The sequence below is a fragment of the Watersipora subatra genome, chromosome 2 (assembly GCF_963576615.1).
Source record: "Watersipora subatra chromosome 2, tzWatSuba1.1, whole genome shotgun sequence".
NCBI lineage: Eukaryota > Metazoa > Bryozoa > Gymnolaemata > Cheilostomatida > Watersiporidae > Watersipora > Watersipora subatra.
This window is the reverse complement of record NC_088709.1, coordinates 55,938,511-56,010,599: the sequence shown is the minus strand read 5'-3', so window position 1 is coordinate 56,010,599 and position 72,089 is coordinate 55,938,511. Positions and strand designations below refer to the sequence as shown.

The 72,089-nt window shown below is 35.1% G+C and overlaps 1 protein-coding gene and 1 long non-coding RNA gene across 2 annotated transcripts in view; one reads left to right on the top strand and one right to left on the bottom strand.

The window, feature by feature from the left end:
• The first annotated feature begins 19,348 nt into the window (after nt 1–19,348).
• On the top strand, nt 19,349–64,399 carry LOC137387763 (seizure protein 6 homolog). The gene is made up of 7 exons (XM_068074273.1): nt 19,349–19,418; nt 33,931–34,121; nt 34,763–34,898; nt 46,413–46,604; nt 53,245–53,439; nt 63,478–63,619; nt 64,046–64,399. Exons 1-7 carry the CDS (start codon nt 19,367–19,369, stop codon nt 64,158–64,160), a joined length of 1,023 nt encoding a protein of 340 aa, XP_067930374.1. The 5' UTR covers nt 19,349–19,366; the 3' UTR covers nt 64,161–64,399.
• Nucleotides 64,400–71,284: 6,885 nt separating this feature from the next.
• Nucleotides 71,285–72,089, bottom strand: part of LOC137387231 (uncharacterized) — a 255,279-nt gene continuing 254,474 nt past the window's right edge. Inside the window, exons 4-5 of the long non-coding RNA XR_010977885.1 lie at nt 72,042–72,089; nt 71,285–71,527 (exon numbers count right to left, since the gene is read on the bottom strand). The exon at nt 72,042–72,089 is cut by the window's right edge and continues 104 nt beyond it. This is a non-coding gene — a long non-coding RNA (uncharacterized lncRNA). The remainder of the gene's footprint in view (nt 71,528–72,041) is intronic.

Below are 72,089 nucleotides of genomic sequence, written 5' to 3'. Positions count from 1 at the left end.
GATAATAGATCAATAGAAAAATCAAAGCAAAAGTTATCGTTTTCTTTTCTTATAGCAAGAGCAGCACGGTCAAGTTAGTCTTTTTAAGATTATGGCTGTAGTGAACTTCCAGTCTGTTAATAGTGACGATAATCATGAAAATCAACTGAATGCTGCAGTAGATACACAGTAGAAAAATGATGAAGGAACAAAAAGTCCCATTCCTATTTCGTATTCTAAAAAAACTGCAATCGCGGATATCGCATATAGACTATACACGCGCCGTTCGTTGAACAGATGATCTTCGGAGCATATCCGTGGAGATCGAGTTAAAATTTGAAGCACAATAGTCAAAATCTGCTCTTCTGCTTTAAAAAATCATGACGAGGGGTTGTGGGCAAATGCCTTTACCACACAATGTTTGGATGATTTTCCTGAGAAACCAGCGCTAGTATGTAAATTATTTACTATCGCGAGAAGCGTTTCACATCTCGTAGCCAAAACAATCATTATAAGTAACGGCGGTAAGGGTGCGCAACTCCGGCACATGACCATTAAGTCGATTTTATACGTCATAGTTTTCGGGATTTTCGAAGGGTTTTCCTCTGATTCTTTATTAGGTAGACCTGTGTTTGGCTGTCTATATCTCAGCTTCTAGGGGGTCAATCTCCTTGATTCTTTTTTCAGAACATCAGTCAACACCTCAAGATAACTAATAAATCATAATAATATTATGCTTTCTCTATTCTTTAAATATTTTTTCAGTGTAGTATGTTATGGAGAGCATATCTTAAGAGAAGAAATTTCTTCTCTGGATGAGAGACTGTGTAAAAGTCGCAAACCATATAATCTTATTATTGCCTGCGAGTAACCGTATTGCATAATTCGCTTTGTTCTATTAACAGATCTTGTGGCTGTTTGATGTTGCATCATGATTACCTGGACCCTTGCTGCCTAATGTTTAACAGAAAATAAGTGGAAAGTAATAATATTTACTTGGTTTAGGAGATTCTCTAACAACACTGAAAGTATACCAAAACGAAGGATATTAAACAAAAATTATTAGAAAAACAACGGCACTAGAAAACAACTTTGCAATAATCACTCAATATTAGATTTTTTGCTGTGCAAGCCGGTACATCAACCGAACTATGTAATGTGATGCAAAAGAAAAAATCTTTGTGAGTGTGATATTTCAACAATCAACTTTGAGAATCGTGCATTTTGGGTTTAAAAGATTTTTCCAATTGCAATTTAAATGAAAAACTAAAGCAAATCAGTAAATACATGACTTCCAACCTTCCATAGTTGGAGGTGGTATAATTCTATTGTCTATCATAATTTTCTTCCGGTATAAGTTGCTCATGGTTAAATTGCATTAAAATTGTCAAAATACTAAATTTCTCTTGAGAAATTGAAAAAGGTTTTATAAGAAATACCCTTAATATTTGTTGTATTATATAACTGTTCAACTCTTTGTAAATTCGATAGTCCAATTAAAGAATTAATTTGTGTTCCATATTACGTGTTGTTTTTCATAATGTTATCAAATAAATTATTTGACAATATTGCCCTATGTCGGTATAGCGTATGATAATAGTAGTCTATGGGAACAACATCAATTTAGATGAAATATTTTAAAAATATGATTTGTCTTGATCGTTAGCTTTTGTTCATTTTATTTTTTTTATTTAAGATGCATGTGATAACTCTTTGGAAACTGTGCAGTGATTTGATGCACTGCGAAAGCTGTTTAGATAGGCAAATATGTACGCATTTCGTTAAAAAAATGGGTTTAGTGAAAATCATGTGATCTGAAATGAACGTGAGCATGACTATCATCAATCCAAAACAAATGTAATATTTCCTGTTTGAGGCTAGCTACATGTAGGTGATGTTGCAAATAAAGTTTAAAACTTGCTGAGTCAGCTTGCAATTTAGCTAACCGTAAAACTTTGCGCAGAATAGAATACTGTAGAGCAAAGTAGACAGAAAATACTAAATTCATCGAATATTTGTAAATTGTATATGCTACCAAGGGCAAACTTTATGGGAGTAAACATTTGATTTGTCTTTGATTTGGTGTATAAAGCATCAAATGTTATAATCTTGTTATTGTATATGACCAGCAGTACTGAATAAGTTTCTTTGTTCTCCATATTTAACTCCTGCTTCTTCGATATTACATAATCATGAGCAAGACACTACAGGCTCAAGGTATGACAGGCAAAGATTGAGAAGCGATAACATGTTGGCTCAGACAAATCGCAAACAGCATCAAAATTTCACCAATGCCGTGAGACTTTTTCAAAGTAATTATTGAAAAAAAGAGCAACTATCAGTAGCACAAAGTATAATTAGATGGGTTTTCCAAACATTGAAACTGTAGATACAATTTACAACAGAAGTTGTCAATGGCCAGTTATAAAATAATTCTCATGAAACCGATCTGTTCAAATTAGCAATCACAATAACAATAGAACAATAAGTAAATTTTTGTACTATAGCTATTGATATCTAAAATTAGTTTGCTACAATGCAATCTATAAAAAATACTTGCGAATGTCAAATAGGATGTTTCCATGTGAAATATTTGACAACATTGATCTATGTCTGTATAGTTTATGATAACAGTGATCTTTGTGTGCAACGTCAATTCAGATGTCATATTTTGAAAATATGATCCGGCTTGATTATTACAGGTGATTCACTTTATTTTCTCTATTTAAAACAGATGACATTACTCTTTGGCGCCTGAGCAGTAATTTGATGCATTTTGAAAGCTATTTAGATTGGAAAATAGGTACGCACTTTCTTAAAAAGATTGGCATAGTAAAAGCAATGTGATTTAAAATGAACGTGAGCATGAGTATCATTAATAAAAAACAAATACAATATTTTCTGTTTGAGGCTAACTGGGTGATATTGCAAATGAAGTTCAAAATCTCATGCCTAGGTAAATTATTGACAAATTATTTGCAGTGTCTGTGAAATTTACAAGCTACTATTTTATTAAAAACATGTCTCACTCACTGCACCTGCTTGGTTTTTAGTTAACAATAAAGCCTTGTGCCAATAGAATATTATAGAATGGAGTGAATGGAAAATAATAAACTCATTGAATATTTGTAAATTTTATATGCTATTGAGCACAAATTTTATGGAAGTAAAAATCTTATTTGTCTTTGATTTGGTGTATAAAGCATCCGATGTTATAATCTTGTTATTGCAGATGAACAGCAGTACTGAATAAGTTTCTTTGTTCTCTATATTTAACTTGTGGTTCTGCGATGTTACATAATCATAAGCAAGACACTACAGGCTAAATGTATGACAGGCAAAGGTTGAGAAGCGATAACACGTTGGCTCAAACAAATCTCAAATAGCACGAAAATTTTACCAATGCTGTGAGAGTTTTTTAAAGTAACTATTGAAAAAAAACAAGCAACTATAAGCAACAAAAAGTAAAATAAGTCGGTTTTCCAAACATTAAAACTGTAGGTAAGCTTTCCAACAGAAGTAGTCAATGGCCAGCTATAGAATAATTCTCATAAAACTGTTTACTTCAAATTAGGAATCACAAGAACAATAGCACCATAATTAAATTATTGCACTATTGCTATTGATATCTAAAATTTGTTTGTTACAATGCAATCTATAAAAATAATTGCAAAGTTTTTTGAAAAAAATTAAAAATAGCAAAAAAACAAACGTTTACCTGTGAACTTTTTTAATTAAAACAGTGCAAGTAATAACTTTGTCAAGAATAATTAAAAAAACAGTCAGCAAAAAATTGCTAGCAGTTTTGCCAGTGTGATTTTGAAAATCTCTGACCAGGGATCTACTATTTGGTATTTTTTGGTGATCAACAGAAGTTTTGGTTTCATTTTGTGTTTTAATTATAAAATTTTTTTTTTATATTGGTCTAACTTCTTTAGAATTTTTATTGTTGTGAATTTTTACAAATAGGTAGCAGCCTCTCTTGCTTTATATAAAACAAGCAGATTGCCTGATTTTGCACGGGTAATAAAAATGACGGTTTTAAATGAAGGTGTTTTTATATTTCTGCGTACTGCATTTATTTCTGTGTACTGTTTATATATTTGTGTAATTCATACTGCGCCTGTTTCAGTCCTACTACAGCTCTCTACTGATTGCAATATTCTTGCTTAGCATGTCAATCAAGCTTATGCGAGAGTCATGTAAGTTATGCATTGTTATGTTAAAACAATGCATACTTGTTATAAATGAACATACAATAAAAAACAAAAAGACACTGATATTTATATATAGATTTTCAGTATGCATTGCTTTTTTGCTGAAACTTTAGCTAAGCGTATTTGGCTTTGTATTGTATAACAAACAAAGTTTCATGCATTCATTGAACCGTATTAGGCTCTTACCTATATACACTACTGAAATCCAGCTAAAATTATATATGATGAATACTAAAATAAAATTAAAAACTTTAATCTATTGCATTCCTATGAACCAAGTAGTAATGAACATTAAAAAAAATCATTCATGTTGACGATTATTTACGTTCAGTTTTTCACACCCATTTTACACATCAAAAAATCGTTTTATTGTTTGCGAGTATGCAAAAACACTTTGCTTTTTTGTATACATAATTTTTTGCCAATTTCATGTGCTTGGTGGAAAATTTCATGTGCAATCTCATGTGCACACTTTCATAATTATGCTAGTAAAAGTTATGCATGACTTCATTTCTACTTCAAACTCAATTCAAAAGTTCCATAGTTGTCTATGAAATCTTTGTTGAGTAATAAATATACATATTATGACACTTTTTTAATTTACTTATAGGAACTATTAATTCTAAACATGTATGATGTACAAAGGATAACTCAGCGTTAGGCCATTATATTTGGATATAAATTCAATTGAACCAATTGCTTCTCAGGATCAATGCTGATCTTTGCAAGTTTAGTTTGTAAGTAGTAAACAACAGGAGTAGCAAACTGATGTCTTATCTAGTTTTTGATTTTACAATTATTAATGCTTTTATCAAGGCAAAAATTTCAACAGAGTTTTCTATTAACTCTCAAGTTCTTCTACTTTGCAGAACCGAGAAGACAGCTGAATGCAAGAATGTTTTACACTCATGCCAAGCGATTGGCATAAACAGACAACAAATTTAATTACGTTACTGGATTAATTTTGTTGCCTTATCTCGTTTTATACTGCTAGCAATGCCAGTCATCAACATATTTACATTGCGTCAGCATGAGTTGACTATTATAAACAAAACTAAAAAAAACCAGTGAGGTGATGACAAGCACTTTTTCAAAAATCCAAAAGCCAAAAAGAATTAAATATATTCATTAAATGTTGACAATGCTGCTTAGTTTTACACATTGATAACCGCAATTGATTAAACTTGAAACTTGTATAATTCCATTGTTTTCAAGCCATACATGAAAAGCAAGCATAGGGACATAGGAGTTAAATTACAATAAAGCTTTAGATAAAAAGATGGGTATTGTCAATATACTCAATATAAACTTGATGAAATATATATATTTTCTAAAACAACTATAAGTATTTTCAATGAGGAGCGATAAATGTATGGCAGAATTTTCCATCTAGCTATTTCATTCTCTAAAGATATACTACCTTGCCAATCTTTGTCATTGACTTTGATCTTTTAGTAGTAACGAAAGTTTTTTTAGTGGAGCTTATGAAAGAATACTACATAGTAAAAAATTTCAATGATGGACAATTGGTCTGAGAAAGAAAAAACAGAAGATTTGATTGAATTCTAACAATATACAGATCTCAGATTAGAAATATGCAGAGAAACTTGAAATTGGTTTAATAATGTTTGTTTTAAATGTTTTGAACCAAAATTATCAGACATTCAAGTTAACTTTTAAAATATATTTTAAATCAGAATTTTGACCATTATTATTCATAGATATAGGAAAAATGTAAACGAGTTAGAGAAAGCATTGGAGGCTACATGTTTTATTTTAATATTTTATTCGGTCCAAACATATCAAGGAAGGATGATGTAGTAAAGTTCTTGCAAAGACATCCAATGGATCAAGATTGGAAGTCAATAAAGTACATGTACAGAGATCTTATGCTTAAGACTATGTGAAATTAACCTGAAATTTTATGCAGCTATAACTTATGTAAGAAATGTACATAATGAATTTAAACAAATCTTTTGAATAATAAAGCGCAAATTTTTTTAATTGTGCACAAACTACAACCATACTAAAAATAAAAGCTAGTAAGTAAAAAAGGATGCATATGTGAGAATATTTGAAAAAGTACAAGAGCTCTCAAGGATTATTAAAGGCCTGAACTATTGAAGGAAGCAAACGAGACACACTTTCAAATGTCTGCTGAGCTTGTATAACTGCTGACCAAATACATTATATTGTAAAAAAAACTTTGCAAATGCTAAACTACAAAATACATTTGTAATGCACAAGAGCAAATATAGCCTTTAGCTAAACATAAGTTCAAAAATAGTGTAAACTCTCAATTTGCTTCCGGAGCTACATTTTAGATAAAAACTCACAAATATTGTGACTTTTCACTCACAAATATTGTGAGTTTTCATCTCTTGTAATTTCATTCTTGTAGAAACTCGCAAATATTGTGAGTTTTTACAAGATAGAAATTAGCTCCCCAATAAAATATATGTCCCCAATTGTTAGGTAAAAGGTTTCTATGAGAAGAAAACTCCGCAAATATTTGCCTACTAACAAATGGAAACAGGTCAAATGTGTGTGAGAATTTAACAAACTTTATGGGGACTTACAAATTTTTTCACACACTCACAGATGTTCTCGTCCAAATGCAGGCAATTGGGGACAGTGCTCAGATCTTGTCGGGATTTGGATTAAACTATATATTTTTTAGTTTTTTATAAGAAAAAAGGGTTTAAAAGATTGGGGACGTCCCCAATTTCCGAACGTCCCCAATTTGTCTGTTAAATTCTGGTGTGAGTCCCCAATTGCATGCATTTACAGTTACGCACACACACCCACACACGCGCAGACACTCACACACTGGCACATATGCAAAGATATGTGCACATACACACACAATTGCGCAATTTTGCACACATGAACATGTGTACACACGCAAACGCGCACACACGCAAACGCGCACACACACACACACGCTCACACACATGTGCGCATGCATGCACATACATGCGTACATACATGCCCACATGTACACACACACGCATGCAAACAGGCGCATACACATGCGCACACATGGGCACATCATACACATGCGCACACATGGGCACATACATACACACGCACTCACATACATATTAACATTCATGCACACAAACACATACACACATACACACATTCCCATATACACACATAAAATGTACACACACACACGCACACACGCACGCAAACAATATTTTTTTATGAATGTTTGAGATGTATAGAGAAGAGAACATGACAAACCACATGAAATAGTTCCCGTTGGTGTCACATAATCTTGAATACATAAAACAGTGAGGTCAAGGTCACATGTTGTACCATTGAAAAATACACATTAGTACACAGAATAGGGGCTACAACCAAAAATTTGTTGGAAATTGAACTGATTATTTTTAACGTGAACACACTTACACCATTTATGCCATGTTGATTTTTTGGCAGAGCCAACTAAGGTCTATACTCGGTTTTGTGATGATACAGTATGGCGGAAGCTCCCTCTAGTTTGCTTAGAACGCCGACTTACACTTGATGTTAAGCATAGGCTCTTTGCACTTTGGCTTATAGAGCTCAACGATATACTTAACTGTCAAGCTACTAGGAAGAATATTTAGTTCCTCATGTCGAAGCTTATTAAAATATTTTGGATGAATGATGTCCAACATACTCTGACACTGTAAAAAACTTAGCTTACCTAAAAGCAGAAAAAGAATAAAGTAACCATAATAAAGCTTTAAATGCAGTTGGTTTCTAAATTACCATTTCAGTTGACACTAATCCTGGAAGGTAAAGAGAATTAACGGAGGTGATGTGGCCTAAGAATTCTGCAATGCTCTTACTATGATCTAATGTGATGTCTCTCTTACTTCTACTTCGGTAGTTGAAGCTCCTTGGCACAGCTTATTTTGTTCTATAGTGCTGTTTCAGTGTTTAAAAAGTTTTTTTCCCAATTCTGTTGAGAAAAGTAAATGTTTCACAAAATATTTCTGACCTACATACCAGAAAACATTACATAGCAGTGTCTAGTCACAATAACAGCTTTTGATCACGGATTTTCTACAGTAGCACATCCAAACAACTTACTTTTGCCAAAAAAATTGGAGCGGTCCTGCTTTCACTGCATCTTGTTGTTTTTGTAGTTTTTTGCCAATTGTCTTTGGCATATCTATTCTAACCGAACTCTTTCCAAAATATGATAAGATCTTTGCTTTCTTTGGCAAAAGCTTGATCTATTGTCAAATCAGGCATATCTTGCATGCTTCAAATTGCGCAATGCAGTCACGTGTCGATTTACCTTATTAAAAACCTAATAAGCTTAACACCTATTCGTCACGTCATTGATGGTGCTACCCGCTTTGAGATAATTATGAATTTATGACACTAAATACATGTATGACACTTAAAGTTAGATTAGTAAGGTAAAGAGATATTTGCTCATTTCAACCAAATTGTGGAAGAAGATAATAACATTTAATAATACTAATAAAATAAGATATAATAAAATAAGAATTACAATAATACATGTGATACTTTTCTTAGACTACAGTTACCCGCTTGCAGTACATAATCATCATCACGATGATGAAACTGTAAACCTGTTGGCAGAGCTGTACCTGTATCATCTGAGCACGGCTGAGCAGCAGCCTTTTTTAGAAGATGTCTCTAAACTACTACAATTATCAGTAAAAATTTGCTGAAAGTTTAAATCTAAACCATCATTATCTAAATTTGAACCGGAGTCACTTTTTTCAGGATTACTATCACTCTCTTCTTTACTGTTTAAATCTAAATAATCAACATCTACCTCTTCAAACTCTTTTCAAAAATCACCACTATCGACATGGCGGTGAGCTATTTTAAACTACTGTCAAACACTGATAACTTGCCCATGGATAGCCCGAGCACATTGTTAACTTGAATAAAAATTTTGGCTCATTCCCATGCAATAATAATTTGCTTTAGACACCTTGAAATTAACATCATTAGATTGAACATTTTTTTGTCGATTGAAAAACCTTCCCATTTTATTCAAAAGAAGTTCAATTAGTCTCTGCGCTGCTAATACTCTGCTCTCTTAGCGAGAGCATTCCCTGTACATATTGAGGAACAATATATTTTTCCCGTAACGTATAATGGAATCAGTTAGGAAACCGTCTTTAAAAAAGAGCATTCAGGTCGCTAACACGTTTGCTTAGTTACGGCCAGACTATGAGTGTAAAAAAATATTAGTGATACAAATATAATTGAGATAGACCCAACATGCAAAATTCATATTATAAAAGTAATGACATGCAGATATATACATGAATAACGATAAATCGTAAGAAATAGATTTGCGCTCCGGCATCCGGTAGTTCAATCTGAAAATGTCCTAGCAGTCCCATAAACTAAAACAACAAACAAATTTCAAGTGATAAAAAAAGCATCTGTACTTTGTGATAAAACTTCTAAAACTTTGCAAGAAAGGCCCTTTAACTTGCAGCAAGCAATCTATAAATGCTACTGATTTTTTATAGTTTGTATATTGACAGGTGACAGTGATCTGATAACTTGAACGCTCTGATAACTCCAATACTTTTGTTCAGTTCCGTGAAGTTAGAGTTATCTATATTTGGCTGTAGACCTAGTAGCAGGAAGTAAAATATGGCCGTTTTCATGATCTTTAGCAACCACTTTAGGGTCTGCAAAATAGTCCAATATAACATCCTAGCTACAAAACACTTCCGAAATTGATTCCTGACATGTGATTTGCCCGAGTAAGTTGTTGACCTTAAAACACAAAAGTGTAAATCATATAAACAAATTTCCTTTTAAGAGACCCTTAATCACTAAATTAAATGTGGCATTTGTGTTGAAGATGATTTGACACGTCACATATTCTTAAAAAGCATAGTAAATATATGTTTGTGTTCAACACAAATATTTAGGGTAGTTCTGTTAACTTCCTAGCCTCTACGCAAATGCTATATATTGGCAAGTAACTGTTTACATTGACACGTTGGACACGCAGTTTAGCAGTTAAGCACGCCTAGCTGCAGAAAAGCAGTTGCAAGGTCAAATAAGAGCAAAGAGCATTTTTTATCGCTTACACTGTATCGCTATAACTTGACGTAAGACTAACAGACCAAAAAAGATACAGAAAGTCATATAGATTATAATTTCTAATCATAGCATGAAACAACTTGATCAGTTTTCTCTAAACTGATAGGAACAATAGGAAGTTTGCCTCAACACTTGTGCCATACATTGTCCATTAGAAGTAATGTACAGCTAGTTATGTAAACTTCAGAAACTTTTTGTCAAACAAATTGTGTGAGTTACAATGCATATGTACCAGCAGGTTTTTAGAAAAAGTTTGCCAAAAAAACATTTTTGGTTTTTGAAAAGAGAAATAAATTGATATAACTTGGACAACAGCAATAGCCTGATGTGCTGTGCTAGGCTTCAATATTTATACCTACATTTTTCCTTTTAGCCTTGCAATATATGTCAATGCATATATTTCAAGGCTATATATATATATACATTAATACCCTCTACTGTTAACCGGTATCAGATCAAAGCAAAACTTAACTTAATACTTGCTATAAAGAGTCAGCTAAAAGTACAAGTGATGTTAAATAACCATTTATAATATATTGTTTTCTGTGTTGGAGCATTTAAGAAAAAGTTAATAAACCCAAAATCCTGGAATTTGAATATGCTTTTATCAAAACTGAGATTAAAAATTTGTAGATTGAGAGACGACAGTTCTGTTAAAGAAAGTGTTTGAGTTATGCCGACTTTAACTATAAATAGTTTATTTTCACTGGCTTTACCGTGTGGTTTTCCGATATGCATCTCAAACTGTTTGCTAATAAACTGTTGCCAACATATCAAAAACAGTCGTTCACTAACTCATGTTGAACCTCCACTGCACACGGTGTACCCAGTATTCTTGTTATTGTAGGTAATGGTCTAGTTATGGTGGTAATAGAAGACAGTTTTTTACAAAGCAGCCATGCATTTGTTTCTTGGTTGCATTTCAACACTGTACCTCCACCAGAAAAAAGTGTAATAATTTTGTTAATGAAACAACAGGACAAAATCAGCAATTTAAAAAAAATTTCATCATAATAATCATTACCCTAGTTTACAACTCTAAGGGTTTATCAAAAAAAAGGATAAGTCTGAAAATATATTTACATTATACAGGTCGTAAAATATTTCTACATACTGCTTAAAAGACATCAAAATGTGAAAAAAACATAGAGCTTAATACTGAAGTGGACCCACAAAAGACAAGCACATAATTTAGTACACTAACATGTTTATACCTCCATTGAATTGCAAAAAAACATTTTGGAAAAATAAATTTTCTTAGAAAACTGTTATAAAGCTGAAAAAAAATTCTAAAGTTTCATTTAATTCAAATGGGAGATGAAAACAGACTCACAGACTATTCAGAACCTGTGTAGAAGCTTGTTGTTATTGAATTATATGACCAGTGCCTGATTGATGAGTAATCAGTCATATAATCAATTAATCAGCAATTAATATTTAACAAGTTATGTGAGACCGGCTTTTACTTTTATTAGAACTTTAAAAAAGCGACCAACCAATGTATCTTGCACAGAAATGGTCAGATTACCAAGCTTTTAATAAATACCAGATATCTTTGCCGCAAATACAAAATAGTTTATTGCTTCAAAAAATTTACATATATGTAGCTCACTCCCTAACTATTTTAGATTCTATTTGCTATTATGCACCCATTGTATTTATCAGCTGTCTTTACTGAGTGTAACCCTTTCTGTTTAGTAGAAGTATTCTAAAACGTAGTCAGAATGCAGGCGGGAGAAATAGTAACTTTTTCTGAACGATAGTCCTTTAATCATAGTTGAAAGAGCAAGTGACCTGTTTTGACGGAGTAAACATGCATTTACTAAAAAAAAATCTGTTTTTATCATGAATCTATTCATATCAATGTGCAGAAAAAAAAACAACAAAATATCATCTAGTTGCCCAAAAACTGAGATACATCTATGGCGATGGTATATCAATAATTAACCTGAAATTGTTTTCTCTCTCATTTAAAAAAAAGTTAAGGTGTATAGCCCTCTTTGCTATTGTTCATTTTTAATGCATATTCACGGGTCTTGCGAGATAACAAAATTATTATTTAGTCTTACCACCAGTACAAGTTTGCTGTTGCTGTTGCTTCATCAACAAAATTAGTTAAGCAAAAGAAAAAAGTTGGAAGGGTGATGAAGCCCATAATACGCAATAGCATAGTTAGTCGTGGCGCGGAGCTTGTTCTCATTGGTTTTATTCACGTGTTAAAGGACAAAAATTTGAGAATTAAGTTTGATATATTGTGTGATGGATATAATTACAATAAAATTATTGATGGGTTAAAAGTATAATGTGGTATGTATATAGTGAACTGATAGGCAGTATGGATGATGATTTAAAAACAGGTTTGGTGTGGGTAAGGCAGGGTTTTTTGGTGAATGGTCCTCATCATGCATTTTTGGGGTGTTATTAGATTTGTAAGATGGGTGAGAGGCGTATTGCTCCATGCCTCAATGCGATGTGAAAACTTGGAGATAACCATGGAATTGTATAATAAAAGCAGAAGTTTGCGGGGTAAATATTCAGAAGTGAGGTTAAGTAAGCCTGATGAGGGTGTCAGTATTTTTAGTAAACTTTTGATGTGTGTTTCCAAGGGAGATTATAATCAATGAGAATACCTAAAAATTTAGTGTAATCTGTCTGACAAATTAGTTTATTAAAAATGAAAAAGGGATGACTGTTAGCAGATGCAGATTGGCTAGATGAAATTTTTTTTAGTAACATTAAATTAGTGTTATCAACATTTAAAGCAAATTTGTTAGATGTGCACCAGTTTTGAATAGCGGGAAGTTTGTTATTCATAACAAAGTATTGAGTCGTAAGTCGTGTAGCAAATAGTCTGTTTAAATAAACAATTGATTTGCGCGTCTGAATATTTTTATTTTTAAATGTAGTCAAATAGAAACGCTGATGCCAAACTTGGTTTATCAATTATTTTTTGTCATGTTTGATTGGCACGCTGACAGCAGTCAAAGATTTGATGCATATTTAAGCAATGAAACAGCTTGCATACCAAGCAAAGCTGTCACTACGTCTAGTTCTGTTTTACTTATAAACCACTACCATAAATCTACTGTCTCATCATACAACAGGGAGCTCTCAGAAAGGTAAGGATTGTACTTCCAGCAGCATTACGACAGCAATTTGTGTATTTTACTATCGCTCATAGTTTACACAGAATAGCAGTACGCTATTGCTTAGTTTAGTTTGTTCAAAAGTTTCTTTATTTATCAGATTATTATATACTTAAAATTCATCTATCCTTGACACCCACTTAAAAACTATCACATATTGAATAATATTCTGAATATTAACTTCAAATCATTAGCTCCTTGATTCAGTCCACTCATATGCGATACAAAAGTTCATTAAGTAAACTCATATGCAAATATAGAAAGTTGCTTTGCTTCAGGCAAAAGTATTATTTTATATGTTTCTAACACACTAAGTAGACACACAGTTACTGTATTTTTTCTTATTTTATGGTTCAAGGTTATTGTAATGGAATACAGAAACATAGAATGAATACTCTCCTTCTATGATGTGGTAAAGTCCAGTGCATAAAGCTAGTGCTTTAAGCTAATAAATTAAAACCTTCTTAATGTACATGTAGCACGGCTCTATCAATATCACAGCATTTATGCACTCTAAAAAATTGACATAGCTTTACTGGCTTTAGAATAATGATGAAATTAAAACAATTATACTTTTTTGTGAAAAATATTGCGCAAGCATTTTATGTTTGTAATAATTATTTTGTTTGATGGGGTACAATTACATGAATAAAGAATGGTATTTATGCCATTTTAATAGTTAATATTTTTTAATTTCTAAAATTGTCATTTTCACTTTTATTTTAATATCAGAAACTGACCATTTTTTTCAGCATCAAAAAAATTTTGCCTGTAACTTGATTCAATCATTAGCTTACTGATCAACTCCAACACTGCTTGTTTTTGTGGAAAATCTTTTATTTCTGATGAGCAACTTTTCGAGTTACTTTGATTCAGCAACTGTTAAGTTGATAATACTAAAATAGTCAAAACATTAAATTACTATATTACATTGAATGTAATAAATTGTTTTCAAATTAAACAGACTTCAGTCGTAGTCTTATCCCAATGAAACAACAGCCAAGAAAATACCAGGGGCAATTTTGTAATTGAAAATACCAGAAGTTAAAAAAAATTCCTAACAACTTTGCGTCCCAAAAGCTGACATACACCATCAATCATTACAGGTTTCTATAAGAAGTTATGAAAACATTTTGCACATAAAAATATTTGCTACTAAAGATGCTCAACTTAACCCGAAGGATTTTAAAGTGTGTTGAAAGCCGACATACTCACTGACTGGTATGGAATTTTTAGTTCCATGAGGACTTTGATGTTTGCAAAACAACCAAGCTACTCATAATAAAAATTACCCTTTTGGAGAAACTGTATTTATTGTAAATTAGAGTAGTTGTATATTATTCGAAAGTGATCCTAACTATCTTGAAGTTTTAATGCCAAAATATCTGAACAGTTTCAATCTAATGATTTTTACTTTTGAATTTGACTACAAAAGTCACGACGTATGTAGTCAGAAGAAAAAGGCAAATCTGATGTTGGTCCTAATCAGATAATTTTAAAAGATTCAAAGCAACATGAAAGCAGTTCAAAATAAGCTGATGTATAAACTTTCTTTGAAATTTAAGTGGTTGTAAAGTCATATCTTGCTTTCTTTGATTATAATATTGGCCAAGAGTATTTAAAGGAGCAAAATTTAATGTTTTATTTGCTGATTAAAGTAAAAGAATATGATTATAAATTATTAATGTTGCAAAATTAAAGTTTCAGAAGCTATTATTCATGGAATTAACAATGACAAAAGCAAAGTTTAGGGAAATTACATAATTAAGTTTAAATTGTTTTTTGTCAAAACAGAGAAGAAGATCTGCATGAAAAATTTTATCCGATGTGTCAATTTGGTGTCAAAAAATTGTTTCAAGATTGTTTTGTCAGTTTATAGAGAATTTCGTGCTTTTGTATTTAGTTAATGCAAAATACAGAAAAATCTACAGCAAATATGGACAAGTTTTTACTTGAATAGATTTACGATGAATATATATGATGTAGATAACCGATGTATTAAATTTGATATTTGAATAGTCTTTAACGTCTGTATTAATCTGCTTAATTTGACCAAAAAGCGGTTTGCTTGGACGTCTTTTTATTGTTTTCTAGTTCTAAGTTAAAAAAAGCTTGTTTCATTAGCAGAGAAACAAACTGCCAGGACTAGTTTTTTATAATCTACTTTTTACAGTCCTAACACTTATCAAGGGCCTTGTATTGAACTGTCAGATTAACCCAAATAGTTGCATTTTGATCACAACCAGTCTGACAGAGCCAGGCAGCCATTCAATTTGCCAAAGGGCAAAAGACAGAGGTGGATCTTTGTTTTGATCTCAATGTTGGTGTGGGTCACAGTACTTCTAAGTTATGGTCTAGATCCAAAAGATCCAGCAACTTAGGGTCGAATGCTTGCTGAGAGCTTGTAGTCGAATTGGCATCAAGTGGGGCTCAAACCACCAACCCCATAGTTGACAGTCAAAGGCGCTACCACTAGGCAACCTTGACACCCTACGGAGCTGTACTTTAGTGCTAATCATGCATTACTTTGGTGATTGTCTGTAATAACAATGTACACACTATTAAAAATTCAAACATGCTTACCTCGGCAAAATGTAAAGGACAGCCTTCCTGTTAAACCGTGACTTTGTGTGAATGACTAACTACCTGCCCTGCACGAGTTGCCATAAAAGTTAACATGGTTGCAGCATTTTGAATACGACACCCATCGTTGTTAAACTGGGGCACATTGGACAGGCTGTTGCATTACTCATCTAATCACAAAAGTTTGGCAGCTGTAAATTTTCTTAAAGTATCTTAAGGGGTCTTAACGTTGCTACCGGTAAATTTGACCATTAATTGCTGAGAGGACAGCATCGAAATGTAGTGATTTAGTTTGTATCAATATTTAGAGCTGATATCAATGCAACCTGATTCTGATTGGTTTCTACAGAGTTATTTAAAATACTTTGTAGTTTGTGTAAACCTTTTTCACCACAAATAGTTCTTAGCTTGGCTAAAAGCAATGTACCCTGCTATACCGCTGTGGTGCTTTGCAAGCACTATATTCTATAAAAATCTGTCATACTTCTAGTTTAATTACATATGTACATTGGCCAAAAAATTAATTCAGGTAAAATAAAAATCTTTGAATCTAATTTTAACTAGTATGGCTTTATAGAGTAATGTTTTAGTTTAGAAAACAAGTAAGATAAAATTGGAAGCCCTGTTGCACTGTATTGAGTAAAAGCATATTGATTTGGTATAAGACAGCGAAGGCCAAGAAACCAACGATGATAAATAAACTTTTCAATTTTTTTTTTATTGTTGTTTTTGCAAGCAGGATATATGTAGTTTTTCATGCCACTGGTTTCTATAATCAATTGTGAGAAACTATTTATACTTATTTCATAAATTTAATATTTGTTGCGTGTGCATGTGTGTGTATGTGCGTGTGGGTGTGTTTGTGTGAAAGGCTGTAGCTCACTAATTACAAAAGACACGCATGTTGATGTTGGGGGAAAACAGCTTTCATATAAAAACCGAGTTGCCGGTTTTTAAGGTTAAGAGATTTAGTACCTTTGAAATGCAAATAAGCTCATGGTTTTATATTTACAGTATTGAGAGATGAGTAAAACATCTTGTTCTCAGCATATTGAGGGAGAGTGCACGAAGGACTAGTATTTTTCATTTAAAACTTGGCAATTTACTACAAAAAATGTTAGGAGTCATATAATAAGCCCACAGAACATTAAATCTGACAACAGCTCACTATCGCTGCTATCTATGACCAATATCAAACAATTCTACTGTGTATCTTTCTATCGCGGCTATCACAAGATAATTTTGGTAGTGCTTTAATAAAATATAATGACAATCACTGCTAGTTTGTTTGGGCTGACAGGGCTATTTTCACTAAGTTTTACAATACATGTATAAGGAATAGACATCTGGTCAGTTTTGCTGACACACCTTCTTATGCCTGCTAAAATTAATATGTTTTTTTTTACAAATTTATGATTTCACTATAGTATTTTGCCATGCACAATCAGCAACATTTTTCAAATAAGTTTAAAAAACAGTCTTCAGAGCCGTAAATAACTAAAACATTCAAATATTTAAGCCCCACTAGTTCCTCTTTCGCTTTCTAGGTTACCGCTAACATATTAGCAAGTTTCCCAAAACAGATCAGAGCATTGTCGAGTTAAAAAGGTGAGTTTGGCATTTTTTTAGCTTTGCTCTTGCTACTATGCAGCCACCACTTCTTTATACCTTTATATTTTCATAATTGATTGGTGCTTGTATCGGGGCAATGACAATATCATGGGCCTAAGTGACAATTGTAGCTAAAATTAGAGTTTTTTTGCTTAAGAACTAATTTGTTCATAATTAGTGCAAACGGCATGCCACCTGTTCTTACAGAGCAAACTGGCATCCATGGAAAGAACTCAATTCTAAAATAGAAATTATCACTATGTAGCTATTACCAAAAAATCCCATCATGCTAAGCAATCGTTTATCACAACATGGTGAGTCATGAAAATTCTGCACTACAATAATGCTGGTTGTATAGAAAACTGAGAACAGATGTGTCTTCCATATGGAATAAATCGTTTTTAAAATAATTTCGCTATAAATTTTTCTATTTTGTGAGAAGTTCACATGAGTGCTAGAATTCATCTTCAGCAGTTAGTAGCTTTGCTACAAGCGCAACTGAGTTGTAGTTGAACGAGTTCTTATAATAGCTACGCAGTCCAATTGGCTTTAATGGATCCTAATTAATTTTTTCCCGCCAAAGATAAAAAAAGAAAATATTGAGTTGCAGAAAAACAAATGAGTAAACTAGAATAAAACCGCTGTAATTCAGTTTGAATTAAAGTCAAATTGAAATCGATTAATTAGTTGGAAGCAGAAATCATTATTATAAAACGATGTCTGAGGCATAGGACAAAAAGGTTATGTCTGTAATGCACAGGAGTTTTTTGTAAGGTGCAAGTATTGATATGGTGGTTTGGTGTATGCGATACTCTGTTAGGGTACAATAGGCAGCATTAAATCTGCTATGCCAAAAGTTTATTGAGCCAAATGCCCTCAACCAATGATTACATTTCTCAGAACTCAGCATTATGCTGAGTACGTGATAAGCATTTATATATTTTTTCCTGTTGATCCAAAAGCTGGTTATAAAGCAGTGAGAGTGAGAGAGAAAAGCCAGTACTGCTTGTTACAATTAATTTGACACACAGACAGCTGTCACCGACTTGATATATCATGTAATCATTTCAACAGTTGCCAAACAGCAAAAGCTGTTACCACAACCAGTTCCGTGTTTAATTATAAGTTATTGCCTACATGTCTGCCTTCTCATCATACCAAGTTACCACTCAGAGAAGGAAGGGCCACATCCCTGGCTGCTGCATAAAAGCAAATTGTACCAGCACATTTTTAACTGAATAACAATTGACTTTTACCGACTTTTTGACAAAGTCATGAAGCGATATTGTCTTGTAAACACTATCTTGTAGATTGCGACAAAAATAATTGGTCAGACCAAATCTGTATGATTTGGTTTCGGAAGAAATTTTTTTTAGAGATATTAATATAAATTAAATGTTAAATGTAAAACAATGAGTAAGGCAGTTGCAGAAGCATAAACTATTTGTTTTCAAACATTACACTTTAGTTTTTTTTTAGGATTCTATTTGTTTCTAAAAGTCATCTATTATCAGTTAAGATTTTTAAAAGATTAAATGATTTTGTTGCGTAGGGAAAATGATATGTAATTGAAAGAAGAATAATTGATGTTCTACAAGCTCACAAAACAACTGTTAAAACTTTTGAGAATGCAATTAAGGTATCTTAAATTAACCTTTAGCAAGAATATCCAAATAAACAATTATTCATTGTCTTTTGCAGAAAGCAGCCAATTCAACTTTTAAAATGTTGCTGGCTTTCCTCATGTTGATCATAACCATGAACTACAGACTTGTAGGTGAGCTGAAATTTGTTTATTTTTTACTTCAATAATTAATGAGCTGCGGAATTACTTTGTGTTCTGTTGATAAAACTTCCTAATTGCCATGTGCTTGGGTCACAACAACGGTAAAATATAGTTATCAAAATATATCAATCAAAGTGATGGCAATTTGAGATACATATTATTTCCAGCTTTGTTAAGAATGCATAGGATCGTATTGTCTGTGATATATTATGCTATGTCTTGAACAATGCTATTATGCTGTCTATGATCAACCCAGACTTGAGTTAAGTACATTTGACAATATAACTTTATATAGTAGTGATATATGTGACATTACCTGCATTAAATGGTAAAATTCATGTTACTTTCAAGACTAATTTTTTTCCAAATTGTTTGCCCCTTCAAAAAACAGCAAAAGCAAAAGTTTCATGCTTTAATTTTTGTATCTGTTTAAATAGAGAAAAATTGAACTTGAGCAATATTATTACCTATTTTATATACATAATCAACAATAACCGGATTTGTTTCAAGCTTTGACACTTGAATAAATGTAGCTGCGACAGCGCAATACAAATAAAAAAATTCCTTCATAATTTATTTATCTTTAATTACCTGTCACATGAATAATTTCATATTTTCATTAAAATGTATGTTTACTTATTATAATATTTTCATATATATTCAAGTTTAGCAAACACACACAATTGAACACTTAACAAAGTCAAAAAAGATCATCAGCAAACTACAACAAAAAACCTTTGATGAAAGTATTTTGTGATCTAAAAAATAAAGAATATTCTGATAAATAAAATAAAAAGATTTTTATGCACCACAAAGACAACTTTAATTTTTGTTACCATACGTAATGAGCATTCTTGGGCACAGAAGGACCCTTTATCTGAAATTGGTTAACAAATATTTACTTGATTCACTATATATGTACTTTAATAAACATACAGTGGTGATACAAATTATGGAACCGCCTCTAATTTTCGTTACATAACAATGATTTCTGAGTTGTGTTTGTTTTTTCTACAATCAAAATTTTACATAACTATACAAAATTATATATCATTTGAATCGTCACAATGTTGGCTTTTTGATGAACTTAAATTAAAACCACATTGCATTTTCTATAACACTTTTATTAGAGGTTTACTGAAAGCTGTCAGAGAGTTACTGTACAGTTGTCATTTCTATTAAATAGTGTCTGACCAAAAGTCATAAAATAACATATTTATTTTCTTTGAAATGGCTTTTATTGTGAATTATCTTAAAGAAAAGGTATAGTAGCTTTGAAAAAAGCTGTTTTGGTCCTTAAGATGATCAATACTTGGTTGGCCAGCCTTTGTTGTCAATCACTGCTCGGCAGCGCCTGGGCGTACTATCTGTCAACGTCTGAAGCTCTTCAGGTGTAACTATTCGATGCCAGGATTGCAAAATAAGCTCCATCAATCTTCTTTTATTTGTTGGTTTGTCTTTAGTTACGATATTGCCTACTCTGCTCCACAAATTTTCAATTGGGTTAAGGTCTGAGTGACTGCCAAGGCCAAGTCAGAATGTTAACGTTATTGTCAGCAAACCACTTCTTTACTCTTCTGGCTGTGTGGCATGGAGCATTATCTTGCTGAAGCAGCCACTCTCTATCAAACAGACTTCTAGCAGATAGTATCATCACACTTTGTAGTACTCCACAATTTTTTTCTGCATTCATCATACCATCAACAAAATGTAATCTACCAGGACCAGCAGCCTAGAAACAACCCCACACCATTACTGAGGTGGGATGCTTTATCGTAGGTAAAATACATTCTGGTTTAAACTCTTCACCAGGTCTCCTTCTTACATAATTGTTGCCAGAGTGATTTTGAACAGTAAATGTGCTCTCATCGCTGAATAATACTGCTCTCCAGTCTTCTGGTGACCAATTCACATGATCTTTTGCCCATTGTAGGCGAGCCTTTTTTTGCTGAGATGATGACAAAGGTTTTCTACGAGCTTTACAGCCTCGTAAGCCATTATCTCTCAATGATTTGCAAACAGTTGATGGTGCTAACTCTGTACATATGGATTCTTTTAACTCACTGGCTAGCAGAGGACTGGTTGGATGTCTATCAACCAAGGAAATTCTTACTAGGCGTCTGGTTACTCGATCTGTTGCTAGCTTTTTTCTTCCCCTACCAGCCATTTCTTCAACTTGACCAGGTTCCTTCCATCTGCAGATTGTTGTAAATACACCTTTCTTAGAGCAATATTCTTCCTTTGCAATTTCCCTTTGCGAATTTCCTTGCTGATGAAGGTGAATTATTGCAGCACGCTTTTCTTTCGTGAGATGTTGAGGCATGATGATGAAGTTATTAGAATGACATTTACTGAGAGCAGAAGGACTTTTCAATACTACTTGGGCTACATTGAATAATGCACAACGTCTCACTCAATGCAATTGTTGTCTTAAATGATTGTTAAACTGAGCAGATCAAAGAATTTGGAAACTCTAGACATCATTCACCAGACTACTATTTTTGAAAAAAATGACTTGTTATGAGACACCCTGACTAGTTGCACTTTTAACAGCACTAGCGATGAAATTATGTTTGAATGCAGAAAAAAATTAAACAATGCGACAGCTGATAAAATTCCCTTTTTAATGATATATAACTTTTCATATCTGGACTGAAAATAACTAATATGAGAGCCATTATAGCGCATTGTTTACTAAAACTCGAAGGCGGTTCCATAATTTGTATCACCACTGTATATATGTCATGTATATATAATCATATATTATTGTATGATTATATATCATGTTCATATAATCATATATATATATATATATATATATATATACAAATATATATACATATATATACATATAAATAATATATATACATATATATACATATAAATAATATATATACATATATATAATATATATATAATAATATATATACTTATATATATAATACATATATATATATATACATTGTATATATATATATATATTTAAGTTGGAAAATTAAATAGTTCACTCATCTTTCAGCTACTGTCAGTTTCTTGCTATTGCATTCTTTAGGCTGTAAACTTTAACTGAAGTTTACAGCTTAAAGAATGCAATAGCAGAAAACTGACAGTAGCTGAAAGATAAGGGAACTATTTAATTTTCCAACTTAAACATATTCTCCAACATGAACATTGTGAGTTAGTAGTCACGTGGTGCCCGCCGATAGCTCGGAAGGGTTCGTGGGCATGCGCCACCGGACGAGTAAGAACGGCCATGTTGTCATTGGGAATCCAAGCTCCGTTCGCGTAGCTTGTGACTCTGTGCTGTCGTAGCGAAAAAGGATTGTTAAGAGTCTTTCTGAGTCTTGGTGACTCGTGAGTAACCCTATTGGTGTAGTCTGGCACTACGGTGTTTTCTGGTAAAACGTGTAGGTGGAGTAAGGGTGACATAAGGGGAGGTTTTGGAGTGTCACGGCTGGCAGTCTGGTACTGCGTTATTTTTACTTAGTAACTTACAAGCTATTTCGGCCTATATATTTGTATTTACTTTGCCTTGTTGTTAGGTGGTGCCACTCAGCTGGGCTGAGGTGAGCACGAGCGGGCCATGAGCGCGCCCGGGAGCAGCCAAAAGGCTGAGCCATCTACCGATGGCGGAGGTGGTCAGCCACCCGAGGGCGCCGCGGGCGCTGTAACAGTGCCGCTGGTTTTAGATGCCGCTTTTTTAGCGAATTTGATGAACCAGGCACGAGGGCCTATTTTAGAAAGGCTGAGCCGGCAGATGCAGCCATTTGCCGGTGATGGTGCGGTTGAGGTAACCGCATGGCTCTCGCAGTACGAGCGACTGTGTGAGTTGGAGCACATTGCTCCGTGCACGCTGATTGCGTACATGCTCGATGGCACTGCTGCCAGAGTGCATGGGCGCATGAGGGTGGGCGACGCATCCCAGTGGGATGTCGTGAAGGCAGTTTTGACTGCCGAGTACGCCATGCCTCGACAGGAGGCATGGCGTCGCTTTGTCAGCTGTCGACTCGAATCCGGGGAGACAGTTGACGTGTACCTGGACCGCTTGGAGCGGCTCGGCGGTAGACTGGGGGTGACGCTGGAGGACCTGGTTTTTAGGACCAAGTTCTATGAAGGGCTGCCCGAGTCAGTCTACGAGTGGGCAGTTACGCACGATCAGGCGTATACTGCTGACTTTGGTTCAGTGCTGAACCGAGTGAGGGGAAAGTTGGTTTCCCGGAGAGCTGTTGAGGGTCGCCCCTCAACAATTAGCTCAGCGGCCAGTTCTGGTAACCGGCCGGCGACTGCTTCTGGCAAGCAGTTGGGGGCTGCTTCTAGCAAGCAGCCGGGAAGCAAAGACAGTTGCTTTCGATGTGGGGGTCCACACCGGGTGAAGGACTGCCCACGTATTAAGCGGCCTTCGTCTGGTACGGGGGCGAAAAAGACCTCTTCTGGCAAGAGGGTCGGGTGTTTCCGGTGCGGCAGCACGGAGCACTTTGTACGGGATTGTCCTGTATGGCCACCGCCTGGGGGGGCGGCAGGGCTCACGGAGGATGAGCCGGGTTTTCATCAGGAGGATGCAACTCGGGGCGCCGCATCCTCTCATATGGACACCGTGTAAGCCAGGCTTACGAGGGGTCCCATAACATCAGGGGGACCCGAGGTGGCGTTGGCGTGACAGGGGGAGGCTGGAGGTCACATGCAAGCAGTAAGAGTGTACTGCGGGACAGTCCTTGGCTGTCCGGGGCGACTGGCGAGCCTACGACGAGCAGTCGTATGCCGGTCGTTCGAGCAATTCTGAATGGTTGCGGTTTTCAGTGTCTGGTTGACACTGGAAGCGAGAGGACTCTGGTAAGTCCGCAGGTGTTGACAGGCTCAACCCGACTTAGGCCGAGCCACCCGCTGTTGACAGCGGATGGTAAGGCGTCTCATGTAAAGGGTCAGTGTCGGGTGGTCGTCGGTGTACAGGGACACTGTTTCGGCGTTACGGCACTCGTCATGGACAAGCTGTGCAATTTTGGGGTTGACTGCTTGCTGGATGGCGACGTCATTGATCACATGGGAGGCGTCACTGTCCATAGAAGAAGTGATGCGAAGTATTCGGTCAGGTGGGGGAAACCCTATCAGAACGGATGCTGTGGAGTACCTGCTGGGCAGGATACTGGAGCTGGCTGCGCATGCGGGGTGGCAAGGGTGGCACCGTTGTCGGGGTTGGGTGGTGATCTGGTGTCACTGCGAGTCGACGACCCCGATTTTGTTGCCACTTTTGCCCAAGGCCGATGGACCGTTAGCTGGCGGTGGTCCGGGGAATCTCCGAAAGGATTGCAGACCCGGGTCGCGGAGTACAAGTGTACTCGGGCACCTAACCTGCATGAGCGGTACTGTGCTGAAATTGAGAGCTGGATCTCAAAAGGTTGGTTGAAAAGGTGGAGTCGGCCCATTGAGGGTATTATCCCCCTTTTGGCTGTGTTCCAACCAACGAAGGATAAAGTGCGACCAGTCATGGACTACCGTGAGCTAAACGCGTTTGTCGAGAGTCACACGGGAGGTGACGCGGTCGCTGTGTGCGGCGAGAAAATCCGTAAGTGGAGACAGTTGCGTGGCAGACTTGGGGTAGTTGACCTCAAGTCCGCTTACCTACAAATCCATGTTTCGGAGGACCTGTGGAAATACCAGGTCGTGAAGTATAAGGGGGTCCCTTATGCGCTGACACGTTTAGGCTTCGGGCTTTCCCGTGCGCCTAGGATCATGACCAAAATCCTAGGCAAGGTTCTTTCGCTCGACGAGCGGGTTCGACGAGGGACTGACCACTATATCGACGATATAGTGGTGCAGGAGTCTGTGCTTGTCGTGGAGGAGCTGAGGAAGCACCTTGCTAAGTATGGACTGGTGACAAAAGAGCCGGAGGGCCTTGATGGAGGTCGGTTGTTGGGCATTTCTCTGAAAGGAAATGCTCGTGGACATTTGCAGATGTCGATGGGAACTGCACTCTCCGAAATTCATCTTGAGCCAGCTGGGCTGACCAAGAGAGAGCTTTTCTCGTTTTGTGGCCGACTTGTCGGTCATTACCCAGTGGCTGGGTGGTTGCGGCCCTATTGCAGCTTCTTGAAGCGGCTGGGATGCAACGGAGCCTGGGATGCCCCTGTTGAAAAGGAGGTCAGCTCGCTAGCTAGTGAGCTTTACACAAGGGTATGTCAGGAGGACCCTGTTAGGGGTCCGTGGCACGTAAGACCGGACGGTTCGGTCGTTGTGTGGACAGATGCTAGCTCTCTGGGCCTCGGTGTGGCAATCGAGGTTGATGGCAGCATTGTTGAGGATGCGTCGTGGCTGAGGAAGGAGTCAGACCATTCACACATCAATGTTGCCGAATTGGAAGCTGTGGGACGAGGTGTTAACCTGGCTATTGCGTGGGGGTTCAAGACCTTCACCTTGGCGGTTGACTCTCTCACAGTTGTCAATTGGATGTCAAATACAATTGACGGGCGCAATCGTGTTCGCACGAAAGGTGCTGCAGAGATGCTGGTGAAGCGTCGGCTGGGGGTGATCCGTGATACGATCACCGAGTACGGCCTATCGGTCACTATGTGTCTTGTACCTACTGTGGAAAACAAGGCGGATAGGATGACGAGGGTGCCCAAGAAGTGGCTCGGGCATCGTGGGATGAGTGGAGGCGAGGCCGAGAGCATGGCTGCTGCCATCTTCACCGGCGAGACCCTCGGGGATGCTGTGTGGGCGGCTCATTTGCCTCACCATCTGGGTGTCGAGAGAACACTGTACCTTTCTCAGCAAGTACGCAGTGACTTGACACGGGAGCAGGTCAAACGCGAGCTGGCTGGCTGTGAGACCTGTCAGCGCGTTGACCCGGCTCCGAGAGGTGAGAACCTCGTGGAAACAGGCAGCTTGGCTGTCGAGGGGAACTGGTGCCGGGTGGCCATAGACGTGACTCACTATGGTGGCCAGGTGTTCCTGTCCATGGTTGATTGCGGGCCGTCACATTTCGCTATCTGGCGCCGCTTGCCAAGTGAGACGGCAGCGCACATCGTGGCTCAGTTACGCACGATCGTAATTGAGCGAGGGCCGTGTGACGAATTGTTAATGGACAATTCCATGGCGTTTAGGTCAGCAACTGTTGCACAGTTCGCTGACGAGTGGGGGATTTCTCTGAGATTTCGTGCCGCTTACGCCCCGAGTGGCAACGGAATCGTTGAGAGGAATCACCGGACAATCAAGAGGATTGCCGAGAGGGGAAGAATTAGCCCCGAGGAGGCGACGTTCTGGTATAATGTCACGCCTCGCAAGGGTACAGATGGGGGTTCGGTACCCTCGAATAATCTGTATCGATATTCATGGCGAGTGCCTTTCGACGTCAATCTACGCGGGTTAGATGAGGTCAGTCAAGGCAAGTTTGCTGTCGGCGATGAGGTGTGGGTGAAACCCTCGACTCCGTCGTGCACTAGGCAGTGGGCACCGGGAGTGATTACCGGAGTCGTTTCAAAGCACAACGTGTGCGTGGATGGCATGCCGAGGCATGTGAGGGATGTCCACAAACGGCGGTTTGGCACTGACCGTAGTAGGGAAAATGGCATCCGTGAACTGGTCGAAGACGGCCGGCCTAATCTAGATAGATTACGCGGTTCTGCTGCTCCCCCACCGCCTCAGCTGCATCCCTGTGAGGTGGCTGAGGTCTCGGAGGGGGATGTGGAGGACGGTCCTCAGACTGCTGATGATGAAGTTCAAAACATGGATGGTGAGCCTCAGACTGCTGGAGTTCCGTCCGGGGATTTAGATCCTGATGAACCTGAGCTTCAACCGCTAATGCTCAGGCGGTCGCAGCGAGAGCGACGGCATCCCCAGTATTTTGATGACTATGAGGGATAGCTGGTAGCTTCTTAAAAGCTGGGGGAAATGTGAGTTAGTAGTCACGTGGTGCCCGCCGATAGCTCGGAAGGGTTCGTGGGCATGCGCCACCGGACGAGTAAGAACGGCCATGTTGTCATTGGGAATCCAAGCTCCGTTCGCGTAGCTTGTGACTCTGTGCTGTCGTAGCGAAAAAGGATTGTTAAGAGTCTTTCTGAGTCTTGGTGACTCGTGAGTAACCCTACTGGTGTAGTCTGGCACTACGGTGTTTTCTGGTAAAACGTGTAGGTGGAGTAAGGGTGACATAAGGGGAGGTTTTGGAGTGTCACGGCTGGCAGTCTGGTACTGTGTTATTTTTACTTAGTAACTTACAAACATCTTCACTCCAACATAAATATATTAAAGTTTTCCTCACCCCGGATACCCCACATGGGTGGTAAATTCTGCTCTAACTCGGGTCTCCTACCAGAGACCTGGGAGTTTGAGCACTTGCCTCAAGATCTTAGCTGTTTCCAATAGCACACTTTTCTGCAACTTACCTGAGTTGATTGCTGTTGGTATTTGGGCTAGCCACATTTTATGCGCTGGTGTTATTGCGCCCAGTGCCCCAATGACTACTGGGATTACAGTTGTTCTTACATTCCAGAATTTTTCAATTTCTTCTCCAAGAGGGAGATATTTCTCTACCTTTTCCTTTGCTGGCTATATTGTAGTCATTGGGTACTGCTATATCTATTCTAGTAGCACTCTTCTTCTCCTTGTCTACCGCCACTATATCTGGTTGGTTTATTAGGACATGCTTGTCAGTTTGGATGTAGAAGTCCCAGAGGATCTTAGCCCGTTCATTTTCATTGACCTTACCAGGAGCTTCCCACCAGTGTTGTGGTTTATTAAGGCCATACTCATCACATAGACTTCTATACACAACACCTGCGACATGATTATGCCGCTCAGTGTATGCGTTCCCTGCTAGCTGCTTGCATCCACTGATGATGTGTTGGATTGTCTCAGGTGCGTCTTTGCACAGTCTGCGTCTAGGATCGTGTGATAGATTTTCATTTAGAGTTCCCTTGTTGGGAGCACTTGCTCCTGGGCTGCCATGGTTAGGGATTCTGTATTGGCCTTTAGGTTTCCTTTGTTCAGCCACATATATGTCTGCTGAAGATCGCCAACCTTAGATATTTGTTGGTGATAAGCACCATGAAAAGGTTTCATTATGCTACACTCATGCTACAGAAAGTGCTGTTTCGGCTATTGAAACCTCATCAGTGCAGCTCAGAGCTTAGGCAAGGGACATAAATCCCATTACCCATAAGAGTTGACTTCCTGCCACGAAACAACTAAGTTGCCTCGCAGACTTTAAGAACGTCAATGTGCTGGCACCAGAGTGCTCAAATCACAAAAGTGATGAGCTTTGCACAAAGGCTAATAGTGCAACACCTCTCACAGAGCGCTCAACCAAACTGAAGAAAGGGAGCATATACTCATGCTACAGAGAGTGCTGTTTCGGCTATTGAAGCCTCATCAGTGCAGCTCAGAGCTTAGGCAAAGGACACAAATACCATTATCCATGAGAGTTGACTTTCTGTCACGAAACAAAAAAGTTGCCTCGCAGACTTTAAGAAAGTCAATCTGCTGGCACCAGAGTGCTCAAATCACAAAAGTGATGAGCTTTACAGAAAGGTTAATAGTGCCGCACCTCTCACAGAGCGCTCAACCAAATCGAAGAAAAGGAGCATATACTCATGCTACAGATATTTATATATATATATATATATGTATATATTTATATACATATTTATGTATATATATATATATATAAATATATATACTAACTGTGCTACCCGGCGTTGCCTGAGTAGTTAAGAAGTGTTTAGACAGAAAATTGATTTGTATTTAACATATAACATTGTAACATAACTTTTAAACTACATATCATGTGAAAAGTGTTTTCTATTATTGAAATAAAGAAGGAGAAAATAAAAACTTTTGTAAAGGTTTTCAAACTCTTTCAAGCAACTGTAACTTTCAAACTTCATATCGTGAAGAAAAGGTTATCAACCTAGTTTGAATCTAAAAGTTCATAACTTTCAGCAGCGTACAGCTTTTAATAACATGCATTGGAACCTCGGTCCTCAAACATAATCCATTCCAAAAGGTTGTTATGTGTTACCCATTAGGTTAGGTTATGTGTTAAGTGGTTCTAGCATTGCTAACCAATGTTCGAGATCCGAAACAATCTTTTTCATTAAAATATAATTTGTAGATTTTAATCCATTTCAAGATGAAAAAAACATGGGTGTAATCGGAGATATACTTCGGTAAAATATTTTGTTCATTATTTTGCACCACACGCTGTACTGTATACTGCATACTGTATAAAGAAACGGGTACATATAGGTCGTGTTTAACTTCAATAAAATGCTGTAAATTTATGATGATGGAAAAAGAAAGCAAAAGTAAACATTCCGTACGTTTGGCTTTAAAACATTCAAAGCGTTAAAGGTTAAAATGCAATACTAAAAATTGTGAAAATAGATAATGAAACAGCAAAAAGTGTCACAGATATCTAGATCAAAGTCTTAGGAAAAAGAAAATATAAACAGCAATGGCCTGTTTACTTTACATCTTTAACTGAACAACTTTACATCCTTACTTAACAACTGTACCTTTCCAACTTCATGTCAAGAGGGAAATTCCTTTTGCGCAGGACAACACAAATATAAAAAGGGATAAAACTACTGTTGAGGTTTTCAAACTCCTGTAATTTTAAAAGTTAATAACTTTCGGAGACGTATAGCTTTTAATAATAATTCTCAAACATAATTTGTTTCAAAAAGGTTGTTATGTGTTACCCATTAAGTTAGGTTTTGTATTAGGTTGTTCAGGCAATGTTAACTGATTTTTTTGAGATCATAAACAATTGTTTCCTATTAGAATAAAATTTTGTAGTTTTTAATTCGTTTCAAAATGAGAGAAACTTGGGTAATTTTGGAGAAATACTTTGGTAAGGTGTTTTTTTCACCATTTTACACCATAAACTGTACTGTATTCTGCAAACTATAAATATAAACAGGTATATATAGATTGTGTTTAATTTTAATAAAATGTTTTATACTTAGAATGATGGAAAAAGAAAGCAAAAGTAAACATTTCGTACGTTTGGCTTTTAAAACATCCAAAGCATAGCAGGTTGAAATACAATACTAAAAACTACAAAAAAAATTGATAATGAAACAGCAAATGGTGCATCAGATTAGTTACATTAAAATTCGTAGGAAAACGAGAATATAAATAGCAATGGCCTGTTTACTTTACATCTTTAAAAGAAGACTCATCCTCCAAAACAATTTCTGGTAACTGACTGAAAGGGTTGTGTTCCTAGCAAATTTCTTTGGTAAAGGGGAGTCGTTCGACGTGGTTTCTCCTTTTTTGTAAATAATTAATGAAGCGTAAAATGCTTACTCGATTCAAAGCATTTCCGAAGCTTTGCTACTTGAAATGCGCATGGTCCAGTTGCGTCGAGAACCAAATTGATGTTCAAGCTCTGACACAAACAAATCTCAAAAATTTGGTGGAAAACCTAAGGATAAATAATAAGCGTGCGCAAGCTGTATATTCTATGTGAAAAAATTTCTGATCACAAAGGCGTTCTCACTCAGTAGTAGAGCATACGAATCAATGCAAACACTCATCGATGCAAAATCGACGGGAGTTCAAATCCATCAAAAATCAGATTATCAAGATTTTAATATCCATGGAGGAGAAACCGACAGACGACATACCTTATGCTTTCAGAGATATGTATATGGCGGATGTATATGGTGCACATATATAGCAGTGTACATATATAGCGGTGTACATATACATCGGTGTACATATATAGCGGTGTACATATATAGCGGTGTACATATATAGCGGTGTACATAGATAGCGGTGTAAATATATAGCGGTGTAAATATATAGCGGTGTAAATATAGAGCGGTGTAAATATATAGCGGTGTACATATATAGCGGTGTTCATATATAGCGGTGTACATATATAGTCGTGTACAAATATAGCGGTGTACATATATAACGGTGTACATATATGGCGGATGTATATGGTGGATGTATATGGTGGATGTATATGGTGGATGTATATGGTGGATGTATATAGTGGATGTACATGGTGGATGTATATGGTGGATGTATATAGTGAGTCTATACATTGGATGTATATAGTTGATGTATATAGTGGAGGTACATAGCTGATGTATACAGTGGATGTATACAGTGGATGTACACAGTGGATGTATATGGTGAAAGTATATGGTGGATGTATATGGTGGATGTATATGGCGGATGTATATGGCGAATGTATATGGCGGATGTATATGGCGGATGTATATGGCAGATGTATATGGTGGATGTATTTTGTTGATGTATATGGTGGATGTATATGGTGGATGTATATGGTGGATATATATGGTGGATGTATATGGTGGATGTATATGGTGGATGTATATAGTGGATGTACATGGTGGATGTATATGGTGGATGTATATAGTGGAGGTACATAGCCGATGTATACAGTGGATGTATACAGTGGATGTATACAGTGGATGTATATGGTGGAAGTATATGGTGGATGTATATGGTGGATGTATATGGCGGATGTATATGGCGAATGTATATGGCGGATGTATATGGCGGATGTATATGGCAGATGTATATGGTGGATGTATATGGCGGATGTATATGGCAGATGTATATGGTGGATGTATTTTGTTGATGTATATGGTGGATGTATATGGTGGATGTATATGGTGGATATATATGGTGGATGTACATGTATATGGTTGATGTATACAGTGGATGTATATAGCGAATGTATACGGCGGATGTATATGGCGGATGTATATGGCAGATGTATATGGTGGATGTATTTTGTTGATGTATATGGTGGATGTATATGGTGGATGTATATGGTGGATTTATATGGTGGATGTACATGTATATGGTTGATGTATACAGTGGATGTATATAGCGAATGTATATAGCGGATGTATATGGCGGATGTATATGGCGGTTGTATATGGCGGATGTTTATGGCGGATGTATATGGCACATTTATATAGCAGATGTATATAGCAGATGTACATAGCGGATGTACATAGCAGATGTATACATGTATATATAGATTAATATTTAGATGTATATATATATATATATATATACATCTAGATACATCTAAATATACATCTATATATACATGTATACATCCGCTATGTACATAGCGGATGTACATAGTAACATCCGCTATGTACATAGTAACATCTATATGTATACATCCGTTTTATGTGTACATCTATTAAATGTGTACATCGATATGTATATATATACATATAGATGTATATATACATCTATATGTATATATGTATATATACATCTATATGTATATATATATATATATATATATATATATATGTATATATATATTGATGTATATGGTGGATGTATATGATGGATGTATATGGTGGATGTATATGGTGGATGTATATAGTGAGTCTATACATTGGATGTATATAGTTGATGTATATAGTGGATGTACATAGCCGATGTATACAGTGGATGTATACAGTAGATGTATATGATGGAAGTATATGGTGGATGTATATGGTGGATGTATATGGTGGATGTATATGGCGGATGTATATGGCGGATGTATATGGCGGATGTATATGGGGGATGTATATGGCAGATGTATATGCTGGATGTATTTTGTTTATGTATATGGTGGATGTATATGGTGGATGTATATGGTGGATATATATGGTGGATGTACATGTATATGGTTGATGTATGCAGTGGATGTATATAGCGAATGTATATAGCGGATGTATATGGCGGATGTATATCGCGGTTGTATATGGCGGATGTTTATGGCAGATGTATATGGCACATTTATATAGCAGATGTATATAGCAGATGTACATAGCGGATGTACATAGCGGATGTATACATGTATATATAGATGTATATTTAGATGTATATATATATATATATATACATTTAGATACATCTAAATATACATCTATATATACATGTATACATCCGCTATGTACATAGCGGATGTGCATAGTAACATCCGCTATGTACATAGTAACATCTATATGTATACATCCATTTTATGTGTACATCTATTAAATGTGTACATCGATAAGTATATATATACATATAGATGTATATATTCATCTATATGTATATATGTATATATATATCTATATGTATATATATATATATATATATATATATACATATATATATATACATATAGATGTATATATTTATCTATATGTATATATATATATATCGATGTACACATTTAATAGATGTACACACATAATGGATGTATACATATATATGTTTATACAGATGTATTCATGTATATATGTATGCATATATGTTTCTATGTATATATTTATGTATATATATGTATAAAAATATGTGCCATTTAGACTAAAATGTAGTATAGATGGCACTGATTGTTCATCTAGCACTATATACATATAGCATATGTATTTATATACATATACACACATATATATGTATGTATGTATATATGTATGTATGTGTTTATTTATATATCTTTGTATATATGTATACATATATTATATTTTACTAGATGGCACTGATTGTTCATCCAGAACTTTTACTAACTCATCTGGAACGTTGACCTCTCCAAATTACCCTGAAAACTATCCAGACAGTTTAAACTGTTCATGGAACATAATTGTTGTTGGAGCTGGTGGCATAGAGCTGACTGTTGATGTCATGGCTGTTGAACATCCAGACCATTTCCACGACCGACTCGAGGTCTGTTATTTCTTTCAGTGTTTTGTTGCACTCAGATTTCGGTGTTTTACTTACTAGTGTTTTGCAATCTTCTACGCAAAGTAGCAGTGTTTTTTTGTAAATAACTAAAGTTATGTCCATATAAATTCACATATACTTTCAATGATATGTTTCTAAACAATTTTAATGATAGTTATTACACTATCAACCTGTTTATTGACAAAACTATCACCGTTTTCAATAAGATGCATTTACAACATCTCCTGTTTTTAAAAATAGTATGTTTTTGTCCAATTTTCAAAAACTAATATGTAGTATACTTAGTTTATTACACCCACATAGTGTGATAGGGTTTAAAAAAAGGTATATTCTGTTACTTCAAATAACTTCAGGGTACTACATTTGCAGTTTTAGATTATGTATTGTTTACTGTTCTTTCCAAGCTAATAAAGTTACTGTTTAAAGCAGGTTAAATACTTGTAGGAGACTTGATTTATTTCTGTATGTAGCAGCTGCTTAGATATTGCAGTTTTGCAGTATTGCAGATTTTCCAGATTTAGAAAAATTTAACTAGCATTTTATGTATATTTAACAATGAGCATTCAACCCTCACTATTTCAAGTTTATTGATCGTTACATGAAAGTATAAATTTCTATTCTAGATCTATTCATCCACAGGAAGACAATTAAAAAAATTCACGACGACTGGGAAGTTAAAATTATTTGAACATCAATTACGGCTGCAGTTTGTGACAGATGGTTCAGGAGTTGACAAAGGCTTTAGTATGCATTGGCAAGGTTTGTAGCAATACATTACTATACAGTAGACAATTGCTGAAGTATAACATAAATTTAGAGACCTGTTACCTAAACAAAGGTTGACTTCAGGCTACATTATAGAGCAAGTTTGGTTGAAGCTTATTTCAGGTACCATGTCAAAACAAGAAAAGCTATAATCTTTATCATACTTAAAAAGACAATTGTATAAACAACTCATTTGTCGTAGTATGGTGTAGTGTTCCGAGTCAAACCAGTGATAACATTTTTTAATACCCATGAGATAGTGTGCTTTCACCGCTTGAGTTTAGGTTTTTATGTGCACTCAGGTGGTATAAATGCATCAACTGTACTTGTCATAAAACTACTTATGTGTTCCATAAAAAATACATATGTCTACATTTGCATATAATACATATGCATCTACATATGTGACCCCGGCCGTCAGAATGTACAATCATGCGGTAACTGCATTGTCCACAATAGCGCGCTAAGCGTGCTTTACGCTATTATATGACTCGCCGTCACTATTTTAGTGAACAGTGGTTTTTAATGCGTTCAACCCTGCTCTTTCACATGGTCTTGTTTATTTTTGTGTCTGACCAATCGTAAAGCCATAATTGCCAATTAACCATAGATATAGTAAACCCTAGATAGGCGAATAATCAAAACAAGTGAGGCCTATAATTAGCATGACGCAACGTCATGGTGATGTGCAAAGCGAATCAGCTGATATATTAACTCCTATTGACTTAGCACTAAAAACTGCTCAATTTTTCCATAGTTTGTGCATCTGAGACTGCATATTTTATTGAAAATATGTAAAACTTATATGCGGAAATACTTCAACTTACGAGTGCCCTAACGTACGAGAAACTTGAGGTACGAGCCAGCTTTTAAGCAAGTTTTAGCACTAAAATACGAGCCATGTTTGAGATACGAGCACATGAGACAGTTGCCAAGTATGTCGAAGGTGTTTTATGAGAACAGCATCACTTTGTATTTTTCAACTGCTCAGATTATACTTTTGTACCATGTTTTTTGTGCGCGATTTTCAGTGCAGAATTATGTAAATTAAAAGTACCGTACATAGACCGAAAGTTTGCCAGTAAAAGGATAGATAATGCAAAGAAAAAGCAAATGATAACAATTGATATTAAATGGAAAATTATTGAAGAATATGCAAAAGATGTATGCGTGATTGAGCTTGCTCAACAATATGACAGAAATACATCCACAATTATCAAACACAAGGATTATATTCTAGGCATTTAGTCTGCAAAAGGACTAACCATAGTTTTTAAACGATGCAGCGATCTTCACAACCACTGATGGAGAGACTGCTCAGGTTTTGGATTCAATTGGCCAATTCTCAATAGGCCGGTGACTGCGTAACTGAAACGATGCTACGTAAAATGGCCGGTGCTATCTATCAAGACTATAAAAAATAGACATTCGGACAAGTTGGCTAGCGGTCATGCATTAACCCTTGGTGACAACAACTGTGTTCCTCCTGATCGCAGCACGTTGAAAGGGCGGCACAGGCAAACGTCCTTAGATAGGTTTCTTTTAAAACGGTCAACTAGTCGTGAGAGCGAAACAAAAAAAAATTAGCTAACCAGCGAGAAACTTAAAACTATGAACGCCGAAGAAACTTTAATTACGTTAAATTAAAGATTAAAGTTTGCTTTTAGGTTTGCTTTTAATTTTGTCTTTTAAGACTTGGATAAAATCTAAATTTATCAAAGTCAACTGTTGTAATGAAGGATAACTTATCTCTCCCTCTCTGGCAAACGCTACCTAGCGTTAGCCGCTATTGTATGTATTTAATTTTACATTTTAATTAATCACATTTCCTTGCATTATTTTTATTTGTTGCTTTTTGAAAGCATGTGGTAGGTTAGGACAATAACCAACATGTTCTTTCTGTTACAATATATTGTTTTGAGTGTTTTATTTGCATTTTCAGAGTATGAAAACCTATCAATATATATTTAATTGTTCTATATATAAATAAATTGCACCAACATGCGAGTAAATTGACCTACGAGCTCAGTCTCTGAACGCATTAAGCTCGTAAGTCGAAGTTTGACTGTAATGACTTTGGATGAGAAAGGCAAGAATCTTACACACTTGGTAATGAATAATACCAATGATTTAGAAGCTTCTATATTATTGATAATACAAAGAGTGACCAAATAGAAATTAAACTAATAACAAACTAATGAATCAAATGAGGTTTAGAAGCAGTTACGCTGGACCACTGTATTAAACACCCATTAGACATGACTGAAAATAACTAGACGAGATAGTTTTTGTCTAAGGTTGGTTGAACTAGATTCCTGCTTTAAAGCGGCATAGTGTTTTCTGATTTTAGTATAGCGATTTACTATAGTTTTTGAGTAGACTGTTGGCATGCACTGTACATGTAAAACCTTGATGGAGGTTATGCAATAAGACATATATGTTACTGTCTGTGATATTACTCGTTTAAAAGCTCTCTGTGTGATACCACAGCTCTCCATGTGTGAACGTAGGCACTTTTCTGCAGCAATTCATGTTCGGCCTATCAATCTGGTCACCAATCCTCCTCTGTTTTTAACTGAGATTAGGGTTATGTCATCGCTATTTCTACTTCCCACTACTTCGACATCGGTCGAGAACTTGATACGCTCATCACATCTGAGATAGAAAAAATCCTCATCACCGAACTCCTCATCTTCACCTTCCTCAGCTTTTGTCTCTTCTTATAGCTTATGATATTGTTGAGAACTTCTTGTTTTGAGTTGAAGTTCTGTTATGTTATGGGCAATTCGGGATGTATCTGGGGTGTTGTGGTCTCTTCTGATGACATTTCACTAAGAATTTGGTCTTATTGTTATGTTTATGACTTAAAAACTAACATGCCAAGCGTACTTCCACTACTAAACTTATTGCTCAATTGAAGGCTTTGATGCTGTGATGCACATCACTACGACGTAACGTCGTGAAAACAACAGCCAATTATAGGCCTCACTTTCGCTCCATTGTATTGATAGCTATTTGCCAATCTAGGGTTTACTATATCTATGCAATTAACTATACCCATATCGGTGGTTGCTATGGAATTTTTCATAACCCAAGATCATAAATATAGGCTCTAACTGCGTGTGTGCACATGTATGTAGCTATTTCCTGTTTTAATGCTTCAGGCTAGAACAAAATAAAACCATCACAAAAATTACGGCTAGTTGATAGCAGCTAGATGAGTATTTCTACTTAGAATCTGAGTCAGCTACCTCAGATCATAGTGAAAGCGATGATGAGGATTGTGATAATAGGGCAACCTTATAAATACGGCTGCTTACGCAATATGTAGCTGCTAGCGATGTGGGGAATGAATTAAATCAAATTACAAAGAATAACGATCAGCCTATCACTGCTGATAACATTCCCATTCCAGCTGTTGACATCAAACTAATAAGTGAGTGCAGATGTAGGAAATTATGCGCTAGTGTTATGTCATCTGAACAATTAAGCCTCATTAGAACTGTTTATCACAGATTACCGAAGGAAACATTGAATATGGTTGTGTTGGGACAAATTGCCACCTAGCATAACAAACAAAACCCCTTCAATGCGTTAAAATAAATCTCTGCAGCGTACTCGTGCTACACTGCGTGAGTGTTAAACTACATAAAAAAAGAGCTCTGGATTAAATGGTCACTTGATGAGTTGGCTTGATATTTCCGCATCCTGATTCTCTCTATTGTCACTTTTCGTTGACCTTACCACGACCTTCTGTAAAGGTGGAAAAATCTGAATACACCTCCAACTCTTTGTTAAGTTGTTGGACTGTCATTATATGCAGTCATAGCAATATAGTTTGATGAGAAGTGCCCAGTTTGAAGCATACCCTTTTAATGAATATCTCCAGAATGGTGAACTTTTAGCCACATATATTGTTAACCTTACCATGACTTTTGGGAAGTCAACCATCAATCAAATTGGAATAAAAATGCAACGATCATCTTTTTCAGGATTTAATTTGGGAGAATGCAATGTTTCATCAATATAGGTTAAGATTAAGTGATTGGTTTCTATGGCACTTTGATTTGTGAACAAATACCATGATTTACAGCTCATGAATCACCAACTTTAACCTGCTTAAACTCAAAACAAGAAAGTTAGTTTGTCACAAGATCTTCTCTACTAGATTTTGAATAACCTGAGCACAAATAAACCAATTTAAAAATTTAAAATGAATTAAATTCTTCAGAATTTGCTAGCTTTAAATATTTAAATAACTCAAAAAAGTTTGTTTTAGCACGATTGTACATTTTGACTGCCTGGGTCACATATACTTGGTCATGTATGGCTAGGTATGCCTAGATGTATATGCGTATGTGTACTCATACACGTATTCCTGAGCCTATGTGCAAGCATATGTGTGTATAAAGACAAACTTTGAGATTTATATTATCTTTGAGATTGGTATAAATCGTAGTATACATGTAATTAATATTCAAAGCTTTTTATTGTTGTCTCTTTTTGGATGTCAGCATGTCCGGTGATCTCTATTAAGTTCTTGGAATAAAAATCTTGCTGCTTGCTGGATTTGAAATCCAACGATTGCAATCACAAGTTTTCAATCACTCCTTTAACTTCTGAGTTGTACAATACTTAGCATTCTAACATTTTTATCCTATATAACATATTTTTGATTTTGATTTGATTTGATTTTTATTGCGTAATAATAACATGACAATATGAGTAAAAAAATACAGAGTAGCAATAGGACATGCCAGATAGCCAGAGGCTAGAGTCAAGGCAGCCCCAGCAAGCAGTAGGAAAAGAAACAGAATCAGCGATAAGCGCACACTCCGGAGCACCAGAGTCAGGAAGGACAGTCCCAGGACGCCCACAGGCGCTCTACCAACTTCGCCTTCAGCTGACCCGGAGCAGAGCCCGCACAATCACTCAAAAATTTATTATATAATTTCATTGCACTAAAAAATATCGATCTCTGTCCCTTAGAAGACAAACACTTTTTCAACTTTAATTGATTTTTACTTTTTAAACGGGTATCTTGACAATGATCTATCATAAAATCTTGCAACTCTTCCATGGGGAAAGAATTTGTTAAAAACATTAGCAGGCGATACTGGAATAAAATTTCAATTGGCATTATTTTTAAAATTTTAAAATTTTTGGAAACTGTTTGATTTGGTTTAAAATTGAGTATTATTCTGATTGCCTTTTTTTGCATGATTAAAAGTTTGTTTAAATCAGTTTTGTTGCCGTGGCCCCAAAACTCGATTCCATAAATTAAAAGAGAATAGAAAAAACTGTAGTACAAATTGATCATGGTTGATTTGTCTAGGTAGGGGCGAATGAAACGAAATATTAGTAATATGTAATTAAGTTTTTTGATGAGACTTTGGATGTGTTTTTTAAAAGTCAAGTTGTTGTCTAACGTGATACCTAAAAATTGAGTCGAATCTTTGATTTGTAGTTGAGAATTGTTTAAAGAAAGGCTTAGATTATAATTTTGAGTGTTTTTAGACGGATTTTTGAAAACTACTTGAAATGTTTTACTGTTGTTTAAAATGAGTCTGTTTGATAGGCACCATTCATTAATAATATTTAATTCCTCTTGGAGTTTAGAATTATCTGTTGAAAATATATTGGTGTCATCTGCGAATAAAATACAATCCAAAGCAGGTGCAGCATTTACTAAGTCATTTATAAAAATTAAAAATAAGAGGGGTCCTAAAATTGATCCTTGTGGGACACCAATCGTAATTGCCCTCATTTGCGAACAATCAGTATCTGTTTTGGTAAATTGAAATCTATTTTGGAGATAACTTTGAATAAGAGAGGAAGACTTTACACTAAAATTGTAGTAAAAAAGTTTGTCAATTAAAATTTTGTGATTAATCGTATCGAATGCCTTTGAAAAATCCAAAAATACGCCCTGAGTTATATTACTTTGATCTAAATTAGTATATAAAAATTCCATTAGACTGTTTATTGCTGTAGTGGTGCTTTTACCTTTTCTAAAACCAAATTGTTTAGGCGACAAGATGTTATTGGTTTCTAAAAAATCCCGTATTTGCAAAGACAAACATTTCTCTAAAATTTTTGATAAAGCAGGAAGAATGGAAATGGGCCGGTAAATAGATGGATCTGTTCTATTTCCTTTTTTAAATAATGGAGTCACGCGAGCTATTTTTAAACAATTTGGGAAATTAGATTGTTGTATAACAAGATTTATAAGATGTGTTAAAACTGGAATTAGGACTAGTTTATTTTCTTTTATTGCACGGAGAGAAATCCTATCATAGCCGGTTGCTTTAGGAAGACTGAAAGAATCAATTATTTGCAGTGTTTGGTAGGGGTCAATTATCTGGAAGCTAAAATCAATATCATTTACACAGTTGTCCATAAATTTAGAAAAGTGAATATCGGAAAGTGGCAACTCATTGGCCAGTTTATTACCAACATTTACGAAATGATCATTTAAGGTCTCAGCTATATCTTGCGAGTCTGTTAGGAGTTTTCCATCTTTGTTTATGCTCGTTGGGCTATCTGAATTTTTAGAGTCTCTATTTAACAATCTGTTTATGAATTTCCACTTTTCGTTTTGATTATTTTTACATTTATCAAATTCTTTTTTATAGAATTTAGTCTTCGCAGTTTTAATTTCATTTGTGACTAAATTTCTGAAACTGTGGTAAGAGGTGTGGAGCGAAGTATTGAAAGGTTCTTTTTTGCATTTAATGTGCAATTTTCTTCGCTTATTTATCTGTTTAAGTAGATGGTGATTCATCCAAGGTTTTAAAAAGTTGAGCTTTTTCTGATTTGTGGAAATTAATTTTTTCTTCCCAGCTATTTTTATTAAATTTTGGAACGACAAAGAAAAGGATTCAAAGCTTTTGTTAACATCAGAGCAATCCATTATCGCCCGCCAATCTTGTTCAGCAAGCTTGATTGCTAGCTGATCATAGTCAATAATGAAAATGGATAAATTTGAACGCTTGGGAATTTTGATTTTAAACTCAATTGATGCAAAAACTGGTTGATGGTCAGAAATATTAAAATCTATTGTTGCAGAGTTTATGTTAGAGTCAACCCGGTTAGTTGCTATGTGGTCTATAAGGCTATTTTTGGTACTACCTAGTCTTGTCGCAGTTAAAATTGTGTTGCAAAAACCATATGATGTTAACAAGTTTTCATAATTGAATGAGTTTATGTCAAGAATATTTTCGGGACCGAGATCGACATTAATGTCACCTACAATTATTGTGTCCGGTGGTAATGTGGGGATCAAAGCTCCGAGATCCTCCAGAAAAGACGGCAGAGCGCCCGAGGGCGCCCTGTAGACTGCCAACACCGAGAAAATCCGGCGCCCCGAAGAATGCACCGACGCGAACACCGCTTCCGCCCCAGCCAGTGTAGCCGCCAAAACTCTAGCCTCAAAACCATCTGCCACATACACGCAAACTCCTCCACCTCCTTCATTTGGCCGTGAACTGCAAAGCAATCGATAATTTTTTAAAATAAATTTGTTAATATATGAATGTTCACCAAGCCAAGATTCTGATATAACGATAAGAGAAAAGTTAACATTCAGATGAGCCAAAAAAAGTTCAAATTCAGAAAACTTGTTATGAATGCTGCGAATGTTTATATGCAGAATGTTTATAGAGTTTTTTAGTACTATGCTCTTCAATGCATTAGGTTTGATCAAAGCGCTATGATGAATATTTAGTAAATCAGGTGTATCGTCGAAGCCTGGTATAGTTGCGCTAGTAATAGAAAAACCACATTAAATTATGGAAATGATTAGTTCAAGTCTATCAGGTCTTTGTCGGAAGAAATTTTAATTGCTTCTGAAGTTTTTTCTTTACGCATGAAAATGTTTCCATGATAGGTCCAAGCATATTTATAATTTAAGTCTCTTTTTTTACATCTGACTTTATAAAACAGCTCCTGTGTTGTTTTAGGCAGCTGTTCATTGATGAAGATTTTGTCTGAGTTTTCATATCCCAGAGACTTCGTAGTAATTGATTTTTTTACCATACTCTTTCTTCCATCATAGAACGCATCTCTTGCAGACATCTTGTTGAATTTTATAATAATTGCTCTCTTAGGATTTTCACCAGACTGTTTGGTTCGGAAAATTCCGTCAATGTCTTGTTCATTATAGCTAAGGTCAAGGCTGTCAGAAAGTTTCTCAATAATAGCGTGAAGATTTTCCTTATTTGTTACTGGAATTCCGTCTAGAATAAGTGATTTGTTGAATTTTTCTTGTTCTATGAGTTGAATGGATTTAGAAAGCTTTGTCAACGAGCTTGTAGATGGTTGCAGGTCAGAGTAATCTTTCTGCAAGTCGCACAATGATTTTTTAATGCTTTCAATCTCTTCGCCATAGTACGTCAAGGCTTTAGCTTGCTGCCTTTGTTCATCTTCCAGGACGGTGACACGATTACCAATACGATCCAGATGTTGACATATGCCGTTAAATTTATCCTCCATCCATTCTTTTGTTAGATCAAGTTTACTGTTGATGTCGCTAAGGGTAATGCTATCTTCAGTGATACTTGATGTTTGTCGCGTAATGTGCTTTTTGTTCGGCATTTTGAAGCGAAAACTTACCCAATTTGGGGGCGGTTCATATAGATGTTACCACCCCCAGAGCTTTTCCAGGCTTTCTTCCAGATAGTCTAGCAGCTTTGTTAGTTAAAGAATTTTAAAGAGCCACTATCCAGCTTGAAATTGGTTGTAATCCTCTGAAATTGCGAGTAATCCTCAATTAAAGAATTTAAGCGTTGATAAGTGCAATAGTAAGAGAGAGAGTGTAAAACACGACTGCTCTCTACGAAAGCCAACTGCCAACTCAACTCAACTCATATATATGAACACGCTCACCCTGCAAAAGTGCACGCCAAATGTGCACTTTCAAATATTGTCAACTATTTGAAATGATACAAAATAAATATTTTGAAAAATTTTATAAATAACATTTGAAAACCACTTTTTCATGCTACTATCATCTTTTTTCCTATGAAGGTCAAATTTAAATGCGCTTTTCTGCTTTAAAACGTTTGTTACACTTTTACTTGCGGTTTTTCGCAAAGTTGGATATGATAAATTAGCAAAAGCTAATACTTCTCGTGTGAACCAAAGTATTCTTTTGACTAGGCAAAGTATCTACTGTACAATCTCTTTCCGGTTGGTTAGACAAAGTGCAAAACAAAGACAGCCAGATATATTATTTTTCCAATTGTAACAGTGTTGAGAGGTACCAGTATCTTTGTATTCGATGTTTTATGGATAGCTTTTTCCTGACCAGTAAGTTTTTATACACTCACACTTCTATGGACAAATTTCTATTTTTTATTCAACATGTTTGGGATTTTTATTTTGTTTTCTCAGCTCGAATTAATGGTATCATTACCAAATTGTCATTTATTGTAATCGAGCACAACAGACGTAATTTAGTTGCTAATTATTTTACATTTACATTTAAACCCTTCTATAGTCTTTTTTCTTCTTTTAAATTTGTTTGACGAGCAAAAAGAAGTTTGAAAGTTACAGTTGTGTGAGTTACAGTTTGAAAACTTTAAAGGTTGACTTGCAACAAAGTTCAAATTACAGTTATGTGGTATCAAAAAGGTTCACCATGTTTTACTCTGCTGTGATATAGGTGCAAAATGTATCAAAATGTGATAACAATCTTTCACAAGATCAAAAATGAACAGTTATTCGTGGCCATCACAAAAACACTGTAGGTTGGAATCCCTTTGTTTTGATGACATACTCAACTCGACGTTGTTATTGTGTTGACATGTGATTTTATTTTGAAAACTAAAAGGCCAGTAAAAAGCTCGGTATAAATTTTTTCGTGGCACTGATTTATGACAAACACTCCAGGATCTATTGAAAAACTTTCATCAAATATAGATGCTGGCTACTTTACAGTTTTGTTTCAGCTTGGTCTTATCATCTAATTGTAATCTGATCATGTAAGCTTTACTTCCTGCCTAATGGCGCAGACAATTTATGCAGTATTTTTTACTATCACAGTTGAGCAACAAGCTTTTCATATTTATTAGAGAATGATATGTATTCCTTCAAATTTCGGTTGAAAAATTTAACAAATTTTTTAGATGCCTTTAAAGATATAAATGCTTAAACTGAGAACATTACAATGATGATGAAATGGACGCGTAAGGCAATAGACAAGGTTATATTGAATTTGTGAAGTATATTTATGAAAATGTTTCGATGAATGAGGTTGCATAAAAGTGTAAACAGAAGCACATCATGTTTAGTTATGCCCCATTTCAGACGTTTCGAATGGTAACTTTTGTATATGTTAAATAAAAATAAATTTTCTGCAAAGACCTTTGTAATTCTGGCAACGTCGGGCATTCACATAGTATGTGTATATATATATATACACAATCATATGCATTTATGTGTATACAACCTTGCGGACAGCAATAAATGCATACATGTGTACTTATGGGCATGCATGCGTACATATAAGCATATATATGCACATGCATACATACCGATGTGCACATAGGTGCTTATAAGTATATTTGCAAAACGGTGGTACATATGCATCTACAAATGTATGTAGACAGTAAAACTTTGGTTAGCTCTAAGAGAGATATCAAGATAGTGTTCACCTTGGGTGAATTTAAAAAATGATTTCTCAATTTTTACTTGAAAGTATATGAATTCATTGGCCTGAGGTGTTTGTTGTAACAATCATTCAAAAGTCTCTATAAGATTCTGTCGCCTAAAAACGGTGATGAACCACTTGGTGATAAACCAATCATAGAAAAATGTCATGAGCCGCTCCCGCTCAGCCAAAAAAAAATTTGTGTTGAAAAACCCTTTGGTCTATAAAAAATTTGGAGCTACTAGCTGAAAGTATTTATGTGAAATTTGTTAATTCCCAAACTATAAGCATCAATTACCATAAATTATGTTGCCAAAAGGGAAGCGAATACAAAGCTCTTTTCTATACCTAAAGCTCTTACCTCTTACTTAAAGTGACATGTTTATGTCATACTAAGTATAGTACTACCATAAGACACCTATGTATTTGCCTCATCTAACTTTCGCGTTTTCGCGGAGTCATCATCTTGCGAACATTTCATAAGCAAAACTAAACTATCATAACAAACAAGCGAAAATGCGAAATTAAATAGCTTTGTTTATTAATAGTCCAAGAAACAAGTGGCAGCAAGCGATCAACTTGTATTATTGATACCACCCACACAATTCTACCTCCGGTTCACAATTACAAACTATTCCCAAATTGAAACAAATTTTCTTACTAGTTAACCAAGCTTGATGAATCTAATTATGTTTGTTCCATAGCATTAATAATTTATTTTCACATCACTATGTTTTCGCACTCATCAGAGCTGCAAAATTAAACTGCAGCGTAATTTTAATCTGTACGCTACTCACGAAACTAAATAATAGCAAAGTTTTAGAGTATTACAGTTGAACAACTTTGTTCTGTTGTAGCATTCTGTCAGATACCTCCAACACCAGAAAATTCACGTGTGGTTTCTTTGGCTGATGTATGGTTTGGTCAAACAGTTGTTTTTGAATGCGTTCCTGGTTATTCCACTGATGATTCTACTTTCATAGTATGTCAGCAAGACATGCGGTGGAGTCCCTCTCCTCACTGTATTTTGAATGAAGAAGAGAGAAAAGGTAATTTGAGGTTACTTATCATGTGAAAATCTACTTTAATGTAGATTAGAGGTGTTCTTACTGTAGTATCTAAAATATAATCTGCTAAAATAACATGTGCGTCAGAATAAACAAGTGAGACTCGATGTGAGACTAATACAGAACTGACCTAAATATCAGTGTGAGCTGTACAAATGTTGGCTTAATTTTCAATTGTGAAATAAACAAAAAATTTTTTAATTCTTACTAGAAAATTCTTCACCTAACTCACTATTAATTCCACAAGTTCATTCAGCAAAACTGCGTAATCTTTTGTTAGAGACTGTTTAGAATAAAGGTTTTCTCAAATATGTGCTTTTGTGAAAAATAATGTAAGTTTACAATGTTTTACATGAACTACAATTTTGCATTGAAGGCTGCCCATTAGTTCATTCTAAACAAACTATGAATTATTCCTCATTCAAGAAAAAGTGCCAGCATTGTAGTGTAAGTTTCAAAATTTAAACAAAAAGTAATCAAAGACTATGTAATGCGTGGTTTAGTTAAATAATTAGAAGGAGACTAAAGCTGATTAGCAATGATAGTAAAAAAAACAGCTGTTCATTAGACTACTTCTATTTACTCATCTTAAAAGTTCAACATCAGTCTTTTGAACGGACTACTTTGATATTTAGCTTGCCTAAATTGAGTTATCAGCTAACAGCTTTTCAGTGGATATTGTCATCCTTGACCAGGTTTTTAAGGTTTTGACAGTAAATCTAGTATTTAATAAAAAAGGATCATTTAATTGATATCATAATATTTACCTAAAACCAGTCAGCTTTTCCAATATTTTAGCTTCCAAATTAAAAGTATTATAATCATTTATGTACATGTATTGGCAGTACTAAAGCAAGTGAGTTTACATCAACCTTTGAACAAGCCTGTGAACATGTAAATTTTTCAAAGTTGGCATATAAACATTCTACGCTAGTTTACCATAACACAAGAAGTGTTAGAAAAAAGGCTAATGATTGCAAAATGCATCATTCTTTACATTGAAAGTTAGATTAGAAAGTGAAAATCTTGTTGCAGCAGCCTTTGATTGGCTTACAGAAAGTTTGGTAAAATTATTGGATCCCTTTAAACTAAAATCAATAGATGTATCAAATATAGAGCTGATCTAACAAACCAAAATAAAGCATTGATGATTTTGAGCCAAATACGAGACAAAAAATACATCAATGATTGACAAAACAAGTAGATAAGTTTAGGTTCACCATTTTTTTGTTTAAGAAATTTCATACTATTTACTGTTTAGAATTAGAAAGTCAGATTCGAATGTGGATGACTGAAAGCGGTTTAAAAGAACAAAAAGAGAGTTTTGCCCTAATTTTCCTTGCAATGACAACTTTTAAACAAAAACTTAAAAACCCTCGGCATTATTAATTCAGATTTTCACACTATACTGCTATGGAAATTCCTAAAGTATGATTTTAATTGACTAAGTCATGTTAAGGACATTATTGAAACTTTTTAATGAGTGGTTGAGGAAATTATTTTAGTTATTCTCGTTATTATTTCTAGTTATTTCTATTTCTGACAACATTCATCAATAGACCTTTGCATAGAAACGTACAGAAAATGTTCTGAACGAGATTTTATACCCTTACAAATGGATTTTGGTGAAACATCAATTGAAATGTAGCTGATCCATTGTTTTTCAATCAGCATTTATACAGAGCTCAAAGCTTCTACAAACTAGTGAAGATTTAAATGAACTAGTTCATTACCAGATTGATAAAATTAAATATTCATTAAACTTCTATTTATAAAAATACTAACTCATGGTATGACTTTAGAGGTAAACTGTGGAGCTCCACCAAGAATCCAGAATGCAGACATGCGTGTGTCTGGATACACATACAATGACACAGCTCATTATAAATGTCATGTTGGATATAAGCTAGTTGGACAAGAATCTACAGTGTGCCAACTATCAGGGCTCTGGTCTGTACCACCAAACTGCAAAGGTAATTCGGGGTTAAAAACTGGTCGGACAAGATTAAAAGATTACACTGGGTCCTTGAGCTGCGGAGGAAAAATGACATGTGGTAGAAAAAAGTGGTAGAATATTTAAAAATCTAATAACTTCTCACAAAAAGTTTTAACCTGTGCTACAAAATATTAGATATGTTAGAACTTATAAAACTTGCTCGATTACCAAAATTAGTACCTTAAATTATGTAGAATTACAATATAGTGTTTTTGTTCTTTCTTGGATGAAAGCGTATGTTAGCTTCATCTCAGTTTTAATTTAAGGTAAAAAAAAAACCCGAGTCACATCTGTGACATGAAATTCATATGTGATTTACTTTCAACTTTTTTCAACTTCAATAACATACATGTAGTTTACAACATTTTTATAGCAAAATCAACAATTTAGTATGACTGTAAAATCCTAAATTTTAATGATATTGCGCTCAAAATAAGATTTTGAATTTTGAATCTAAAATAGCACATCTTATAAACAATATTTTTTTCTCATTTTGTATACAATTAGATTGGCTGAATTTTCAATGTTCCATCAATTCTACAGAAAATAAAAACTTGTTTCAAAGTGCAACAAGCTGTGTAGTGAAAATTCGAAATCAATGTGAAGTACTTAAAATTCAGGTTAAACTTTTCGCACAACGTATTAATAAAATTGACGGCGGGCATGTAATTGATATAGCAAAGCTTCCCAACAGACGACTTTCAGTGGATAAAATATCTAGTGGGTATGTTGGAACTTAAAAGATTAGCTGCGCTTGCACATAATGGTTAACTGGTTACAATAACATCATGATGAGTTTTTTGTTAACTGAAGAACCTTTGACCATATAAATTGTAACAATAGTCATAATTGTTTCAACACTGACTAAGGGATTTCCCTGAGTCACTTCAATGCATTTATATTAATCTTTGATAATTTATATGATTGGTCACAAAGTTTACATGCACAAAATCATTCTGTACAACTACTTAAATGTTTTAAGCTTTAAGCTATATATCAAAACATGGGTGTTTTCCATCTAGGGAATAATGAACAATCTGAAATAAACTAATAAAATACTAACTTGTAATATGGTATTAGAGGTCACCTGTGGAGCTCCACCAAGAATCCAGAATGCGATAATGCAAGTATCTGGATACACATACAATGAGACTGCTCATTATGAATGTCATGTCGGATATGAGATGGAAGGAGAAGAGTCTGCAGTATGCCAACTATCAGGAGTCTGGTCTGAACTACCAAATTGTAAAGGTAATTCAAAGTTTAGAAAATTGTTTGTCTAAAATGCAAAGCTCTAAACTCAGTAGTTGAGCCGTAAGGCAAATTTGATTTGATCTGAAAGTTATTGGACCAATAGGTAAAACACCAATAAATTAAAAATTTCTCCTAAAACCTTTAATACAATCATCAAAAAATAGTATTTTAGAATGTAAAATAGTTGCTATATTTGTAATAGTTAGCAGTTTCTAATTTTCTTATCATTTTTAACATAACTTGCAAAAAATCTTCGGTTACTTCTATAACGTAAAATTTAGATATGGTTCACTATTACACATTTATTTGGCATCACACAATATTCTACAGCGATTTCCAGCGTAATGGCAATTTAATCTGATATATAGTCTTTACTCTCAATTAGATACACTAAAATAATACTTCAAACTGTGAATCTCAGAAAAAACTTCTTTATCAAACATATTTTTTTGGTTTTTTCTTTCAAATATACTATTTGAGTGTACAACTATTGAGCTTTTTTACACAAAAAATTCAAAAGTGATTTCAAATGCAACAAATTAAAAAGTAAAAATCCAAATGCAGTACTTAAAAGTTGATTAATTTTCAACAACTGAAAGGTCTTGATGAATAAAGGTAGAATAAAATTTAGATAGCAAAGCTTCACATTGATGACTCAAGAGAACTTTAGAACTTTGTACATAAAAGACAGCATCTTGATAAAACTCTTCCTTGCTATTTTTCTTATTTTCCTGATCAATGCAAAATCATTTTCATATAATTTTTTTAAATAATTGTTTTTGAATAAGTTTAAATTCGTTTCTTCTTAATTTTAAAATCCGTTTAGTCATACTACACTGAAAGCTTTGTATATCTTTTAGACCAAAGAAATAGCACAAAATTAGATTTTACAGCGCCTTACTAGAAGCTTTGAGCATAATTAGGCTCATTAACATGCTCAAGAGTGTTTTGATTTTAGGAAACAATGAGAAAATTAAAATAAAACTGATACTACTACACACGTCTATCATGGTATGTCCAACTTCCGAAGTACCCTAGGACACTTATATTTCGCTAGCATTTAGTTTCGTGAGTAGCACACAGAGTAAAATTTCGCTGCAACTTAATTTCGCAGCTCTGATGAGTGCGAAAATATAGTGATGTGAAAATAAATACAGTGGAACAAACAAATTAGATTCCTCAGGTCCGGTCCTCTAGTAAAAAAAGTTCTTATATTTGCGACTAGTTTGTATTTGTAACCCGCAGGTATAAATGTATGGCAGAAATCGATAATTCAACGTGATCGCTTGCTGCCATTTGTTTCTTGGACTATCAGTGACGACTCGGTCCTTTCCGTCGTGACCGATATGGTACCAATATTAGATCTCAAGTATTTATAGCAAGCGATGGCCATGGCATGTTTTGAGTTCACAATATTTCAAATTTAAAAAAAATCAAATACAGTACATGTCTCATAAAAATTAAAATAGATAACAACCGACATCACAACCAGAACTGTATAACATGGTTGGACCTGGTGAGGGTTGTTATCGTTTTTGGTTGGCAGTAAAATTCATCACTACAATAAGTATTATTTAATTGTATGACTTAACCTACCAGACTTTCATCATCATCAGTTACAAATTCGGTGACTAAACTGATATCATCACCTTCTTCGTTTGTCTTGGCTTTTCCAAAAAAACTTGTTATCTTAATTTGCTTTGTCATGCTGCTCATTCGGTGTATTAACGAATTTACTAGAAATTTCCCAATGAGCTCAATCACACACAAAATTATCTGCATTTCTAATATCACAATTTTGTTGTGGATATCAATGAACTACAGGGCCGTATTCCCTTGGACAGCTGGCCGGCTAAGACGCCCCAACTTTTTAGGAATTTCATAGTCCAACGGCTATAGAAAGGTTTTTATCGCTGTAGAATATCACTTTATTCGAAGCCATAGATACAAACAACAACTTTTAGTAGTTCTTAGGCGTCATTATTATCTTCATCAGCGGCAAAATATTCTTGTTAACGACTTTTATAAAGGTTTGCAAAATATCAAGTTTTAGCAAACATCTGCTTGCCCATATCCTACTTAATGAACTTGAAATAAAATAGGCAAAAATGATCTTTGTTATAACGCTTAAAAGAAAAAGATGTCTTCTTTCTGAGCTTTTTAACTGCATACAAGTTTTGCCTGTTTTAATTTTAAAACGTTTTGTCAGTCACATCAGCTAAAACAAAGCAAATCTCAAAAAATAGAAAAATGTTGATACTTGCCAATAAAATTTTTTAAAACTTCACGTGAGAGGCCCGGCTGAGGCCCTACATAAGAGAAACCTGTTGGGAGCTTACAGCACCCCCCCCTCTTTCTTCTCCACACCCCAGATGTTCATAACTAGTCGTCTAACATTAGCCCCCCAACTTGCAACCAGTGAATACAGGCCTGTGTAGAACATAGCTTTTAATTTCGAATTTTCGCTAGTTCGTTATGATAGTTTAGTTTCGCGCATGAATTTTTCGCGTGATGATGACCCCGCGAAAGTTAGATGCCGCGAATACTTAAGTGTCCTAGGGTAGGAAATATGTTTCATAGCAAACTAAACTACATGTATGTGAAGATGTTACCGCTGAAACTAATGCCAAAATTTTTAGTTCACAAAAGTTGCGCAATGCTTTTAGAGTACTAAAATTACCAACTACACGAAGGTTAACCGCCAAAAATGTTATTTTTACAGGCAATTGTTTCAACTAAGCTTGGTAAAACAGCCAACATAGCTGGCTTCTTTATTTTAAAGAAATAAGTGTGATACCCTTTTGACACACAACAACTTTTGTACAGTAAAATTTCTTGTTTAGCACACCAATAGCAACAACCTATCGTCAATTGGACCATATCCACATTTTCAATTAAAAAGGAAATATATTACGAATATATGATAAGGAATGAAAATTTTTAAAGTTTGTCAAAACCAAATTTTTAAAAAAATGTTTACGCTATTCAACTTGCAACTCATTTTATATTATTCACGACAGCTGTTCATAGAAAATGTAGTAATCATATTATGAAAAAAATTATTTAATTTTGTCAGGTTTTGCTAGAACTAAAAAATAAGAGCTGCATTTGACTTTCATAAAATAATATTCTGTATGTTATGGACAGACTTCCTTATTTATAGTTTTAACCTTGCTATAGCAGAATGTGAGATCATTGTCTTTACGTCATTGTGTCAACTCTGCTGAACGATTCCTTTCATGGTTTTAGTAACAATGTATATGATAGAACCAATAGCCCTTTGGTAAATAAATTTAGGTGATCTGAAATCGAAAAATTGAATCTTTCTTTGTTTATTATTTGTGGTGTTGACCAAAACTGTAAACTTTGCAGCAATACTCTGCCCGAGACCACAAACACCCTATTACGCCCGATTGGTTTCAATCACTGGAACAAGGTTTGGGCAGACCGCTCTTTATGAATGTCTACCTGGTTACATCACTAATGACACTAAATACATAATATGTCAGATGAATGGGGAATGGAGTGCTGCGCTTGACTGTACTGTACAAGAGGAAGTAACTGAAGGTAATTTTGCACATAACAAAGTAAATGTAATATATTGGATTAAATTAAATGTAGTGGTCTTGGACAATTGGTTTGTTAAACAATCCTTTTACTGCACCTTCTAACATATTGTTCTAAAGAACAACTTTGATATTATTTTTTAGCCTATATATAAACCTCAAATATAGTCCTTTGTCGGTCTAGCTTTATTGTTTGAAAACTAGCAATGATAATCTGTAACTCACAAACTCAGAACTTCCCATTTACAAAGCAAGAGGTTAATCCATTAGGCTACACGCGATGCTACACTACAAACGATGTTTAACACATAAATATAAGCAAAAACGAGAATAGAATCCTGTTCCTAATAGAATATCATATTCCATAGTTGAAAGTAGGTAATATGCTGGTGAACATAGCTACTGTGATTATCCATATAAAATTTATGAATATTTAATGAACTCTGAAGTACCTGGCAGCAAATCACAGAATTCTATCGCCAAGGTAAAAAATGAAGGGTTAAGTTCAATTTGCTGTAAGAGACATGTAGATGTGTATTTTATTTTATCAATGTTAGAAATATAACTTTTAGCAAAAATTAGGATTTAGTTTTAATATTGATTGAGTCAAACAAAATAAATGAAAGCTTAGCTCTTACTAGTTGAAGCATAATGACGCCCAAATGCACAGTAGCTTTGCAACTAGTCAAGGCGAGGGACCCACAGAAATCGGCAAACTCAAACAGCAGTTTGAATTAAGCTAGGTTTAACAAATGGCTTTTAACGTTCACTTGAAAACTAGCAATTGCAGCTGTTTTGCGTAAATCTATTGGAATGCTGTTCCATTGTGATGGTACTTTGTATTCAATTTTTTTCTGACCTGAAGCCGTATAAAATGAAGGTAAAGGTTGATTGGTTTCTTAAAATATGGTTTTATAATGTGAGGCTTTGTGAGTTTCATGATCACTTGAACAAAATTGTGAATGAGCTATATTAGTACTCATTTTAAATAACAAAAATCGGGAATTTTTCATGACCCCAGACAGGTTTCAGCTTCTAGGTGAAAATTAAGTACGTCATAATTACCAGTGTTGCAACAGTTTTACTTCAAGATCCATTGACACTAAAATACTAGATTGCATTCAATCAATGATTCCATATTTAGTTAGATAGTCTTTTTGAAGGTTTATTTGATTCCACTAAGTATGGTCCTAAATATTTCATTCGCCAACCAATTAGAGATGTAAGTTAAAGTATGAAAATAAAATATGTTAAAATAGTGATTTGCCAATTTGAGTAATATGTGCAATTAAAAATAATTTTGTAGAACACTAATCAAAACACTAATAGTTTGCTATTTTAATTAAATAACTCAATCATGCAACAATAAGAAAAGTGCAAAAAAGCGGTAAAAACATATTTATTGTTTGCCTGGTTTCTTTTAGAAATGTTGATTACATGGTATTTTGCCTGATGGCCAATTTGTTAGAACAAACACAATCTATTTTAGCTTATCTAATACTGAACAAGAGCAGTTACTATGCCATATAAATATGGATTATTTTGATGGAGCCTCTAAACAGCTCTATAATTAATTTTTAATTTGGGTGTTTTCACAATCTGTTTTATATATATTATTTTTTCCAAGCATATTTTTATTTCTTTCACTCCTGTTGGTTTTTTATTTGGTATTTCCAATATTTTTACAACATACCTGTAGAGTCGTCATATCAATGCTAAAGAAAGTGATATTGACTTGATCACAGAAAAGTAGATTAGTACGGTGGAAATAATTTATTCTACGATTTCTAAAAACTGTAATCTAACATCTTTTTGTTTAACAGCTGTTATCTAAAAAGTGATATTTTAGATCTTCATTGGCAACTATTTTAGAATCATAGCTGCCAATGATTCTAAAATAGTGCCAATTTTAGAATCATTGGCACTATTTTAGAGTAGTGTCAATGATTCCAAAATTGGCACTAACTAAGATAGGACACTAACTCATCATTGGCACTATTTTACAGAATCATTAAGCGACTCGGACTTTAATAAAATATTTTCTGGTTTCAACTTTCATTGTCAAATCATTCTGATGATAAAGATAATTCCTTATTAGACTGATGATTTGGTGGTTTATTATTATAGATTTTAGCATTTCAATCAAAGTGTAACAAACCATTTAATTTTATTTTATTGTTTTTAGGCAACAGTTTGTTCTCATAACTAACTAATACATAAGAAACTTAATACACCCCTGAATTAGCAAGCCCTGAAATAGTAGTTCAGTTTGAAAATTAGATTAAACAGTTCGATACGTACATGTATTTAATAAGTTGCAAAAAAGCTTGCTACAACTGGTACAAAGTTTATGTTTCAGTTTATTCTACTTAACCAGAACATCAACTTAAAGGTTTTCATTGCAATGTCAAAAATGGAGAGAAAAATGTGTTTTGTACTTAGTTTAGAGTCAACTAAGGATCATTCAAAAATAGTGTTTAATTTTTCTGTATTTTCTCATGACTTTGAATATTGATTTTTAGCAATATGAAAAGCCGTGGCAGCCTTCACTTTGCTGAATCTATTAAAAATTAACATATCAAAGATATACGCAACAACCTTATCGCTGCTAATATGTTATTTTTATTAGTTATTTTGTGTAATACTGCATGTCTATTATGTTTTATAGAGTGTTACTAATAAAAACTGTAAAACACACTATTAATTTAGAAGTGATCTGTGACAGCCCTCCAGTGGTCCTTAACTCAAAAAGACAAGTGTCTGGATACACATACAACAATACCGTACGATATGAATGCGATGTTGGATATGAGCTGAATGGAGATAGTTCTGTAAGATGTCAGTTGTCAGGACACTGGACTGTACCACCAGAATGCCAAGGTAAGTCAAGGTATGGCAAAATAACCGGTGTTTTATAATAAAAGCTGTTACAGATTAAAAAAATTTTACGTCATTCAAAACATGTAAAATATTGGTTAGAACTAGTTTTAAGAGTCTTTGGTAAGATATTCTATTAAAACATTTGGAGTAATAATAATAGAGTAATAATATAGTAACAATTATAAACTTTTTGTTGGATCACATCTTGATTAATCAGTTTGCAACAGCCATAGTAATAGGTTTCGAAAAAGGACTTTTATTTCTAATCATCTAATTTCAGGTCAAATATAGCATGATATAAAGCTTGAATAAAGCAGAGTTTTTCTTTTAATGGATTAAAATATACATTTAATACGGCAACCACCAATAAAAGGATTAGTCTCTGCAGTCGTTTGGAGGCATGTATCAAAAATCATGAACTATTTTTTGTTAAAAACTAACCTGGGTTGGGAAATTCCTCATTCAATCACAATCAAATCTGCGAGTAAATATTATTGTCAGTGCTTCTTAAGTTATAAGTTAGTTGAGTGACACGTAAAAAGAAATGAGAAACAATAAAGTGAGTAACTAGGTTGAGTTGGTATCAAAATCAGAAAAATCTATGTAGAATTTGATATAGCTGCAATTTGCTTATCACGAGGAACAATCTTGACATGTTTAGCTGAAACTCTGTCTCCATAATTCTCAAGTTTTACACTTACTTAACAAAAACTGCAAAAATATTTTGAATAAAATTGTTTTCAAATGTGTTCTTGTAACCATGAAACAAGTTTACAATGATTTGCCTAATGAATTGTAGTTTGGTAAATTACATACATTTACTGCTCTGTAATTTTAAGTTTGAACAAAATGACAATATCGAAAGGGTATAATTTTATAAAGATTACAGTCATCAATTGCATACTTCCTATAATAGGAGAATGCTCAACCGGAAAGGATAACCTTCTGTATTTCAGGGTTCAATGTACAAACACTACAATGTTTACATTATCCTATTTACTAATTCAACAATTCATTCAATGGGTAACTCAATTTGGCTGTATATAATATTTCTATCATTAATTTCCAGTCTAATGCATTGCGCTACACTACATCAAGTTACTTCATATTAATTTATCTGGCAAGTCTGGTTTAAAACATGCAAAACTTACATAAGAACTATCTTGACTAATATGATGTGACGCTCAAACTGTTTGACATTAAGTTTTAAAAAATCAATGCATTGCTTTTTGCAAACTAAATTCATGATAGATATTTGAAAGAACCAGTTTTATTTTAAATGCGAAATATTTTTTTCTCAGGGAATGATTTTAATGTTATCGTTGTTGTAGCAATATCGTGTCATATGCCTCCAACCCCGGACAATGCTGTGTTGATTTTAATGACTGGCATACAATTTGGTCAGACAACTGTTTATGAATGTATAACTGGCTATACAACTGATGATTCAAAATACATAACATGTCAGCTAAATGGAGAATGGACTCCTGCTCCTAACTGTACCTTAGAGATGGAAGGTATTTGTGCCCTTATTTTTCTACCGTACAAACTTTGTCTACTTTTGTAGACAACCTACCAATGTATTAGGCGCTTTTGTATCGTGGTAGGCGCTGGCTGGCCCTGTGTAAGAGCTGGTTCTCAAATCGTCTCAACTTGATTGAGCTTAGCTACACTCTGGCAAACAACTGCCAAAAAAACTAACTCAATTTTAGGTAAAGAAGAGCAGAGTATGTTAAGCTAAAATGTCTATGAAAGAATAAACACTGCAGGCAAGAAGCAGAACAGCTTTAGGCTTTTTTGGGTCTGCCTCATTGCATATTGCTTATATATGCAATCACAAAAGTTTTCTTGAATATATGTCCACCGCTGTGCAGTGGATCTAAGATTAAAGTATTGCCATAAAATGGATTTCAAGTCTTTTCAGACAGATGATAGCTGTTGGATTTGCTTGATAGTTTGCTCTATGCTAAACTCGTGTTTAGATAAACCTCCATACAATGCTAGAACTCTTTTCTTTCATCCATTTTGCCCAAACTTATTAAAATTGTGGAAACTTTTCTACTTTGGGTGTGGACCATAACTTTTTATCATAATTAGTAAAAGTTTTGATACATTTGCTATGAAATAAACATGAGAGTAATCGGTACATTTGTTATGAAATGGACCAGTTTGATCAAGTAAAATCGATGCAAATAAAATTTACAAGCATTTTAAAATTCAACACTGAAAAAGCAAAAATTAGCCATAAAATATATTCCTTAAATCTAATTTCCTCACAGGTATTAGTTATATCAAAAATATAATCACCATTTGAATCATCACCATCACTGATACCTTTTCCATTAAATAAGGTTTCTGTGTCTCAATGAAGTAAAATATTTACAAACCCTTATGAGCAGAGTCAAGGCATACCTTCTTTGTGATCGACATCTAGCCTGAACGTGTCTAAACTTACTGAATCATACTAATATACTTTTACTTTTTCAATTTTGAAGCAAGCATCAAAATTGACTGAATGAAATGCTATTTTAGAAAACGCCAAAAATGATGTACCATTTCTAGTATAAGTCAAACTGGACATTTTCTTACAAACACTCATCGACTGGCTTTTAAAGTTGGTTTTTGTTCAAAAAAACAAACAATGTTGTACGGCATTCCGCTGAAGTGGCATGTTATGGCAAAAGAGTTAATTGGGTTAGTGAAAAACTCCAAGATAGGCTCATTAATTTTTGGCAATAAGTGGCAACAGAAACTCGGCGCTATGACCCTAGCACAGCTTGTCTTATAAGTGGTAGTCTAGTACTGAAGTTAGTTGTGCTTAGAAAAAAGCAGCATGCGGTTTGTCGGGTATAAGGCGGTTGTTTCTTGCCTTAACATGTCAGCTTAGACTTGTAGTAAAACGTGTTGGCCAAAAAACTGGAACTGTTAATACTAATGTTCTAGTCAAATATGCTGGCTCATCAGTTTGAGGCATCACAGTTGGCAACGACTATAAGCGATGTTTTTACTAGGAAGTAATTGGTCAGTCAACTCAAAGAGGAAACATATACAAATATGGGAAGGGAGAAATTCACCCTGCGGCACTAAAGTGAGATGTTGAAAAAATATTTCTACAACTGAAAATTAGTATGGTCAACAACAGATGCCTAGAAATCACTGCAAAGCTGGTTTGTCCATCACCTCTGACAGGCTTTGTGTTGGCGGGTTATCACTGTTGGGATATATCAAGGATGTTAACAGCTCGGTCTTTAATGCTTACAGAGACCTGCCCAATCTACACAAGACTTTCTGCAACTTGGTAAACAACCCCTATTTAGCTACACCGGGTGGTATTGCCCATTTTTCACAAGGCAAAAAGTGCAAAGGCTGGAAGTTATTCTTCCCAAAAAAAAGTAGAACAGTGCCAGCTAATCAGATAGTATCCCATTAGTGTTATCAATTAGGGGACAGTCAGCCAGACACACATGGAAAAAAAAGATGTCATAATTTAGATCACTTTGATTAAATTGCTGCTGAGAAAATGAGCCAGAGAAGCTGCAGGAACAACCCGGTCTCTTTAATGAAAAGGGACCACAGAGATTGGCTTTTTCATTGAAGAGTTCTAACCTCTGATTAGAGTAACTTGTGGCAAATAGCACCACATTAACAAGAGCCACCTCAACAAAAAAACTCATTCTGAGCAAATGTTTGAAGGCAGCGGCGGTAGCGGCAGCTGCTGTTTGCACCGAAACTGCATATGTCAGCAAACTAAAAAATGACAGGATGCAAAGGAAAAATTTGAAAGGGTTGATTTATCGTATTATAGCTGAAAATAAACGGACAACATAGAAAACGCTACTGTCGTCACCAGTACTACCCATCATTTGTTAGACAAATGAAGTAAGGATCAATTTCCGAAACTGGATCAAACCAGCATACCGATATCCACAGGTGAATAAACTGGTCGCAGACTGCAAAGGGAGAGAGTTTAAAAGGACCATTTTAGTGTTCGAACAATAACATATACTCAAGATATGAGCCGCATGACTGGCTGGACTGGCCTAAAACTAAAAGAAGCTCCAAGTCGCCAAATAACTTGCTCACGCTTCAATAAAGATCAGATAAAGCTCATGAAAACTAATCAGAGAAGTCGGACTTGGCTTCATCTAACAAAACAGTCAAAAGCCTGATATAAAAGCATCAAAAATAAATTCCACATAACCAAACGTAGCAGAGCAGCAAATTAATCTGATATCTATGACGCCGAATGGCTCCCAGTTTGGTGTTTGACTACATCCTGGAAAACAAATAGACCCGATTTAACCCTACGTGGTAAAAACAAGACAGCCAAGGGCTGTTGGTTCATAAACCTGGTTACGATTTCTTAAGGTAATTTGTCTTTCCATTTGGCTGTGTGACATCAAATTAGAGAAAGTCATTATACTGAATAAAAAACCGATAAAAAGGGTTTCCTTGTAGGGGAGGAAATTGAAGAAACTGTGAGATATGATACCCGGATGAGCAATTGGAGAGAATGTTGAAAATTCAAATCAAATTTGCGTTCAATCTGTGTTATAATATCGGTGTAGTCAATCGCCAAAAATTGGTTGGAGCTAGAAAGGACCACTGATGTTGAAGCAAGCAAGGCAATGAGTGGGCTGAGCTCAAAATCCGCATGGCCCTTAGTAACACTTCTGGTCAACCAAGGGTCAGCTATCAAGTAAGCTTTAACACAAGGGGCTGAGCCATGCCATATATCATATATACAGGAGCTATTGAAAACAAAGGACCAGGAAGTTTAAACTGCGCAGTTACTTGTATTTTTGTTGCATCTTCAACTATACCATTTAATATTTGTTACAAAAAATTTAAACTCATAAGCCTTGTACTGAGTTGTTTAATTCTTGAAGAGCAATTAGAGGAACTCTGTTGGTTTTTTACAACAAAATATGTCTGATTATATAGCAGTCCATTTGAAGTCAGCATACTTTTGCTTTTTATATGTTATATATATGGATAATGATCTCAGACACCATGGTTAAGTCAGGTCTGTGAAATTTGAAGTTGTCTACACTTGCAGAAGGAAAGCATTTTCACAGTTTGTTTTGCAAAAAAGATTTTGATTCTAGCTTAATCACAACAGATTTTATGGTCAATAAACTGAATGCATGTTTACCACTATTGCAAAAACATAGTTCTGATAAACTGGTGGTGAAGTTTGAGAAACAAACACCAATGCACAATTTTGTTTACAATTGAAAACGTCATAGGAACCAATATCAAGAAGTTGTGAAATTTATCTAGATTTCTGTATTCATATCCAGAAAATTAATCTTAATTTAAAAAATCTAAACAGATTTTAGCTTGTTGTCATAGAAATAACTTTATTTCTATAGGAAAATGTATTACCTAATTTTGCAGATATTAAAAACGGCTTGACAGTATCGTGATATTGGGCACAGCTGCAGTGCCATCAACAAAATCTTTAAAAAATATCATCGTCATTCAAATCACTTTCACTGTTTTTGACATCAGTTGGAATAGCAAAGTGCGTATAAGTGCCCAAATGTCAGAAATATCTTTAAAATCAGCAAAAAACAATTTTTTTTATCAGGCGCCATTTTTCAGTACTTCCTGTTTAGCATAGCAATGGTTTAAGATTTTTTACGAGGGTTAAATACTTCTATTGGCTAAACAGACTTCATATTCAAAAATATCACTCTTTGCATGGTCCAGATGCATCTGCTAAAAATGGTGACCGGTATTATACATGTAAATTCATTGAGAGCAGCTTTAAAGTCGGATAACTCTACTTTTTGACTTGCGATTTAACCATGGTTTCTGTGATCACGACCCATATGGTATTGCAAAATTGTTTTTTAACTCAAATCGGTTGCAAGTCTAAAGACTATACTTTTTATTACTAACTGTATCAGTGTTTGCAATAATAAGTTATCATAGCAATCATATGAAACCAACATTTTTTACACATGATATTATAATTATGACACCAATATAAACCACATGTTTCGCTACTCTAAACTCCATGGTTCATGTTTTTTCCTATTCATATCTGCTAACTCTCACGCATTGGACGTGAGACTAACACAATTGCCCCATGTCTTACGCATCTCACGGCCGTGTCACGCAATTGCCCTTTTCACCCAAGCAAACCTGTTTTTTGCCCCACTCTTCAAGTAGCAATCATATACTTAATACTAATAAATCACTATGTATAAATGCATGTGTGGAATTCTCATCTATCAAAAACTTCCACCTCTGCGACAAGTGATTTCTATATGGAGATATATTATCTTGTGCTGTGGTGTTTTTATATGCTATGAAAATTTACCCCACTCTCATCAAGTCCTCGTGTTTTAGTTGCCCCAAAATAAGACTCTCACTCGTTTCCCTACTTCGGTGTTGGCAGGTCTGTTTTTATGGTATCATCGGCTTTGTGGTAAGCTCTGGCTTTGTTCATGCTCATCTACTTCTGTTGGACATGGTACCTTTGTCGGCTTTTGTAAAGGCTTTACTTGTGGTGGCATTGTTCATGATGGTTTTATCAACGCCAGCGTTATCCAAGCCGATTTAATGTGTGCTGGCTTAATCTGTGCCAGCTTTAACCACTCAAGCTCTAACCATTCAGGCTGTACTCGTTCCAGCTTTATCTGAGACAGCGCTATCTAACATTATCCATGTCGGCTTAGCTGTACTAGTTTAATATGTGCCAGATTTATTTGAGCTGGCTTTATTTGCACCAGCTTCATTTGTGTCAGCCTAAAATGTGCGGGTTTTATGTGCACCGGCTTGACGCATGCTGGTGTTACCCATGCCGGATTTACCTGTGTCAGGTTAACCAGCGCCATTTTTTTAAGCCGGCTTTATCCGTGCTGAAATTATACCTGGTCGTAATAGTCATGCCATCTTGAGCCTTAACTGCCAAGCCGGTTTCGGCCTTTACAACCAGCTTCAGACTTGATAATTGTGATCAGCTGGCTAGTTGATTTTTTGTGCTTGACTGGGTGAGCATACTGTCGATTGATGATAGGCGAGCCAGCAGACTAATTGTTAGTGAGTTCCGTCGGCTCTGCTGGCAGGTTTGCAAAACATAATAATACACCAGTGCTAAAATTAACTTTCCTTGTATCATGGCACCTCAAATCTTTTTCACTTGCAGGGCCAGAAACTGGTGAGCAGAGATCAAGTGCCAAAAAATCTGGGCCTACCTCCCTAGTAGTTCTGGTTTCCTGCACATTTGTGCTGTTGACTGGAATATTTATCCTCATGTTGGTTCTGCTCCGTCAGTCGACAAAAAACAAGTAAGTATCGTAATGGCATTGTTCTAGCGGTTACTTTTTTCAGGTTAACTAGTTTTTATTTTCAAAAGCTACATACTATTGAATTAATAAAATGTCATTAATTTTATTATCATGTTGTTTATTCTTTGAAGTTTTATTCAGGTATAAAGAAAACTACAGCTGTCATTGTGTGCTCATAATTGCTAAAGGTTTTATCATTAACCTACTAGTTGATCTCAGTCACTTGTGCAATCTGTTAGTTAACGCTTCCATTTTTTGGAAGGTTTTGTGATATGTGTCTAAACAATAGCCATTATTAATATATCATATAAGGAATATGAAGTATGTTTATATATATGCAAATTGTTAAGATTGACCGAAATCTATTGGACACTTCAAACTCAGCCTTTCTGTAAGCAAACGCTTTGCCTATTTTAATTGTTTTAGGAATTGCGTTCTTCGCAATGAAACAACTGTGAACAATGGGCTCTACAGTGAAATGGCAATGGATGACTCAGGCACCTCACTTGGTAATATACGTGTATGTGAACAGGTTTTATAGTTAAGACCTTTCAGCCAGTGGAACTCATTCAGAGATATTTTTATTTCCATATTATCTAGCTGTAACTAGCTATATCTATAAGTGTCAGCATATGTGTATAATTGTATGTATAATAATAAGTGATAGAAATTTATAATGCTGTCTTTATTTTTACACCTTAATGAATTGAATCAAGTTTTTGCAAATTTTTACACAAGGTTAGAATGGTTTATTGGTAGTTATTATTATTTACAGCAACAAAAAACCTATCTACACCTTTCTATCAAAAATTTCAAGATTACATAACTACCAATGAATAAAACCATTTATGTATTACTAGCTGCAATACTCACCTACAGTAACAAATTCACGCGCAGCATAAGGTTTATTGAGAGTTGTTGTTCATACTGTATAACGACTCTAAATATGCAGCCTACTGAAATTGTTGCCCTGAATATACACAAATACATGTCAATAATGTTGGAAAGAACAATGGAAATCTGCTAAGTGTTTTACAGCTAGATGTATGTAAAATCTAGAAAATATTCTAGATTGGTATGTTTAGATTCATGCATCCGTTCATACCCGTCTATATTTGCAGTTGACGATCGCGCATTTCTGCCACCGAGCCCAGACTTGGTTTACCATTCTTTACCAGCCGAGTAGTTGCCCATCGCGCTCTTGCACTTGCAATCAATAGTTTTGCACTTGCAATCGGCCCGCACCCGCCTCGCAATCAATCGCCTTTTACCCGCACTCGCAACCAATCGCCTCGCAACCAATTGCCTCGCACTCGAAATAAATTGCCTCACAATCATTCGCCTAGCACTCATTCGCTTCGAAATCAATCACGTCGCATTCGCCACCTCATTTATCCGGAAAGTCGCGCATGGATACTCTCGCTGCACTCAGGGCAAAAAAGGTGTCCCGCGCATTCCCGAACGACACCATGACCCCAAACCGCATTACCCGCCCATGGGAACAGATTCATGTACAGCAAGAGGTTTATTGAGAGTTGTCTTTTATACTGTAAAACAACTCTAAATATGCAGTTTACTTAAATTTTTTTTCCTGATCACACTATACATATACATATGCAGTCATATATGTCAATAATGTTAGAGAGATCAATGGAAATCTGCAATACCTTTTACAGTTAATCTACAAAGCATCAGTCTCAAAACACTTCAATCGGAGTTGCCTTATTCGTGTACAGAGAACTAATAATGAAATTGACATTGTTAGGCAAACTGAAGTTCTTCAAACTGGCCGTATTGAAAACCTTTGCATTACTTTAAAAATTATCCAAACTAATTTGCTATCGCCAGCATTTAATGAATTGAAACTTCTTCATGCATAAAACACTAATCATAGCTCACCAGTTTTTGTCTGTAGCCTGTGTTTTGACATGGTATATACAAACAGTAATGAGGTTGTATCGATAAAATTTATATGTATAACAGCACAGACAGTATGATGTCAAGGTAGATACAGCATCAGCACCTTAAAATAACACAACTTAGCGTCAACATGATAGCTTTTGTATGAGATACAATAATGAAAACAAATGCACAAAAATATATACACACATATACTGAAAAATATGTTAGAAAATACTGCACGTGGTATAGCAGATCATGAACAACATATCATAACAATAACACAATATTCGTTCAACACAACACTGGCAGATAGAGCACATTTTTTGTTTTTCTGTTGGGTGTATGAACAAACAGTTTTCGGCTTGTGCCTACTTTTGAACAGGCGACGTACAGCTGTTCATGGCTAAAGCAGGGTGACAGTAAGTCGATAACAGCTGCTCTCTTTCTTTTCACCACTGCCTATCGCAACCCTCAGAGTACTCGCGCGAGTTCTGTAGCAGCTGTAGTTCTGTGTAATAGTACCTGGAAAAAAAAATAACTCGGCTGCAGAAGGAAATGAACATGTTACTATCACAAACCTTGGCAAATCCAACGCTCTCAACCTATTCAGTGAAATAGACTCGTTTATACGGATTCCATAGTCGACCGCGTAAAAGCATTTTTGTGATTTTACCAGCAGTTGCTAGTAACTGAATTTTGTTATTTGTTGATAATATAACCAACGATCCTTGGAACTTTTATGGTAGTGACAGTGTTGTCCTAAGATTTCTCTATAAAATTGGCATAAACATTAATTTTAAATCTTTGTTTGAGAATTTCCAACCTAAAAACCAAGATTGTTTGTGCAAGCTCATTAATTGTGTCAAATTAGAAAACAAATAACTACCTATGTTGATGACATTATAGCCAAATCAGATAATTGTAATTACACAGGCAATTAAAATAGCAATAGCAGCACTAAATCTGATAGTGGTGAAAGTAATGGTTTGGTAAGAATAAGGAACATTGTAGAGGATCGTATTAGCTTTGTAGCTTCACACCGCTTTCTCAATGCAGAAAGTATAGATATAATTAATTTTTTGCATAGCAGTGATTGTTAACATGTTGGCAAAAGAAAAAAAATAACCAAAACAAACGCTTTAGATAGAGTTTGAAAATGAAAAATACATTGTACACATATGAAGCAATATCGGCAAAACGGCTGGCAGTAGGCTGATAGCTAAATTTGTACATGGACGCAAGTGAAAGGGTTATTTTTTTGAAAGTGTGGCAATTCAAATACAATACAACATTCAATAAAAAGCACTTACCTTTTGATGTGGAAATTCAGTAGGTGAAAATTGCGTTTTTCCAGTAGCCGCAAGAAACAAACGTTTATGTAATCTTCTCGGTACACGTTGGCAGTAAATATTAATTGCATGTAAATAACTTTTCATTAACTTATTTAATTTAATGAGTAGCACATTTGTATAGCTGTATAGACACGTTTTTATAGACTGCAGAACTCAGAATTGTGCTTTTTAACACAGCAACAACTTCCTGTTTAAAACAGAACTGTGTCGTTGGGTACTGTAAAGAAGCGTACTAACCGGAGATTTTGGTTAATGCGCCCTAGCGGTGAAAGAACCACAACAGAATCGTCACACATTTATATAAGCCACTTGGCTCAAATCGTCAGAATAAAGTAGCGGCTAATAGTCCAAAACTACGATATTTACTACATGCTCATATTAATTCAGTTGGCTTCGACCACCGTTTGGAAAAAGAAAGACCGCTCTAAAATTTACTTACTGTTACCGTACTACTCATGTTAATGCAATTCATTTCTTACTACCCAAATTTGTACGACAACAAGGGAGAGACTGCTCTATTACGCGAAAACATACATACACAGATACACAGACAAAGATTGTCGTTTATATAATAGATTTACTTGCTTCTTTTGACAATATTTATATACTGTGGTTTTTCATACAATTACATGTATACATATACATGTATGAACGTTTATACGTATATCTATAAATGTATTTCTCAAAAGTTGTTGTATGTCTGTTTTATGTTTGTCTAGCTACAGCTATTAATTACTATATAGGTATTAACTACCCAACTAACAATTTTACGTTCCCAGAACGTTCCAGGGAGGTTCCGAAAAGTCCCAGAAACGTTACATCGTAACGTTGTCACAAGATTATTTGTAGACACATTTTCAACGTTCCAGCAACGTTGTGGGAAAAACATTGCTGGAACGTAACTCTCAAAACGTTCCATCAATGTTGTGGGAATTACTTTGCTGGAACATATTTCCCATAATGTCCCTACAACGTTGTGGGAAATACGTTGCTGGGACGTATTTCCCACAACGTCCCAGCAACGTTGTGGGAATTACGTTGCTGGAATGTTAGCAAATGATCCCGCATAACATTCCCACAATATTGGGAGAACATTGCGTAATATTCCACGAACATTTCTTACATAATATTGTCTCAAGGCTATTAGCTAACATCCCAGGAAGGTTACGCATAGAACATCGGTGGGACATTGATGCGTAGGGATTTCCATCTTTATTATACAATATTCCTAGCTACTGAGCATCGCTTACCATGCCGCGGTAATCTCGTTGAGCTAAAACGAAATATAATTATAAGGGCATACAAGTTAATGGGCAATGGCTTCGCTCTACTAACGAAAAGATTTACATACGCATCGGCTTGTCAGACGACACGTAGCGTTAATCAATCGGTAGATAGACTATCACCAACCATCTGACACAACATGCATATGTGGCGAATTGGTCAGTTGCGATGAGTTCACACTGTCGCGTCTTACTTTGACCCGTTCAGCGAATAAACAGAGCTAATGGACCCTAGTCATTTTTGCGATATGTCTAATGAAGTGCAAAAATTGAAATTTGTAGTGACTTTTCATTTCATTTACATAAATCATTCAAATTTATCATTATTTTTTTTCATTATTTTGTTTGTTTTTATATCTGTAATGAAAAATCTATAACATTTTTAATTTGTTTCATTTTAAATAATTTTTTGTTATGAAAGGGGGACAACTTCCAAAAAATGAATCATGCGTTTTTGTACCATTCTAGCTAGAACGAGGAAAAGGTTTGCTAACGTTGTTACAAAACATTGTTATCGAATGTCCCAGCAATGTTACAGGATTGCTACATTGAAATGTCTGGGATTAAGCATTCACATAATATTGTCTTCTAATATATTCGGAACAGTATGGCATTTCACCATTATGGAACATTCAGCAGATGATCTGGTGCAAAATTCCTGCGACATGGGGAGAATGTTACAGAACATTCCACAAACATGCCTTTCATGATGTTGCCTCAAAGATATTAACTAACATCCCAGGAACGTTTTCGTGCAGAACATTAGTGGGGTGTAACTGTGTAGACAATTTCTAACATTTTGATGTTTCACAGAATGTTCCTCTAATGAATTGCGTACAATGTTACTATAATGTACCGAGCATAACCGTCGACAATATTCTTTCCTTAAGCTATACAACATTCCACCAACATTACGTCTCCGAAGCAACCTAATTTTTCTATAATGTGCCATGCTTAACCTTCACACAACATCTCTTCTCAAGGCTAACGGACATTCAACAAATATTGCACCTTAGATATATACGAAGACTTTTACTAGATTATTCTTAAAATAATCTTTGTGAGCATCTCAATAGTTAGGGCATGGTTTCGAAGCTGTATATTTTGGTACAAACAGTTGCATGATATAATAACAAAAAATAATATGAACCACAATAAAAATATAGCTATAAAATGACTAAACTCTATATATATATTGTCATCATCAAAACATGGCAGAAAAATACCACAACCTTTACACCAGAATAAATTATATATCAATGATACACAGAGACAAACAAGCAAAGCTATGATCATATTTGTGAATAATGCTACAGTCCACCAAATGCTTTACCACATTAGACTAAAGTTTTTCCAGCTCGTCCGTCCTTGGATTGTGGTGGCGAAGGCTGTTCTTTCATCCAACAATTCAGATTACAGTACAATCCTTTAAGCCCTGAAATGTGAAAAAGCATTTATATTAGCAGATGAGAACTGCTAAAAAGTACAGAATACAAACAAAGCAAATATGAGTATAAACTAAATATGGCAACAACCTGTTAACAAAGTAATTATGAACATCGAGGTTGATCTGCCACATCACAGTGTCACTTGCTAGATACATGAAATAGTACCAGCAATACTTTTCTTTTCACTATTTGTGGGCACTCTATAATAAGGTAATATTGTCCACTCATTCAAGTTTTTGGAATCGCGATTCCTCATAATAGGCACAGGTGGATACAAGAGTGCACAACCACCATATTTTCAAAATCATCCTAATCAGCTTTTTATTTAATGGCTTCATAACTGAGCTTCCTATAAGGCTGCAACTTCATATTGGCATATTATGAAAATGCACAAGCATATCATATTTAGGGTTGCGCTAATAGTAAGTTTCTTCAGAAGCAACTAATGTCCTAGTCGCATTGTTCTTATGCTGAATTATCATTTTAATAATTTGAAATTTAAAAAAGAGTTGTTGTAGAATAGCAATGCGGTAAATTAATTAGTAAATCTCATGTAGCAAAAAACACGAACTTGGACACATCCATTAAAAATAATAACAAACTGTAAGCTAACAACTCCACATTAGTCGAGTTATTTACTTGGAGGTTAACCTTTCTGATGAGACGCTATATGTGCAAACAGCTATATACGCAGGTAAATGAGAAGCACTGCTAATGCTATTGCAGATTGTTCCAAAGCTTTAAGAAACGCCGTGCAGATATTTAATGAAAAATTAAACGATAAGATTTTGTAAGTTCTAGTTGATCTAGAAGTATGCGAGCAGCCTGCCTTTTCAATTTCCTTTATAAGCTTGTTTGAATTAGCGCGTACACTCTTTTAAAAATACATAGTCAATCGGCTATTGTTGCCTCTTACATATTGTCAAATTCTTCAATCATACCTATCTTATATCACAATCAAATAGCTGAAAATCATGTCATAAAAAGAGAAAAAGAAATTACATCGCACTACTAGCTCTAAGTTGACATTTTGGTAAAAGGCAGCACGATTCTCAACCTAACATGCTTATCACAAGTTATACATAATCTAACACAATGCAAACTTTCATGAGTTGCTTTCTTAATTATGTACACGTGCACACAACTCTTAGATTTCCATATTTTCTCTGCTTAAAATTCTGATGGGCTAGGTAGTTAGTGTTGAAATGTGCTTCCAATCTGCCAAAAAAATCTACGTTTTGTACTACAGCATTTCTAAATTTGAAACTAATTTTTCCAACTTTCAATAACAAAAATCACAGTTAAAGGGAGAGTAACTATAGATCTATCGTAAATTCAAGAGTACAAGTCGAGATCTGAAGTTTGGTTCGAAAATCCTGGTTTTGACATGTACATACCGTGACCTCTTCCATGGCCCAAATCTTTTATTCGCTAATAGTTCAATCGGGATCAGAGGCGGGCAATGCGTAGCTGAAGAAATGGCATTCAAAACACCATCAGTAAGGACGCCTTTTTTGGCGCCGTGAATACTACAATTAACAAAAGCCTGAGAGTAGCATGTTATAGTGAAGATCACAGAGAACAAAAAACAAGCACTTAACCAACGTACTGGTTCACCTCAATACAAGAACAAAACCGCTACCTCGGATAATAGGTATTGAACAGAGTAGCAATGCCGCAAGACAGATTTCTGTCAGAAATCGTGATTCATGTACAAGAAAAAGGTGTGAATGCCCAATAGTGGATGTGTCAAATGGATTACTGAAGTGTGGCCTTGTAGGCAGATACTACAAAAACCAACATCAAATTCAAAACATATCACGTAATTCCAGAAGAGAATCCTAGTGATGACATTTCGAATGGTGAATAATGGGGACCTGGTGTTCCAATCAGCTCACATTGAGTAGGATTACTGGTATTTCACTATTTTATAAATAAATTCCTATATGTGATATCATGTAATTTTGATTTGCAACGGTTTTGTGAAGTTGAATTTTACTAGAAATCGTGCCATGAATTACATTACCGTCATATTTTTGTGCAGACACCGCAGCAATACTATTTAAATTCATGAAAGAAACGAAGTCACTGTTGGGATTCCAACACAAATGCTCTATGGTAACATCTTCCAGCGCAGCGAGCTGGAAGCTTGTAGGTGTAGCATAAATACACACTGGTCAGTGCGCGAGGCAACATTGTAGTAGAAGGACTGGTCTTATGTACTGAATATTATATGGTATGTTTATCGAATTTGATATGGTTGTCACGACGTTAAGGGCTTAGGGCACAAATAAACAAACTTTCCATGTAGCTGAATTAAAGCATATTGATAACATATTAGTAAGCCTACAAAATGTATAATAAAAACACAGACATGGAAAATTTGCAATAGTGATGGAAAAATGCAAGAAATATGTCTAGATCTCACCTGTCCCACATTTATTGATACCGATTCAATTGGTTATGGAGAATTTACTGTTGAGCC

Coding starts and splice junctions, on each gene's coding strand:
- LOC137387763 (XM_068074273.1), top strand. CDS start 19,367: ATGTTGCTGGCTTTCCTCATGTTGATCATAACCATGAACTACAGACTT. Junction 19,419..33,930: donor CATGAACTACAGACTTGTAG/GTGAGCTGAAAT, acceptor ATATTTTACTAG/ATGGCACTGATTGTTCATCC. Junction 53,440..63,477: donor ACAAGAGGAAGTAACTGAAG/GTAATTTTGCAC, acceptor TTTCACTTGCAG/GGCCAGAAACTGGTGAGCAG.